Source organism: Puma concolor, chromosome B2, assembly GCF_028749965.1.
Source record: "Puma concolor isolate L17-30 chromosome B2, mPumCon1.1.hap2, whole genome shotgun sequence".
Taxonomy (NCBI): domain Eukaryota; kingdom Metazoa; phylum Chordata; class Mammalia; order Carnivora; family Felidae; genus Puma; species Puma concolor.
The window spans coordinates 115,707,166-115,779,254 of NC_141671.1; the positions used below are offsets into that span (position 1 = coordinate 115,707,166).

At 36.2% G+C, this 72,089-nt stretch overlaps 1 protein-coding gene, 2 long non-coding RNA genes, 1 other non-coding gene and 1 pseudogene across 4 annotated transcripts; 4 read left to right on the forward strand and 1 right to left on the reverse strand.

Moving 5' to 3' along the window:
• The first annotated feature begins 11,118 nt into the window (after positions 1–11,118).
• CENPW (centromere protein W) lies at positions 11,119–20,076 on the forward strand. The gene is made up of 3 exons (XM_025925393.2): positions 11,119–11,410; positions 17,579–17,692; positions 19,933–20,076. Exons 1-3 carry the CDS (start codon positions 11,285–11,287, stop codon positions 19,957–19,959), a joined length of 267 nt encoding a protein of 88 aa, XP_025781178.1. The 5' UTR covers positions 11,119–11,284; the 3' UTR covers positions 19,960–20,076.
• A 2,571-nt stretch (positions 20,077–22,647) lies between these two features.
• On the forward strand, positions 22,648–22,754 carry LOC112862943 (U6 spliceosomal RNA). The gene has a single exon (XR_003223804.1). It is a non-coding gene; the product is annotated as a U6 spliceosomal RNA (small nuclear RNA).
• A 3,242-nt stretch (positions 22,755–25,996) lies between these two features.
• LOC112862967 (U6 spliceosomal RNA) lies at positions 25,997–26,096 on the forward strand (annotated as a pseudogene).
• Positions 26,097–40,029: 13,933 nt separating this feature from the next.
• Positions 40,030–45,526, reverse strand: LOC147581195 (uncharacterized). The gene is made up of 4 exons (XR_015251531.1): positions 45,370–45,526; positions 43,889–43,987; positions 42,990–43,066; positions 40,030–40,115 (listed from the first exon to the last, which is right to left on the reverse strand). It is a non-coding gene; the product is annotated as an uncharacterized LOC147581195 (long non-coding RNA).
• A 5,515-nt stretch (positions 45,527–51,041) lies between these two features.
• On the forward strand, positions 51,042–54,098 carry LOC147581196 (uncharacterized). Its single transcript, XR_015250868.1, has 2 exons — positions 51,042–51,128; positions 53,517–54,098. It is a non-coding gene; the product is annotated as an uncharacterized LOC147581196 (long non-coding RNA).
• The last annotated feature ends 17,991 nt before the right edge of the window (positions 54,099–72,089 follow it).

Genomic DNA, 72,089 nt, shown 5'->3' on the forward strand with positions numbered 1-72,089 from the left:
GCTTTTTCAGTCTCTGTGACCAGGCCCTAGGCAGTACCTCTCTCACAAGTTTTGTCTCAGATGCGGCTGTTTTTCCCGGCCCCTAATTTCTGATGGACTGCGGCTGTGACCTGTTCCACCCCTCTGTGGGAGAGTCTCACTGAGCAATGGCCGAATGAGCAATGGCTGAATATCGGCTGCACCCAGGAATGCCCACCTGGACCCTGTTGTTCCTGGTGCCCCGAGACTGCAGCCAGGTGCCAGCCTGTCCCAGAAAATGTTCACAAGACAGTGTAGCTGCAGCATTTCAGGGATTATGGAAAATCACAACACACATCTGGCACCAGGCTTCACCCTTAATGACCTTGCCCCAGAACCAGTGAATGTGGCTGCCTTCCGGGGTCTGCTGGGACCAGGTGGCTTCAACAGTCTCTACCAAATGTCCTTCCAGCAATGGAACTGCTTTTCCCCATGTGGCCCGAGAACCTCCCTGACCCCACTCTGTTCCTGGGGATTTGCTCTTCCCACCAGAGCACCGCCAGGTATCGAGCTATGGAGTTGCAGCCTTTGTGCTCCCCTTGTTTACAGTCTTAATGGAATTTAAACCCTCTCCTTTCTCCTTTCTCCCTTTTTAGTTCAGTCCCTGTGGCTGTTTCCAATTTTCCACTTTCTCTCCAGCTGCTTTTGGGGAGGGGTGCTTTTCCTGTATGTTCCCCCCCACCCCAGTCTCTGTCCTCTCTCCGCCCACAAAAGCAGTTCCCTAACTTTCAGGTTTTCTTGCGCCCCAAGTTCAGCTCTCTGCGCCGCGTACCTGCTGAATTCTGTGGTTCAGGTTGTGCAGATTGTTGTGTTAATCCTCCAATCAGTTTTCTAGGTGTGTAGGATGGTTTAGTGTTGGTCTGGCTGTATTTCATGGATGCAAGACACACAAAAAGCTTCCGTGCTGTTCCGCATCTTGACTCCTGCCTCCCAGATTCTCTGTTTTTTTTTTTTTTTTGGTGGAAGTTATATCTTCTATTCCTTTTTTAATCCTTTAATATTTTATATACATACTTAATATAGTTACCATTATTTTTACTTTTCTTCACCCAAATAGAAGAACATCACACTATTTTCATTCTGATCATTCTTCCTCCTACCTCAGGTGTCACCATTGTTGAGGATTTAACTTCCCTCAAATTCTCCCAGATTGAATATTATTATTATCTTACAGAATTAGTGTTTGCTTAGATTTACTCACTTGTGTAATCATCCAATTTCTTTTTTCTGTTTTGAATTTCTTTTTTTCCTGAAAGGCATGCTTTAGACATTGTCTCTGTAAAACCTATTGAGGGTAACGATCATTTTTTTGTTTGAAAATGTCTTTTATATTGCCCTCATTTTGGAATGATAGTTTAGGTATAAAATTCTGTTAAGTCTAATTAGCTTAAGTAGTTTGAAGTTGTTATTCCATTATCTTTTGACTTCTCTAACAAACTATAGTTACTTATATCCTCAGTTTGTTTTTCATCTTTTTTTTTTTTTTTCAACGTTTTTATTTTATTTTTGGGACAGAGAGAGACAGAGCATGAACGGGGGAGGGGCAGAGATGTTTTTCATCTTTTGAAGGCTGTGGTGAATCTTTAGATGCATGTAACATATTTCCTTTGTCAGTGGTATCCAGGAATTTTTCTAACTTGTTTCGAGGCACGGATTTTATTTTGTTTATCCTGCTTGAGATGTATAATGTTGCTTGAAAGTAAAAAAATTCAGTTCTGGAAAATACTAGCCATTATTTGTTGAATATTTCTTTTCTTCCATTCTGTCTATGCTTTCCTCCTGAACTCCAATTTTTTTTCCTCCTTATTTAAAAAATTCTCTTTCATATTTTCCATCACTTTGTAATTTCCTCAATTTACAAGTCACTACTTTCCTATTTTACTGTTTCTAATCCCTTGTATAATGAATCATTTAATTTAAAATAATACTCTTTAAATTTATTAATCGTCCATATTATTTTTGAAAAATATGGCTGGCTTAATTTTTTGTAACGACTTAGTTTCTAATTGAAAAAAATTAAACGTATTTATTTTATATTCTATCGTCCATTATTTTTTTATCTGGTGTTTTTGAGGATCTACTTCAGATATCTATTACTTCTCTCGTACTTGCTGCTGCTTTTTAGTTTCTTTACATGTTCCCTAATTTTGCATTAGAAATTTATGTACAGAGGTAGATGGGTAGAAAGAATAGAAGCTTGGGTTTTGGAGGATATTACAAGGATACTGTTTTCATTACCCGCTTGTAGTCAAATGCAAAAAAAAAATTTTTTTTAAATACATCTTATGGGGGCTCCTATCTGGCTCAGTCAGTAGAGCATGTGACTCTTAATCTCAGGGTCCTGAGTTCCAGCGTCTCATTGGGTGCAGAGTCTACTTAAAAACAAAAAACACAAAAACTACATCTTTATGTTTGGTGTATGATAATTGAACTAATCGTAGAATTGAATGATTAATTTTTGGTCAGAAGATAACTTGCAGAACATAATAACAAATTATAATAGGAGCGCTTGATGGAAACAGAAACATGTGTCACATAGTGTGATGACAGCTTTATAACACTCACAACAATTATTTCCTGCCAAAATAGGAAGGCAGCCAAAACTATACTATACAGTTATATATTATATGGACAAATGTATACTCTAGTCATAATATTAGGTATTTCCCCCTTTTCAGATAGTATAAATCATGGTTAGAGAGAGTAAGCCACTTGTTTAAGGTCTCAAAGCTAAGATAGACCTGTACTCAGATTCTAGTTTATTTGACTTCAAAACCCCTTCTAATTTCAAATTATATTGGCTCTCACTAAAACCTTCTGTGTCAAAGGTTTCCAGTTATTATACATTCCTTGATTTTTAGCTGGGCACATTGTAGCCCAAATACAGGTAGCATTTTCTACCTCAATGTACATTTTGGTGTCATCACGTGTCAGATTTCTCTTCAAAGGAATAGATGTGATGTGGTATGTGTATTAAGGAAAGGGGGTATGTACCACACTTCTGCTTCCTCTTTTGTTCTTGCTCAAACACAGATGTGCTCACAGAAGATCAACTTTAAGTATATGGCCATACTAAAACTTAATTTTCAATATTGAATAAGACAATTTTGTTATTGTCATTTCTAGTCTCATAATACTAAAAACCTAGCTTAAGTCAAATGTTAAAACATAAACTACTTGACTAGTTTTGATAAAAAGTTTCAAGTGGATTACTTTTTCCATTTTATTAATTTATTCTTTCTATAGAGATGCAATGTTACCACTTAAAATAAATGGGAATTACAGAGGGAAAAAATCACCCTCAAAATTAATACCCTTCATTCACACTTTGTGATTTTTGTTCTAGCCATTTTTTGTAAACTTTATTTTTAACAAAATATGTATAAACTAAACCACCAGTAATAGAATATTTTAACTGTTTTCCTTGACCATATTAAGATATAGTTTTACATATTTCTACCTGGTGTTTAAAATCATTGCTTTAAGTGAGTGCATGGCTGTCCATGGACAGACTATGTTTAATTAACTGGACATTTTATGTTGTTCCCAGGTTTTTCTGTGATAAATTGCATGTCATCTCCACTAAATGTGTAAATTTTAGAAAGTTATTTCTGGGTCTCTCTTTCCTTCTCTGTAAGTGAGGATAACAATAGTAATTACCTCTAGAATTCTAGAGAAGATTAAATGAGCACACGTGTGTTTGGTATTGAGAGCAGTTCTGAGTACATGGTAAGCACAAATTATAGTTATTTTTATCATTTTTGGAGGGTAAATGACTTAAGATTATTGAACAAGAAAGACTTGATGGAGTGTAAGCAGAAATTAACTTTATTCTTCCTCCTGTTTCCCTCCAAACCTGTTCCTTTATTCTTAAATGGAAATCTCAGGATTTTACTGCCTCTCTTTGGTAATAAACTCAAAAACCCTCTATTTTGATGAGAAAAAAATCTAGCCTAGTCTCATAATTACCCATCATTACAATTCAGTCCAGAGAAATAATAAAAATTTTAAACTTTTACCCAATATTAAGCTTCTTTCTCCCAGTCCTATGCCTGATCCCAAAGAAGAAGCCTGAAGTGGAAGAAGGGAGGTGTATTATTTCTTTCACTTCATCCTAGTTTTCCCTCCTTCCTTCCTTCCTTCCTTCCTTCCTTCCTTCCTTCCTTCCTTTCTTTCTCTCTCTCTCTCTTTCTTTCTTTCTTTCTTTCTTTCTTTCTTTCTTTCTTTCTTTTTTTAAGTTTACTTATTTTGAGAGAGAGAGAGAGAGAGAGAGAGAATGTGAACAGGGCAGGGGCAGAGAGAGCAGGGAGAGAAAGAATCCCAAGGAGGCCCAGCGCTGTCAGGGCAGAACCCAATGTGGGGCTTGAACTCACAGATCCTGAGATCAAGACCTGAGTTCAAATCAAGAGTTGAATGCTTAACCAACTGAACCACCCAGGCACAGGCACCCTTCCCCCTTACTTTCTAATAAAAATTGCTAAATAATAAATTATGTTGGAATTTTTCACATTTGCTTAAAAATTCTTTTTTTTTTCCCACCAGAAAAATGTGACTGTTTTAGGGATAGAAGACAAAAAACTTTTACCTGGAAAGAAGTACTTAGTTTACTCTTCTTTTCTTGACAATTAGCCAATTGATGTATGTCATTTTCTCACAGAATCCTTAATAATTTATCTGTGGACAGCAGTGTCAATTTGAAAACTTCCTGGGGGCGCCTGGGTGGCGCAGTCGGTTAAGCGTCCGACTTCAGCCAGGTCACGATCTCGCGGTCCGTGAGTTCGAGCCCCGCGTCAGGCTCTGGGCTGATGGCTCAGAGCCTGGAGCCTGTTTCCGATTCTGTGTCTCCCTCTCTCTCTGACCCTCCCCCGTTCATGCTCTGTCTCTCTCTGTCCCAAAAATAAATAATAAAACGTTGAAAAAAAAAAAAAAAAAAAAAAGAAAACTTCCTGAAGTCACTAAATTAAGAGGAAAAAAAAATCCTGATGATTTGATGTTACCAGCTGAGTAAAATTTTTAAATTTAAGTAGTTCTCTTTTGCCCTGTTCTATTCCAAATCATGTGCTAGTGGCAGTTGTTCTTAGTGTAAAAACAGGGGTCATAGAAAAATTATGTTAGCAATGTAGTTTTTGCCCCAAGTTTTGATTTTTATTTCCACTTAATATTTCCTAGCAAAGTCCATTTGTTTTGGAACATGGTATCCTATTTCAAAGCTCAGGTCATGATCTCACGGTTCATGAGTTTGAGCCCTGCATCAGGCTCCATGCTGACAGTGTGGGGCCTGCTTCGGATTCTCTCTCTCTGCCCCTCCCCTGCTCACAACTTCTCTCTCAAAATAAATTAACTTAAAAAAATATTCAAAAATGTTAATTCAGAGGAATACATTATGTAGTAACAGACTTCATATGTGTGCATTAGTACAATATATGAAAAGCAAAATCAAATTATTTTCCAAGATTCTGTTGAATATCAGAAAGTATTATCAATTTTTTTTAAAGTTTTTCTAATGTAAATAGTTTTCTTAGGGAAATATTTAAATGAAATTTATTCTGTAAACATTTTCAACTATATAAAATCAATTAGCTAAAATATGAAATATCTCATCATTTCTTTTTTTAAGTAAGTTTATTGTAGAAAACTGGACATTTAAAATAATAAAAAATATTATCTATATTCCCATTATGTAAAACTAAGTTCATTTTTGGTATATTTCTTCCCAATGTAGTGTGTGTGTGTGTGTGTGTGTGTGTGTGTGTGTGTGTATGTACGTGTTTTCAATATTCTTGGAGTCATATTATTTTTAACTTGGTATACAGGTATTTTTCTCCCACTTGCCATTAAAATCACTTTCTTGGGGGTACCTGGGTGGCTCAGTCAGATAAGCGTCTGACTTCGACTCACAGCTCGTGAGTTCAAGCCCCACGTTGGGCTCTGTGCTGACAGCTCAGAGCCCAGAGCCTGCTTTGGATTCTGTGTCTCCCTCCCTCTCTGCCCCTCCCCCACTCTGGCGCGCGCGCGCGCGCTCTCTCTCTCTCTCTCTCTCTCTCAAAAATAAATGAACATTTAAAAAAATAAAATAAAATCACCTTCTTTTAGGCTTAAATCTTTCATAAATGTCATTTCTAATATGGCCACAGCTGGATGGATGTGCCCAAATGTATACACATCAAACATGTTTTAAAAAATATTTTTAAAATCTCTGTGCATAAAATGGATTTTATATTTAGGATAATTTTCTTAGGGTAGATTCTGAAAAAAAAAAATGCATCCCTATTTAAAAATGACCTTAGCAGACATCAACAGTTGTCATCATCAAAAAAAGGCAAAAATTCTCAAAATTTTTAATTGTTTTTTATATACACCAATGCCTTAGAGTAGCATGGTGGGGGATCTCTAAATAATTTTCTTCGAACAAATTTTATTATTGTAAACATCAAAGTAAACAGCAGTGTCAAAGAGGTCTGTGGTTTTCAAATGAAGGCAAAGTTTACATTAGAAGGACTGGTTGGGATAAAGAAGGTGATGTATCTATCCTTCTGGCGTCAATGCTACTCCTGTCCAGATCTTGGTCTTTCTATCTAGATTCCCTTTTACTTTCCCTGAATTTGGACTTAGGGCTGTCATCACTCAAGACATTTTCAGTTTTGGGGGAAGATTCTAGCTGTATGGGCTAGAGTTCTAATTAATTGAAACCTATCTAATTAATTGAGCCCTATGTTTCATTACAGGGATAAATACATAAATTATTACCCTTATACTCTACTTCAATATTCTTAAAATGTGTAAAAATTTAATAACAAAGTGTTTTCGTTATAGAAAGTATGAAAAATGCAGATAAATTGAAATTCCTTTTTGAATCCTGTTTCTTGGCTTCCACTCACCTACCAAAGTATCAGAGAAAATTACTTGTTAGTTTGCTCTAACTGCACTGTCCAAAATGGTAGCTACTAGTGACATGTGACTAGTAAATGTAAATGTAAATTATATTTAAATAAAATTAATATTGTTAATTATAGTAGCCGTATTTCAAATGCTCAATAGCCACATATTGCTATTGTGTTGGACAGAGCAGATATAGACCATATCTGTCACTGAAGAAAGTTCTGTTGAACAGTTCTGTAGAATCAAGTCCAGGAAGAGATCATGTAGTAGGCAGAATAATGCCACCCCTAAAGATATCTATGTCCTAATCTCCACAATCTGAAAATGTTACCTTACTTGGCAAAAGAGACTTTACAGATGTGATCATAGTTAAGGATCTTGAGATGAGAAGATTATCCAGGATTATCTGGGTAGACCAATTGTGATAACAAGGGTTCTTAGAAGGAGTCAGGCAGATTAGAGTCTGAAAAAGATGTGCTTATCAAAACAGAAGGTAGAGTGATGTGCTTTAAAGGTGGAGGAAGGGGCCTTGGGCAGAACAGAAATGGCCTCTACAAGTTAGAAAAGGCAAGGAAACAGACCCTCCCCTAGAGCCTCCTGAAAGAAGAAAGCACTCTGACACTGATTTTAGGACTTCTGACCTGCAATACTGAAAGATGGAAAGTTGTATTGTTTGAAGCATTAAATTTGTGGTAATTTGTTACAGTAATGCTAGGAAACTAATACATATGACAATAGATATTTCCATTCCTCTCTTTATGAATACTAACTGTCTCCAATTATTTCTATCATAAATAAAGCTACTATAACATTTTTCTATATACAGAAGCAAATATTAGATAGTGGAAAGTGCTGTTGACAAAATTAAACCACAGACAGTGTTAGTATATTTAGATCAGCAGGGATATGTGCAGTATTATGTTGGTAAACGTTTAACAACTTCCTTTCCAGAAAAACAAAAACTAAAAAAAAAACAACCCAAAACCCTGATTTGTACATTTGCCAATTCCCACGGTGTAAATACTTTTGGCTACCAACATCATGTCATTGAACAAAGTTCTGGGAGGATAAGTCAGCTTTTGCACACTGTTGGATTTGTGTCTGTGCATATGTGTATGGGTGTGTCTAGGTTTTTATGTGTTTACATGTGGGGGGGTTCTATTTTTTTTTTTATTTGAGCACACACACGCGTGTGAGAAAGCGCAAGAGCGTGCACACACAGGGGAGAGGGGCAGAGGGAGAGAGAGACAATCTTAAGTAGGCTGTATGCTTAGTTTGGAACCCAACGTGAAGCCTGATCCCAAGACCCTGGGATCATGCCCTGAGCCAAAATCAAGAGTTGGATGCTCAACCGACTGAGACACCCAGGCACCCCTGGAGTTTCTATTTTAAATAGGAGGTGTCTCTGATACTTGTCAGAGCAGACTCTTGAAGGAAGTGATGGAGACACTTCTGCAGATAAATGAGGAAAAAGTATCCTTGGCAGAGGGAATAGTAAATGCAAATACTTGATGGAGGAGTGTTTGGTATATTTGATGGATTTCAGGTGTGCCTGAAGGCTATCAAGAATGCTAATACAGTTAGAGAAGCTTGAGTTGCTTAATTGTGGTAAGTAAAGTCAGAGTTAGTTGTGCATTTGTAAGTGTATTTGTACTTAAAAGGCAGGTAAGACCTCATAAGTCATTGTAGAAACTTTTATTTTGATGGAAATGGAAGGGGTTTGAAAAGAGTAACATAATCTGAGTTAAATCTGGCTCTTCTGTTAAGGAAAACAGCAGCCTGAGACACAGTCAGGAGGGTGTTGCAATAATCCAAGTGATAGATCATGGTGACTTGGCCAAAAGTTATCAGATATTGCAAATAGAGCTGATGAAATTTGATGAAAGATTGAATGTGGGGTGAGAGAAAGAGAGGAGCTAAGGATGATTCCAAGATTTTGGCTTTAGTAATTGGAAAAATGAAAGTGTCATCAGCTGTGATAGGTAAGTTAGTGTGAGGATATTTTGAATATAGGGGCATATCAAGAGCTAATTTTGGGTATGTTAAATTAAGATGACTAAAATTCCAGTCTGGTGGAGAATTGGATATACATGTCTGGGAAAGAGAATTAGCTGGAGATGTAAATTTGGTATTTAAAGTAAAAATGCTGGATAAGATCACATAGGGAGAGTGTAGATAGAGAAATTTAAGGACTGAGCCCTGTGCTTCAGTATTTTGAGACAAAGTACACAAGGAGAAACCAGAAATGGAGAATGAAGGGCCATGAGGTAGGAGGAAAACCAAAAGAGAATAGCATCAAATTAAAGAAAATGTTTCCTGGAAGAAAGAATCATAAAACCCAACAAATACTCCTTGTTTGTCAAATAAACTGAAGTTTCAGAATTGACCATTGAATTTTAAAGTGTTATTAATTATGTTGACCAAAACAAATTTGCTACAGAGATGGGTATAAAACTTCGACTTGCAGTGGCTTCAAGAGAGAATGGAGGAAAGGGAACTGGAGACATCAAATGTAGCCAATGCTTTCTAGTTTTTCTGTGAAAGGACAGTGGCTAAAAATAGGATCTAAAAAGGGATATTAAAAGGCTAGAGATATTACAGAATGTGTGTGTACAGATGGAAAAAAAAATCAACAAAGAAGGAAAATTCATGAAGTAGAAGAAGGGAGAATTGCCAGAGAATGTCCTTAAGAAAGGGAGAGGACAGGGATCTAGGGCCCAAGTGGAGTGGTCACAGATGGTTCATCAGTGGAAGAAAGTGGAGATTGATGGATAGATATGGTGGTGGGATTATGTGGAAAGTCTCTATGGGATGGTTCGGTTTTGTGAGTGAAGCAATGTTATCAACTGAGGGTGAGGATGGGATAGGAGTGAAGGGAGGTTTGAGGAAAAGAATGGGTGAATGAAAAGACTTCAGAAAGAGCAAAAGACTCCCGGAAATACTTAAAACCCACTTGAATGGTCGTGAATTTAAATTAAGACCCAACACAGACCTGTCTTGTGTATTTTAATTAAGCCAATATCAATTCACAGATGCAAGTACAGAATAGATTGAGATTGTAATTTAAACAGGGATGGAGGTTTGTCAGGTGAGTATAAAGGGAAAAAGAATGGCTACAGAGCTAAGGCAAAGTGTAAGGGAATATTATAATAATGCACAATGGACTGTAGGAGGGAGGATAAGGAGAAGAGTAGGGTTTGGAGTCTGGTAGGAATAGAAAGAAAGAGGACTACTAGCCCAGTGTCGTCTAAGAATTGTTGGAGTTGGGATACTGGCATGAATGAGTTGAAAAGATAGATGAGGTTGAAGAGTGAGACAACTGAATTGTGAATATGGAAAGGTATAGTATTTGGTGATGACATGGCCTAATGTATGACTGCGGGTGTGACTGGATGATAGGGTGAAAGATAGCATCATCGGCAGAGAGAAGGCCTTGGAAATGGGAGGCCAGATAGTGGAACGATCAACTGTGTGGATACGGAAATCACAATAATTACTACAGGTATAGTATTAGAGGTAATTACAATGAAAATCACAGTGTTCTCAGTGTGGTCCTCAGACTAGCAGTGCCAACATGGCCTGATTAGTTAGAAATGCAAATTCTCAAGTCCCATCCAGATCTATTGAATCAGAACCCCTGAGAGTGGTGCTTCACTGATGCACAATAAAGTTTAGGGACTAGTGTCCTGTAGCACAGAAGATAAAAAAGTTAATTGGGAGAAATAGCAAGGATTTCAATGAGGTAGCACTTAAACTACACCTGAATTTATTGCAAGGTTAAGTGCAGGGGCCTTAAAATGAAAAGGAGCAGCATTTGTAAAGAAAAGCTAGAGTCATAAAAGACCTCAAGTAAGATCAAATGAAATTATGTAAATGTGTAAATTGTTAGGCATTAATATCAGAAAATCATGTCTTGTTAGGAAAGCATTGTTTCTTCAGGAATCCTGATAAAACATCACAAACATTTATTCATCTACTTCTCAGTCCGCTGGTATTAGGTTCAGTAAGTGTAATTGCCTTGGCATACAATCATTTTCCATAATTTCTCAACACTTCTGTGAAACACAGGAGAAATAGTTCTAAAGCGCTGATATCACACAAAAATCTTAGAACGGAAGCCTGGCCCTTTAATGACATCCCTGGGCCCCCACCGAGGAGGGTGTTTTCTACCCTGGCGCCTCCGGGGGCGGGGCTTGCGCCAAGCCTACGTCACTACCGAGCGCCGGGCGCACTCCTTTGGCGGCGGATTCAAACGTTCGGGCTGGGGTATCGGGCCTGAAGGAGTGTCCCTGCGGCTGGGTGCTTCCTGCTGTCCGTTCGGGTGTGAATTTCAGTGCGGTGCCAGGAGGATCTTGGTAGCGAAGGCGGCTAGTGCCTGAGGGAGAGAATGGCGCCCTCGACCACAGTCTCCCAGAGAAAGAAGATAAAACGGAAGGCTCCCCGGGGCTTTCTTAAGCGCGTCTTCAAGCGACAGAAGCCTCACCTTCGTCTAGAGACAAGTGGCGACTTACTGGTGAGATTCTGTCCCTTTTTTGGGTGGGAGTGGGGCAAGGAAAGGTAAAGGAAATAAACCCCAGGTTTTATTTCGCCACCCCAGCTCTTTCAGGCCTCCGTTTAAGGCGTTTCCAGCAATGACTAGGGCAGGTTTGCTCCGGTTTGGCTGGTCAGTTCGTATGACGCTTAGTTGTCCCTGGGCCCGGTGAAATATAAATATCCGGACCTTTTTTACGGGAGGCTATTAGCCACATCATCTTACGAAAACTAACGTTAATTTCTGCTTTTGGCTTTTACATATCACTTTTCCAGAGCACAGTCTGGTACTGCGCTTAAGTGTACTTGAGAAAGGTATGAAAGATACAGTTAAAAAAAAATCTGGAATTCAGGCTGGGTTATATTTATCTCTTGTAAAGGGTATTACTGACATGGCTTTTAAATGTGTACCTCCGGGGCGCCTGGGTGGCGCAGTCGGTTAAGCGTCCGACTTCAGCCAGGTCACGATCTCGCGGTCCGTGAGTTCGAGCCCCGCGTCGGGCTCTGGGCTGATGGCTCAGAGCCTGGAGCCTGTTTCCGATTCTGTGTCTCCCTCTCTCTCTGCCCCTCCCCCGTTCATGCTCTGTCTCTCTCTGTCCCCAAAAAATAAATAAATGTTAAAAAAAAAAAAAAAATTTAAATGTGTACCTCCTTCCTTGCCTTTCTCCCTTACCCCCATTTTTACTTAGTTAACCAGACATATTTCCCTATTTCCTCTACTTTAGCTTACTTATTAAAGAACACTGATCTAAGTTTACTTGTAAGCAGTGTGCTTTCAACTGTGAATTTATTTTCCTAGACAAATAGAGCACCTCTTAGTTGAGTTTTCAAGGCAAACCAGTAAAACTTGTTTATCTTACTCATAATCCTGCAGCATAATACTCACCATAACCAAAACCACTGTGTAATATTTCTATCTTGAAATAAATTGAGAGTTTTTATGTTGTATGCCTGGAGCATATTGTTTTCTAGCAGAATAAACACTCTTTCCCTAGGTTTAAACCAAAAGAGGCACTTCCTCCCTTTTGTCACGAGCTTTTTGAGTAAAGGAGCCATTGTAAGTGGGCACCTAATTTCCAGGAAGTCAAGGTAAAGAATTGTGGGTAGCCAGGATATATGGCTTGGAGAATGTCTTCAGAATGCGTCATCTATCTGTTCTTAAGCTACCTTGGGTGTTTTCAACTCTTCTCTGTAGCCTTCCCGAATTCACTAACTGCCTTCCCATCTGTTGCCTGCAAGTGCAGCGTTTCTGTATTTGCTAGAGTACTATAGAATTGTCCTCACTTTTCCATTATTTGGTTTCTGAAGCCAAAATAGCTTTTTTTTTTTCTTCTGGGAAAAGTAGCCCTTCTGATATCTCCTGCCCTTCTTTTTTATCCCTTTCGAGACCCTGTAAGAAAAGACAATACAGTTGACCCTTGAATGACCCCTCCCACCCCCCCCAAAGTTGAAAATCCATGTATAACTTTGACTCTGCAAGAACTTAACTACTAATAGTCTCTTGTTGACCAGAGCCTTACTGGTAACATAAAACAGTTGATTAACACATTTTTTGTATATGTATTACATACTGTATGCTTACAATAAAGTAAGATAGAGAAAAGAAAATGTTAAGAAAGTCATAAGAGAAAATGCATTTACAGTACTGTATTAAAAAAAAAAATCTATCTTCGGGGCGCCTGGGTGGCGCAGTCGGTTAAGCGTCCCACCTCAGCCAGGTCACGATCTCGCGGTCCGTGAGTTCGAGCCCCGCGTCAGGCTCTGGGCTGATGGCTCAGAGCCTGGAGCCTGTTTCCGATTCTGTGTCTCCCTCTCTCTCTGCCCCTCCCCCGTTCATGCTCTGTCTCTCTCTGTCCCAAAAATAAATAAATAAATGTTAAAAAAAAAAAAATTAAAAAAAAAAAAAGAAAGAAAAAAAAATCTATCTTTCTCAAGAGTCATCTTATGTATACAATTTTGTTTTTTTTAAAAATTTTTTTTTTTCAACGTTTATTTATTTTTGGGACAGAGAGAGACAGAGCATGAATGGGGGAGGGGCAGAGAGGGAGGGAGACACAGAATCGGAAACAGGCTCCAGGCTCTGAGCCATCAGCCCAGAGCCCGACGCGGGGCTCGAACTCAGGAACCGCGAGATCGTGACCTGGCTGAAGTCGGACGCTTAACCGACTGCGCCACCCAGGCGCCCCTTATGTATACAATTTTGAATGCCCCTCTCCCCCAATGGCAAAATAGCATAATGAGCTGGATTAAATAAAGTGATCTGCAGAACATTTTTAAGAATTTATTCTGGAGTTTTCATTGGTGCTGGGTTTCTAATTGGAGGGGGAGGAAATGTACCTGCTCCAGAATATCTATGAGATTACAAACTGGAGCAGATTATTTGGCAGAAATTTCTCAAGTAGTCAGAGTCCTCCCATATCCCTCCCTGAGCTGCCTGCCTTAAAGTGATCCATGGACAGGTGGGCTCTATTGTGGATTGGGATCCAGGTGCTGTAGGAGACAAGGGAAATGTCACGCAGTTGCAGTGGTAGAGGAAAGGAGGCTTCTGTTGGCATCTGTTCCTAGGTTGTATGCTTGTCTTTGGCTTGTGTTGGTTCTCTGTCACTGTCTTGTATATGCCATCCATCACCTTGGTTTCTTTGCCTATGGTTTTCTGCTTGCTTTTGACACTTTGTAATCTTATCCAGCAAGTGTCCCCCGTCATCCATAAACTTTTCTACAATTATGGTGGTCAGTTTTGATCTGTTTTTTCTGAACTTTGATAGCAGTGATTACAGTTTAGCTATTGAGACTCTGGCACTGTTCTCTAAGTTTCATATGTCAGTTTTGACTCCCAGTGTGGTATGCATCTTCTTGAGAATAAGGAACCATACATATCCTTTTTGTCTCCCATTATCTTTAAAAGAAAACTAATCCACTTTTTTTTTTAAAGTTTTTATTTTTAAATAATCTCTACATTCAACGTGGGGCTCAAATTTACAACCCCAAGATCAAGAGTTGCACACTCCACCAACTGAGCACAGCCAGGAGTCTCAAAACCGATCTACTTTGTATATAGGTTTGTCTTTTGTATATAGTATTGTTGTCTTTTGTAAGGTTGTCTTTTGTATATAGTATTTCTTCTACCTGAAGATGTCCTCACTCTACTTGATAAACTCCCAGTTTCAAAATCTAGTTCAAATGCCAGCCACTTCCTGAGTCCTCCTTAATCTTAGGACCAACTTTATCTTTCTGTATCATCTATGGACAAATGTTTGTCTTTAATTTCGTATAGGTTTGGTTCTCTCCTTGGATGGGGACTTTGAATTGGGAACTTTTTGTATTCCTACTCTTTGGTATAATACTTTGAGTATTATGAGTATACAACTAGTGTTGGGAATGCATGGTAATTAATGTGGGTTGATTATTACTTATAACATTTTACTCATAAAGTCTTTGTGTTATTTCATAGTTCTTCTGCACTGGCTTTTTGTTGTTTTAATTTATGACTTGATTGTATATCCCCATGTCCAGTACTGGTGAGTACATCTATTAATCTGAATAAATTGTTCAGCTTTCTCATGGATTAGTTGTTTTTCAGATTTCTCACTAGTAATGCTGTGCAAATATCTGGATGCTTATGGTTGGTGTAAAATTGAAAAGTGCTATGATGAAGGGAGGAGGAAATCAGGCTGGCCCAGTCTTTTGGCCAATTGACACTGTAAAGGAATGGATATTTCTTTGTAAATTATCTTTTGCTTTATCTTTCAAGCAAACTGACGTTTTTTCCCAAGTAAATTTTTGATAGAATGGTCATTTTGAAGTTTGAGTGCCTTGTGGGATACCTTAAAATTTGTTTTTGTTAGGACCATTTTAATTTAAACCTTAGTGCATTTGAGTGGCACCACTCAGTTAACTGTTTTATGACAGAGGATTAGGTTGCTTTAAAAAAAAATTCTGTGACATTAAAAAAAGTAATATTAATTTGTCTCAGTACCTGTGGCTCATGTTTATAAGGCAGGTCTTTCCACATAGGTTAATAGGGTGAACTAAATCTCAAAGCAGTTTGGGAATTTTTGTTTTTTGCCTTTTCATTTTTTCAAAAGTGAAGTATAGTTGATGCACAACATAGTGATTCAACAAGTGTGTATGCTCTGCTCACCACAGATGTAGCTACCATCTGTCACCATACAACGCTGTTACAATACATTGACTATATTTCTTGAGCTGTACCTTTTATTCCCATGACTTGTTCATTCCAGTGACTTATTCATTCCATAACTGGAAGCCTGTATCTCCTATACTTCTTCACCCATTTTCCAATCCCCCCATTCCCCTTCTCTCTGACACCCATCAGTTCTCCAAAACAGAGTGTGGTTCATTGCAGATTGACTAAAAAATTTTTTTTGCCTAATTTGTGGAGAGATGGACAGATTTAATTGTTGACTACCTTATGTGTGTGTGTGTGTTTGTGTGTGTGTGTAAATGGCTAAGATCACTGAGGATACAATGTTGGGGAAATTAGACATAATTCTTCCCCTTATATAGTACATTGAGGAAGACAGGTGAGAAATTGCTGCATAATGTATGTAGTGTGTACAGTTGTGAGAAGTTCAGGATGCATAACCTTACATATTGGGGGTAGTTGGACTTTTCAGAGAAGTCTACAAACTAGTAGGATGCCGGTAGGCAAGGTTGTATTTGAATACCAAAAGAAGTTCAAAAGACTTACTATAGAACTGTGAGCTGAGAATGGTGAGAGATGAAACTGGAACAGCCTAGTCAAATGGGGTTAGTATTAAGGAATTTATCCTGGGCATATCTGGAAGCTATTATATATTTAGAAGTAGGAAATCTAGATTAACAGGAAATTGTGCCCTATTATGGAATGTTTTTGCTGCAGAAGGAAATGGGCTATCATTAGAAGTTTAAAAAAGAACTGAATGACAGGGCATTACGTAAAGAATCAGAATTGGGTGCTTTATCCTAGAGTTCTTGTGAGAATTAAGACAGCACATCAAAAAAAAGTACCAAAGGACTATCTCTTTCCATAGGTTCTTTATCTTATTAAATTTAAATTCCCAATCTCCTCTATTTTTTCCAAGTATCACTGACACATTCTTAAACGTCTAAAACCAGCTACTAAAGATTTCTGTATAATATTTAAATGTAAAACACCACATTATCTAGTTATTTAATGTTTAGTGAACTGTGGAGGAGTGGTTGTGTGCAGTACACAAGATAGTAAATATTAGATGAGTATTGTTCTACTGCAAAGAGCATATAATATTATATAAATGACCAATATATTAAAGATATTATCTAGCTGTACCTAAATGATTAATATTTATCTGCTTATGTTATCTATTTTAATGTCTTAAAAAGAGCCTTAAAGATTAGTAGTAGTAGATATGATTATTTTGATATGTTGGATGACAAGTAACTTGACCTTTATATATATACTTTTCAGTAAACTTTTAATATTTAAATTATTAACCTTTTAAAAAAATGTTTACTTGTTTTTGAGAGAGAGAGGTAGAGAACAAGTAGGGGAGGGACAGAGAGAGAGGGAGACAGAATCCCAAGCAGGTTCCATGCTGTCAGTGCAGAGCTGGATGTGGGGCTTGAACTCAAGAACCATGAGATCATGAACTAAGCTGAAATAAGAGTTGGACTCTTAACCAATTGAGCTACCCAGGTGCCTCTAACATGTTTTTGAATAGATATTTCAAATTAAATATCTGATTAAAATATCTTAAGCCCTTGGATTATAGCATGAGAGATGATTAGCTTTAAATATAATTGTTGATACCTTTTGATTTTAAATTTTTGGGAAATTCCATTATCAATTCAAATTTATTTGGAACTGGAAGGAAGAATGTTTGCTACTTAATAGAGTCCTATATAAACTTTGTAATTATGCTTTACAATAAATGGTATCATCTCTGGCCTTTGGTCAGCCTTATATAGCCTTGTTTCATGTATTGCAATGACTAAGTCTCTTTTGTGTTGAATTTAAGTTGGACTTATATTAAATTGAATTTTGTGTTAGTGAATTAACTTATACTAGTAAATATTACAACATTAAATTTTGGAATCTTATTTTTAAAAACCATTATTTCAGAGTATCAGTGTTTGAGTTTAAAAGCCCTTTTGAATTTTCTCTTTCAAGGTGCACCTGAATTGTTTACTGTTTGTTCAGCGTTTAGCAGAAGAGTCCAGGATGAGTGCTTTTGAGAATAAGTGTGGAGTCATTAAAAAGGAGCATGTACAGGCTGCAGCAAAGGTAAAATCTGACTTGCTTTACTTGAGCAAGAATTAACTTAAAAAATATCCTCTAGTGTATCCCTTCTGTCTGATTTGGATTCCTTATTCAGCTTTGTTGACTGAGTTGATGCTTGGCTTTTTTTTTTTTTTTTTTTTTTTTGATTATGCTGGCATCCCGGTATAGTTAACAACAGAGTTGGCATGAACCAGGCCCAGAATGCCAACCGGTTATGTCACCACTTCTAGTGGTGTGACACTTGCCTAGGTACATGGCAGCCTAGGCAGCTGCCTACCACAGAGGGATGTTTGGCTTTTTATGTTAATGGGTTTTAATTATGGAGTTAGATTTTCTTTTTTTTTTTTTTTTTAAATTTTTTTTTTTTTCAACGTTTATTTTTGGGACAGAGAGAGACAGAGCATGAACGGGGGAGGGGCAGAGAGAGAGGGAGACACAGAATCGGAAACAGGCTCCAGGCTGTGAGCCATCAGCCCAGAGCCTGACGCGGGGCTCGAACCCAGGGACCGCGAGATCGTGACCTGGATGAAGTAGGATGCTTAACCGACTGCACCACCCAGGCGCCCCAGATTTTCTTTTTCTATATGTTTATATTGTGGATTTCTGATGGAAAGATTCGTGGCCACTGCTTTATCATTACTTAGGGGAAGATAAATGTTTGGCTGCTAATCTGTATGATTTAATAGTAGGCCGTATACAGTTGACAGGGTTTATCACCTCGAAATTTATGAGAACTTCATGATCACTTAAAATTTTCCTAATTATTTGTTTTTCTAACTTTGGCATTCAAATGACTTATGAATCAAATCACTAATATAAACAGAGAGGATTGTGTCTTACTGGCATTTCTATACAATGTAAGAGTATGATGCCTAGGGTAGTTTTTTCCCAAATATATCCCAAGATCACTATTTTCATTTGATGTTAGTAGATGCCCCATCATAAAATGCTTTGGGGGTCAGATAAATTTAGATGACATACTATATCTCTTTGAATAGTCACAATATTTTATATAAAGGTTGTTTCTGTAATGCTACGCAAGAAATTGACAACCATGATTGACTGGGGGATGATGTGGGAGAAAGACTTATTTTTGACAGTCTACCTCTTGGTAGACTTGTTTAATGTTTTTTTATTTTGAAATTATTATAGACTCACAGATGCAAAAATAATAGAGTTCCCATGTACCTTTTATCCAGTTTCCCACAGTGTTATCATCTTTATGTAACTGTATTTATGTAAAGTTATAAAAGCTTATGAGATGCAGCAGTAAAGAAACTTGTTGAACTCTATTTAACTTAGTATTTTAAAGATTTGAGTGTATAATATACTCAGCATTTTGTAAATTTGAGTATGTTGTACTTTCTTTTGTGGTACTAATGTGTAGAACCAGAGAAGTTACTGGCCTGGGATATAGACCTACTTGGTGGCGTCTGTGGAAGCTTAGAAATGTACATGCCCTGATACTTTTTTATGGGCTTTCAATTATCTTATATTCCAATAAGTTTCTAGACTATTAAAGTGAATATAAGTCTTTTTCTACAGGTGAAAAGCAAAGCTTAAGGGCTTGAAGAGTGTATGTGCACATTTAAAATTTATAGTTTGTTTTTATTATAGGTGTACTTACCTATAAGTAGGTAAATTCTTTAAAAAAATTTTTGGATATATTTTGGTCTAATGCTTCCTGTCTTTTACAGCTAGAGATCTAATTTTATTTTCTCATGGGCTATATGTTTTGAAAATTGTCTATCTAATGAGCTTTTTAGCATAAGATGACTAGTCTTGGTCTCTAAATTGATATGATTCCAGCTCAAATGTAAGAAATTTGGTGTTACAGTGGATTTGTATTGCTTTATAGTTGTTAAATGCTTGATTTATAATAGGATTTTCGACTTTTGGAACATTCTTTAACTCCCTGGATTACTAAATTGTCTACAAACCTCAAGTTGGGAGCCATTAATCTGGGTACTTTTGGCTTACGTTTGAAGAAATTGACATTCAGAAGTGACTATAAAACCAAATTTTGAGAATTGCATGTTTCACATTTTTTGAGAGAAGTAGACTATTTTAGGGAAGTCTAGGACCATTATAAGGCAAAAAATTCCCTAATCACCTTCTAAATTGTATTTTACAAATTCAGAATCTTGCATATTATACACATAGGATGATTTAACATTTTGTTGAGGAATTCTGTTTTATTTGCCTTGTGTATAATATGAATCTTCATTTTTTCCCCCTCACAGGTAATTCTAAAGAAGAGCAGAGGTTAGAAGTCAAAGAACCATTTTTGAAAATTATATGATGTATTATTTTAGGTGGTAACAGATCTTGAAAGCACTTTTTATATATCAGCTAAATTGTATATTAAAATATTGGCTAGTTGTGGACTGTGTGTATTTGTATATTTTTTACTGATATTGGGATATTTCTAACACCTAGGACTGTATAACTTTTTTTTTTTTTTTTTTTTTGAGGAATCATTTCATTCACTTTAAGTGGCCTCATTTTACTTCCACTTTATTGGTATTGCAAATGTTTTACGTAACAAAAATAACATTTTACTATATAAAGTAGTTTGAAGAGATGTGATTTTAGAATTAAATTTATATGGATTTAGATTTTGTTACAATTAACTATGGAATCAATTTCATTTCTAAAGACAATGTGCAGTGAATTTCAGTACATTTTAACACTGGTTTTTAACTTTTTAATGCCTTCATATAAGCAATGCAATTTTTACTTTACACTATTAATGACATTTCTCAACTGAAAATATCAGTGAGGTGTTTTCAAAACCTGTCTCTCTTCCTGAGCCAAAAAAATAACAGAGCAAACTTATTTTCTTTAAGTAGATTTAATAGATAGGTGTTTTATTTCCTCTAAGGAATCTGTTAGAAGTTCTTGTGTATCACCTGATAGTTATTTTTAACTTTTTATTTTGGAATAATTATAGATTGCAATATGAAGTTGCAAAGATAGTACAGAGAGGTCCCCATGTACTCTACATCCAGGTTTTTGCCAATGGTTATATCTTAAATATTGAAGTATGACAATCAAAACCAGGAATTTGATATTAGCATAGTGTGGGTGTGATTCTGTACCATTTTATCATATGTAGATTTGTGTAACTGCTGCTGCAGTCAAGATACAGAACTGTTTCATTACCAGAAAGTTCTCCTTCATGCTATCCTTTTTTTTTTTCATTTAAAAGTTTTTTTTTAATGTTTAACTTTTTGAGAGACAGAGACAGAGTGCAAGCAGGGGAGGGCCAGAGAGAGAGGGAGACACAGAATCCAAAGCAGGCTCTAGGCTCTGAGCCATCAGCACAGAGCTTGACGCGGGGCTTGAACTCACAAAAGTGAGATCATGACCTGAGCCGCAGTCACAGATGCTCAACCGACTGAGCCACCCAGGCACCCCCATGATGTCCTTTTATACTTACGCCTAGCCTTCTATGGACACTCCTCCCCTCCAGTCCCTAAGCCCTGACAGTCACCAATCTCTTCTCTGTTTCTATAATTTTGTCATTTTGATGGAATCATACAGGCTATGACTTTTGGGTATTTATTTATTTTTTTCACTCAGCATGACTTCCTTGAGATCCATTCAAGTTGCTGCATATATCAGTTCATTTTTGTTACTTAGTCGTATTCTATGGTATTTATGTACCACAGTTTGTGCAGCTATTCACCCATTGTAGAGCATTTTGATTATTTCCAGGTTTTGGCTATTACAAGTAAAGCTGCTATGAACCAATGTGTACAAGTTTTTATACAGATAGAAGTTTTCATTTCTTTGGGATAAATGCCCAGGAGTGTGATTGCTAGGTTGAATGGTACGTTTGTTTATTTTTAAAAAAAGAAATGGCCAAACTATTTTCCAGAATGGCTGTACCATTTTATATTCTCATCAGTTTATGAGAGGTCCAGTTTCTTCACATTCTCATAAATATTTGTATTGTTATTTTTTATTTTAAGTTGTTTTGATGAGAGTGTGTCTCATGGTTTTTTCCATTTCCCTAATGGCTAATGATATTGCACATATTTTCATATGTTTCTTTCTCATCCATTTTTTTTCTTTGGTAAAATGTTTCTTCATTTCTTTTGGCTACTTTCTACTTGGATTTTTTTTTCAACGTTGAATTCTGAGAGAACTTTTGTTTTTGTAGGTATGGGTCATTTGTCAGATATGTGGTTTGCAATATTTTCTGTTGCTTTTTACCCTCTTAACAGGGTCTTTTATAGATCAACAGCTTTTTTTTTTTTTTTTTTTTTTTTTAATGTTTATCCATTTATTTGGAGAGTTTGAACCGGGGAGGGGCAGAGAGAGAAGGAGAGAGAGAATCCCAAGCAGGCTCTTTGTGGAATAAACCTAGCAGAGCCCAATGCTGGGCTTATTCTCACGGACCTGTGAGATCATGACCTGAGCTGAAATCAAGAGTCAAATTCTTAACTGACTGAGCCACCCAGGTGCCCTAACAGTTTTTGATTTTGATGAATTCCAACTTAATTGGGTTCCCCTCACCCTCTCACCCTCTGCCTTTTCATGGTATTGGTGTAATGTTGAAGGAGTCTTTCCCAAGACCTTGGTCCTAAAGATTTTCTCCTATATTTTTTTTTTTTTACAAGTTTTATAGTTTATGTTTTAATTTCTGATGTATTTTGAGTTAATTTTTGTATGAGGTGTGAGGTTTAGGTCAAGATTTAATTTTTTGTCTGTAGATATTATTTCAGCACCATTATTTTGAAAATACTGTATTTCCTCCATTCTTTTGCAGTTTTGTCACAGATCTGTTGGCCATACTTGTGTGGGCTGGTCCTGAATTCTCTATTCCATTAATTTGTCTCAGTTGTTCCACCAATAACACATAGTCTTTATTACTGTGGCCATATAATCAGTCTTGAAATCATCTGGAGTGACTGCTCTCACATGATTTTTGGTCAGAATTGTTTTGGCTCATGCTCACTTTGGCAGCACACATACTAAAATTGGAACGATACAGAGAAGATTAGCATGGCCACTGCACAGGGGTGACATGCAGATTCGTGAAGCTGTCCGTGTTTTTAAATGGCTATCTGAAATAAAGACTTGAATGCTTGTTGAAACTGGTAAAAAAAAAAAAAAAATTTTTTTTTGGCTCTTCTGTTCCTTTGCCTTTCCATATAAATTTTAGAATGATTTTGTTTGTATCTACAAAAAAAAAAAAAAAAAAATCTTGCCAGAATTTTGATAGGAATTGGATTAAACCTGTGAATCAGTCTGGGGAAGACTTGGCATCTTAACTATGTTAAATGTTCCAACCCATTGATATGGTATGGAAAGTCTCTATGTTTATTTACATCTTTGATTTCTTCATCATTGTCTTGTAGATTTCACTTTTTTATCATTTTCTTTGTGTTTAGAGAACTTCCTTTTGTCATTCTTTTAGGGTAGGTCTCTGGTGACAAATTTTCTTTGAATGTCTTTTTTTTCAATTTTTTAAAATATTTTATTTTTGGGAGAGAGAGAGAGAGAGAGAGAATGAGTGGAAAGGGGCAGAGAGAGAGGGGGACACAGAATCTGAAGCAGGCTCCCGGCTCCAGGCTCTGAGCTGCCAGCACAGAACCCAACACAGGGCTGGAACTCACAAACCAGGAGATCATGACTTGAGCCAAAGTCAGACTCTTAACTGACTGAGCCACCCAGGCACCCCCCTGTTTGAATGTCTTAGGATGTGATTTTCCCATCATTCTTGAAGCATATTTTCACTGGATAGAGAATTCTGGTTTGACTGTTCTTTTGTACTTGAAAAATACTGTATCATTTCCTTTTGGCTTATATACTCTTTGATGAAAAAAATCTGTAATTAATGCTTTGTATCTTTGGCTACTTTTAAGAGTTTTCTTGTCATATTTTAGAAGTTTGATACCATGTGCTTTGGCATGGATGCCTTTGCATATATCCTATCTGGAGGTTACTCTGGGAATGTTTTTCTGCCAAATTTGGGAAATTTTCAGCCATTATGTTTTTGAATACTTTTTAGCCCCATCTTATTTTGTGGGTGTCTAATGACACAAATGTAAGATTTTTCTTAAGTTCCATAAATTCCTGAGGCCTTTTCTTGGGAAGGGGGGAATGTCTGTTTCCCTGTTCAGATTGGGTAATTTCTATGTTCTGTCTTCAAATTCACTGCTTATTTCTTCTGTTTCCCCATTCTACTGTTGACTCATTGAGGGTTTTTTTGGTTATTAAACTTTATAGTTCTCAAAGTGTCACTTGTTTCTTCTTTATCTTATATATCTTTCCTGAGACTTCATATTTTTTTTTTCATTTAAGTATGTTTGTAATTATTCAAGAATTTTTATGATGGCTGCTTTGAAATTCTTGTTTGATAATTCTAACATCTGTGCCATCTTGGTGTTGACATTTGTTTTCTATCATTCAGTTTGTGATCTGTTGATTCTTGGTATTCTGTGTGCTTTTTTAATTGAAACTTGGACATTTGGGGTATTATGTTACAAGACTGGATCTTATTTAAAACAGGACTTTTTTGGCACCCTTCTGGTGGATAAAACCTGATACTGCCTTGTTACTGCTGGTGGAAGTAAAAGTCCAGGTTCTTCACTTAGCCACTGTTGATAGCCCATGATGGTGAAGGAAGGAGCTGTCTGTTGTTATTGCTGGGTAGAGGTGGGAGTTTAGGCTCCCCACTGGGTCTTTGCTGATACCATCCTGATTGGGAGGGGGAGAGGTATTTTATTATTGCTATTCACTTGTATTCCTCTGGTGGGACGGTAGCCGTGTTACCCTTGAGCAGTGATGAAAAGTTCCAACTTTACTAGTCTCTGATACCACCCAATGGGGAAGGGATAGAGTTTTTTTTTTCCTACAGCATGAGAACGAAATACCAGACTTCTGGTCTTCGCTGACTGTGAGGGTGTGCTTCCATGATGAGTGGTAAGGGTCCTGCCTCTCCAGTAGGTTTCTGATACCTCACCAACAAGGAGAGGATGGGGTTCCTTGTTAGTGCTAGTTGTAGATGACATTTTGGGCTCAAGATGAACTGAAATTACTAGCTTCTCACTTGGTCTTCTCTGACATCACCCTGGTAGCAGGGTTTGGAATGCTACATTATATTCTGGCAAGAGTAGAAGTCTAGGCTGTCTACTTGACTGTTGCTGAAGGGAGTGAGAAATGGAGGCTACAGTTTTTATCTGTTGTATTTGGCTGGAATAGATTGGTTATTGTCTTCAATTTTTGTCTTGCTTGGATACCCATTTTCTTGTCTTTTGGTTAGAGAGAGTAGCTTTTTAGAGGGCTTTTCAGTTTTCCCTCTTTTGTTTGTGCTTATTGGTGTTTTCTGAGTTGCCAGCTTCTCTAATATCCAGTCTAGGGTAGAAATGGGAAAAAGAAAACCCAGTGTACTCATCACTGCATTATTATTATTTTTTTTTTTGTCCCAAGTTTCTAGCTAGTCTGGTGTTTTCTTTATATTTTTCAGAGTCTCCTTATATATGGATGAGGTGTGTACAGCCATCCTAGTGGCCTAATCCTCTGTGTAATTTATTTAATTTCTTTAGAGAAAAATCCCTTCCACACTTCCTCCCTCCCCCCACCCCCCCGGGATAAACTTCGGGGAATGGACTGTCCCACATACAGATCACCAGTTAAATCATTTTGTTATTGCCCTTAAGTCTCTTCCTCCATTGTACATGGCTGTCTGCACTCAGGAGAGGCCCAAGTTCTGCCTCAGCAGGTCAGCTGCTTCTGCTGCAGCATCTTTTATTGTTACCTGTAACTTCTTAGGTTCTGCCTCAGCACTCTTTGCATGTAGAAGTTTCCTGAACTTTTGAATGTCTGTATCTTATCTCTTCAATTTTGGTTTATACCTTTTTATATTTTCTTATTTTAATGGAGTCTAAGGAGGGAAAGATTGTGTGTGTGTGTGGTCGGTCTTGAACAGAAAGCCTTGTGAATTCTTAGTTCAACATAAATAAAATTTAATAAGTTAATACTTCTAAAGCATTAATGTGCCAAGGTTTCAACATATTATTTGCAATATAAATACACATTATTAACATAAAACTATGTTAAATATGAGGATAAATTATAGATCAATATTAAGATTTTTCATAAGAATGTATAAAATTGAAAAAACATGCAACTAGAATAATTCATGCTGAAGAGTTCTGTAAATGTATGTAATATCAAAATCTCATTTGTCACTTGTCTTTAAGAGCTAGATTAGGGAATATTGGATCCAGGACAACTAGAACTAATGTATTTGGAGTTAATATTTAAGATTTTTTAAAAATGAGGTTTTCCCTTGTGCTTGCTTTGGCAGCACCTGTATTGGAATAATACAGAGAAGATTAGCATGGCCCTACTCAAGGGTGACATGCAAATTCATGAAGCATTCATATTTTAAAACAATGAGATTTTCTCATCTTTTCTGTTTCTTATATGATGACAGATGAGCATAATATTGCAGTTAGGCCCACTATCACTTCCTGAGAAGACTTTCAAATAGTCTGGACTTATTCTTACAGTGTCTATATTAGGTTTCTATATACAAATTTTCTACCTCACCCCAACTTTTAAGTCATGAAAACTTCTAGGAGAGTGGGCTAAGATTAAACTTCTCCAATTGAAGGGCAAAATAGGATTCTAATCGAGTATTTGGAGAGGCCTGGAGGTGTTTGCTCCATCGTTACAGACCATGATATTGCTAACCTGCAGGAAAATACAAGACCAAAAGAGGTATGTGCTTGCGTGCTGTGCACACAACCTGGGGAGTAGGATGGGATGAAGGGAATTGGTAGAGGTAAGAGTGAGTAGAGGCGCGTGAGTGTCATGTGGGTTTGGCACCTCTTCTGGGAGGTTTTTTGTTATAGGTAGAAATTTTACTATCTTGGTAACAATTATAACTCCCAACATTTCATGAGAGTTAGAGACTGAAGTAAGCCAGAAGCAAGACATAATGAAGATAGAAGAATAGGAGAAATTCATTGGTTTGTCTTCTGTGTCTTATATTTATATGCCACCCATCCCTCACACCTGAATAAGAAAAGATGAAGATAATCTAGAATATAAGAACTCCCTGAAAAACTCTTTAATATTTTCTTTAGTGTCTTAGTAATAAATTCTTTGTTTTTGTCTGTGAAAAAAATTTCAACTTTAAATTTGAAACATATTTTCATTAGATCTAGAATTCTAGATTAGCTGTTATAGCACTTTAAAAATTATTCGATATTTTCAGGCTTCCATCATTTTGTTTTGTTTTGAGAAATTCAGAAGACTTAATATGTCTTTCTTTCTTTCTGTTAGCAAAGGGTTTCCTTTCTGGTTTTCAGCAATGTTACTGTGATTACTTTCCCTAGGTTTGTTTTCTTTGTTCATTTGCTTTCCTTTTTATTTTGCTTGATGTTTCTGAAAATACGTGGTGTCTTTCATCAGTTTTGGAAGATTCTTAGTCATTATCTTTTCTGATATTGGTTCTGTCCATTTTCTTTTTCCTCTTCTGGGATTCCAATTATGTCTTATTAGACTTCTGACTATGCCACTTGTCTCTCTTAGACTCCTGTGTTTTTTACATTAATTTTTTTTCTCTGTCCTTGAGTTTGGATATTTCTGTTCACTTGTCCCAGGTTTACTAATTTTGTCTTCTCTATTTCATCTGCTCACACACACATCAGATGAGGTCTATATTACAGACCTTTTTTCTCTCTTAAATGCATTTGGTTCATCTATTGAAACTTTTAATATTTTTTATCCATTCTTTCCTCTGTTGTCTTGGACATGTTAATTATATATATACTACATAGTATATATATAGAAGTTTATTTTACTCAGAGAGGGAGAGAGAGAGGCAGTGGGGGAGGAGCAGAGAGGACAGGATCCCAAGCAGACTCCTCACTGACAGCAGTGAGCCTGATGAGGGACTTGTACTCACAAACTGTGAGATCATGACCTGAGCCAGAGTCAGATGCTTCACTGACTGAGCTGAGCCATCCAGGCTCCCCGACATATTAATTGTATTTTAAGGTAATTGTCAGTGAATTCCAATATTTGGGTTATCTGAATTTTTTTCCTCTTGTTCTCTTTGTTTTTTCTCTTGGGTTTTGTTCATGTAGTTTTCTTTTGGCATGCCTAATAAATTTGGCCCAAATGCTGGATATTTAGTTTGAAAAAATAAGTTATTCTCCACAGAAGGGTCATTCTCTCCTGCACCGTGCAGACAGTGATGGCTGATCACCTTAATCTAATCAGTGACTATGCTAATCCATGGCTGTGTTGTTGTTCAGAAGAGATTCGGTCACCTCTTGTTTGCCCGTGGCCTTCCAGGTATTTTTTTTTTTTTTAATTTTTTTTAACGTTTATTTATTTTTGAGACAGAGAGAGACACAGCATGAACGGGGGAGGGGCAGAGAGAGAGGGAGACACAGAATCGGAAGCAAGCTCCAGGCTCTGAGCCATCAGCCCAGAGCCCGACGCGGGGCTCGAACTCGCGGACCGCGAGATCGTGACCTGAGCTGAAGTCGGGCGCTTAACCGACTGAGCCACCCAGGCGCCCCCCTTCCAGGTATTTTTACTGGGAACTTGATATGTTTTTTAGTAGCTCCTCTTCTTGCATGTACTGAATGCTAAGACTTTGACATGTCAGAATGCCAAAAACTCTGCTTTACTTTTCAGAGTCTTTTCCACATAGGCACCAGAATTCTATAAATGCTCTGAAGGAAAAACTGACCTTCTGATTAAAGGTTCTAGGTCTCCATCAAAAGCTCTGCTATTGCAGCCTGGAGTCTTAGCCTGCTTTCTTTGCTAGAGTTGGCAGATGGCTATAGGGTAAAATTGGCTGCAAATACTAGCTCACTTTTCTTAATGTTCTCCCTCCTGCAGTCTTAGTCCTTCTATTTCTTCTGAGCAGATCTTATTTGTCTTCATATAAATGGCTTTTGTATTTTATCTAGTGGTTTTTTGTTCTCAGAAGGAACACTGGTGGGCCATAAACTTAAGTGAGTGTGACCACCTGTCCCAGTTTGCCAAGCTGTTCCAGTTCAGCACTGTAGATCGCCAATCCCAGGAAACTCTTCATCCACAGGCACACTGACACAGTTGGTCATTGTAATTATAAGCCATCCAGAAACGGTAGTTAGTAAATTTAAATTAATATGAAACTAATATGTAGGAAGGTATTTTTAACAAAACTCATGTGAGAAAGACTACTTTCCATACTGAGGTTGTATGTTAAATTACTTAGCTCATAATTGTTAAGCCAATATTTTCATGAGTAAGAGTGCTTAAGGAAATGCAAATATCTATTGTTTAGAAATTTTAAAAGACTGTCTAATCATTATTTTGTTAATTGTTCTAAGAAAGTTGGCAAAATCATCGGTTTGTCTTTGAAATCATTTTAAGTGTACAAATTCTGACTTTCATTTATCTCTTTTTAAAATGCATTTTTTGGCTCTAAGATGTTTTTGATCAGATACTTTTGTGTCTAAGTAAAAATTCATGCTGGCTGGTCTATCCTGTGTGAAGGCAGTGAACTCAGTGCTCTGTGGCTTCATAGCTAATATGCACCATAGAAAAGTGAGGCAGAGGAACACGGCTCTTGGATGACAAAGCTTTATTCATTAAGCTCAAGAAATTCTTTCATTTGTAGATACTGTATCTTGTTTATATTTTATCATATTTAAAGTTTGAAACAAAAAAAAATAAAATTTGTCCAGTAAAAAATGCTACAAGAGCAGATGTTTTTATTAATGGAGATACAATTTTTAAAAGGCTAGATTCAATATTTTGTATGTGATTTGGGAAATACTTGCCTTGTGATAGTGTCATGCTGTCTTAAATTGTATTTCAGTTTATATTTTTAATTGTCATTTTATATTCATTTCTGATTTTGCCAAGTAGAATATAAGGTCTTCTAGGGCAAGAGCTTCTCATTATTTGATTCCTCAAAGCCGATGTACAGATTTTTATTTAATTTCCAAGAGGACTGGATTTTCAATGAGCAGTTACTTATGGCCAGATAATGCATCTTTATATATATCATGACCTTACCGAACTCCAAAAATAATCCAAAAGAAAGAACATTGCCACGTTTTAAGAAATCTAGATGATCATCTGGATTCTGCCATTAACTACACTTAAGCAAAGTAGTTTCAGTTTCTCTCTCTGTAAAATTAAGGATTTGAAGACAATAGTTTCTGACATTCCTTCTAACTCTTCAAAAATAAAAATAAAAAAAATAGACTGGTTTCTGAGAGAGCTAATATGGAGAATGTTCTATTTGGACGTATCAGAGCCTTAACCCATGTTGTCTGAAGTCCATGAACTGCTGTGATTATAGCATTTCTGAGCTCCCTAATATCTTTTATTTTGTTTCCATAAAAGACCATAAAAGTTATTGATAACTTTTCTTAGATCTGTTGCATTTAGTTGTTTTTTCTTATGTTCTCTTCATTTCTATTTTTTCCCCTGATTTTCTTTAGTATTGTGCTGAAAACAAGCTTTTCAGAGTTAAGATTCACACTCTTCTTCATTTATCTAAAGCTACATATAATAAGGAGAGGAAACTGTTAGAAGATAGATGTTGTTTCAAAGGTATATCTTGGTGAAATTGGGATAGTTTTGGCCTGCATACTTAAATTTTATTTTAAAAATCCTTCTAGTTAACATAGAAATGTATTTTAGGGGCGCCTGGGAGGCTCAGTTGGTTGAGGACGGACTTCCGCTCAGGTCATGATCTCACGGTTTGTGAGTTCTAGCCCCGCGTCGGGCTCTGTGCTGACAGCTTAGAGCCTGGAGCCTGGTTCAAGTTCTGTGTCTCCCTCTCTCTCTGCCCCTCCCCAGCTAATGCTCTGTCTCTTTCTGTCTCAGAAACAAACATAAAAAAAATTTTTTTTTTAAAGAAATGTATTTTAAAAGAAAAATGGCTTATGTCTGTTAAGTCTCAACTTGAGGATTCTTTGTGGACGCATAGGCACTGAGATCTCTTTCTTTAATGAACAGCAGCACTGCCTAAAGACAGTATACGGCCAAATGGAGAGTATCTGGTATTTGATTGTTGAGTTCATATCAACTAGACCAGCCAGGGAAGTGATTATGTTCATGGTGGAGGGATTTCGTCAGCTGACCACCATTATATAATGGGGTGGAATAACCAGAGACCATAAACTAACTGGTGGTTCAGGTACTATATTTGCCTTGCACAGAAGTTTTGTTTGACACACATAGTTTTTTTTTTTTTTTTTTTTTTTTTAAATTTTTTTTTCAACGTTTATTTATTTTTGGGACAGAGAGAGACAGAGCATGAACGGGGGAGGAGCAGAGAGAGAGGGAGACACAGAATCGGAAACAGGCTCCAGGCTCTGAGCCATCAGCCCAGAGCCTGATGCGGGGCTCGAACTCACGGACCGCGAGATCATGACCTGGCTGAAGTCGGACGCTTAACCGACTGCGCCACCCAGGCGCCCCTGTTTTTTTTTAATTGAATTAGTAATATTTAAAAATTAAATTTCACATGCAAATTAAACTTCTGGCTTTTTTTTTTCTTTGAAAAATTGTGCAGTATGACAATAATACATCCACAGTCAGTAGGACCTAAATAGTAGCTTCTCTTAGATGACAACATTCTTTCGTTTGTTCACCCCAGTTAATCAGGCCTTTACTTATTTATGTTAACTACTGCACCTCTGTAAACATTTGAGTTTACAACGCATTTGAAAACTTAAAAATTGGTATTTTTCTTGACCTCCCTGGCCAATTTTAGTGGCATGACCTAGCTGTGACTCAGTTGTGTTCTCTTCCTCAGCATGATATTTTCCAACATATCGTCAAGTTTCTGGTAGCAATTAGCTTGTACCATTGGCTCCAAAGCTTGTTCTAAGTCCAATAGTAGCAGCCAGATCCTTAAAGAATCTGGCCTCTGGCAACAGATTAGGGCAAAGTGTTTGAACTCATCCAAATATATCTCTCATCAACCTTGTCTCACCCATCCAAAAGTAACTCAAGTTTAAGATTTCTTGTATCTATGCAAATTGGATTAAAATTCATGTCTAATTTGTAATTTCTCAAGGGAGTTTCTTGATACACAGATAATAAACAGATAATACACAGATACTAGTGTTGATTTGCTTTTCTATATTCATCACTAAAAAGAACGTTCTCAAATTGTACTTATTTTAATAATGTCTCTTTCCTTTATGATGCTGTACCAGGAACTGTAATAGTACACAGTTATTTGTCTTGCATTCAATCCATTGCATACTGACCCCCAAGTATTTGACAGGTATGGTGAAAATCCATTCTATATGTAGTTCTGTGGTGCTTCCTAGAGTCACCTGGTACTAAATCTGAGATCTAGAATTCTAGATGGTAGCCGTGCAAAATGTACTACTATTGTGGTGACTGCATCAATTGGGCACTCAGTTACACATTTGATGAATGGATGAGTAATGGAAGTCACTTAAAATTGACCACTTAGCCTAGTCTTTGCTGTGTCACATTCAAAGGAATAGATATCTGTTTGCAAAGGTTTTGAAGAATAATGCAGATGGTAACTCTAGTCTTTCTTGAAGGCACAGCGCAGGGTTTTCTAAGCATTTCACTCAGAAAGCTTCTAAAGTTTTTCTTCAGATTTTCTTTTTCTTATTTATGAAATTGGCTAAAATTTCTGCTGCTTTCACTGTCCAGAGTAGTGTCACTACCATTTTTTTTTTTTCTTTCAGTGTTTAATAGCTCTTCTTTTCCTGGGTGGAGCTTTTAGGCATCCTAATTCTTATGACCACATTGACCCCTCTATGTTTGGAGCTGTTCTTACCCTTCATTGATTCTAAATTTAATTTTTCTATCAAGGTTGCTTCTCTCTTCAAAATCTGCTCTTGTGAATGGGTGAATAAAATTGTTTATTTTTTTTAAATATTTATTTATTTTTGAGAAAGGGAGAGCAAGCAGGCAAGGAGCAGAAAGAGAGGGAGACAGAATCCCAAGCAGGCTCCACGTTAAAATTATTCACTTTTTTATATGTCAAAGAAAACTTGAATGAAGGAAATTTGTTTCTTGTTCCCCTCCATATATTTTTCACCCACCCAACCAGGTTGGAGAAGCTTGAAGGAGGAGAAGTATTGAAATAGTATGGGATATATAAATTTAATGCCTAGACAAATCATGACTGAATAAAAACAGGTCAGAAGACAACCCATCTGCATTATGGTGAAGGTATTTAGTCCTTACTAAAAGCCTGTAAAATAGATGTTATTTAAAATTATTCTCGTAGGGGCGTCTCGGTGGCGCAGTCGGTTAAGCGTCCAACTTCAGCCAGGTCACGATCTCGCGGTCTGGGAGTTCGAGCCCCGCGTCGGGCTCTGGGCTGATGGCTCAGAGCCTGGAGCCTGTTTCCGATTCTGTGTCTCCCTCTCTCTCTGCCCCTCCCCCATTCATGCTCTGTCTCTCTCTGTCCCCCAAAAAATAAATAAACGTTGAAAAAAAAAATTAAAAAAAAATAATAAAATCATTCTCGTAAATCACAAATCAGAAAACATTCAGAGAGAAGTGACTTGATGCTTATAATCATGCTCAAAATTGCCTGTGGTGGGCAATTTTCATGTAAACAAAAAGACTGAAGGAAAAGGTCTCAGTGAGTCTAAGACCTGGTTGTGAAGTGACTGGAATTTTTATATTTCTTAATTTTCAAGTAGAACCACAGACTATTGGGGATGGTAGCATTATAATGAACTCCAATTGACTGGCCTAATTGTACTTTAAATACTATAAACTTAGGGGCTAGAGATGATTAAAATGGAATAGTGACCTAATTGTACATTTTCAGAAATTTATATGAGTTGGGGTTAAACCACACTAGGATACCACAGTGTGAAGAAAAATAATGTTAACCTGTGTTTAAAAATAAGTGTTTATGATGAACAGATATTCTAAAGCTACCATTTAGGGATTTTAATAACTAGTAAAGCAGGAAAAAAAATCCCTGTTTTCTCCTTCACTCTGATCCACAAAACATTAAATGAAAATGAGTATTTTTATGTTTTGTGGCCATATGAGTTTTTCCCCCTCATATTTTGTGAGTGATGAAATTCCTTAATTGTGAAGTCCAGATTTCTGATTAAGCAGTTTGTCCTTAGTGGGCTTTTAAATCAAATTTTATCTCCAGGCCTTGAGAGTTAAGGCTGCCAAGACTTAAATAAGGAAAACATTCATTTTGATTCCTAATAACATTAAATTTTAAGACTTTGCAGTTGTAAAGCAAATACTAAAAATTCAAATTTGAAAATAAAGTTGGGATTGAGTGTGCTATTTTAATCTTTACTATGCAGGGAAAAACAATGCAGTCTAATTAATATATAGTATAGTTACATTTGATTTGTATTATAAGATGAAATCAAAGACCTGAAAATAATTTTTTCTCTTATAAAGTTTTATTCTATAGTTGTTTTCAAAAAGTTCACTCTTTATATTATGAAGCCTGTGATATAAAAAGAATACATATCTTTCAGTAATTTCTTTGCATGAATAGTTTGGCTAATGAAATGATGCCAATTTTCAAGACTATACAAGATTTTTAATTATTTTAGAAAACTTACTGAAGTTTTAGTTATGTTAAACTGTTAAAGTATCTATTTTCAAAATTGTCATATAGTATTTATTACACCGATAAATATCATGTACTTATAAGTACAATATACTTAGCTACAAATCCCAGTATAGAGCAATTGGGGGATCAAAGGGGTAGGTTGGTGAGACAATCAGATCAGTAAGTTGATTAAATGCTCCTAACCCTGTAATTTTGTGCAGAGTACCCTCTGCTATGAAAATTAGATGTTCTTAGATTTTTGTAACTAGACTGCTTAGGTTTTCCAGAAGGAAAGAACATAGCTAATTGTAATAAACTCTTAACTTATTTTCAGTGATATATGTACATTTTTGGTCAGTTTAGATTTTAAGTGCATTAAATTAAGTATTATGCCTATGTAGGTTATTTTTGAAATCGAATAACTTTGAGTGTCATCTTATGAATAGTTTCTGAATTTGTAAATGTATACCATGTACTCAAATAATCATGTTGGGCATGTTCATTTATTTTAGTACTTGCTGTGTGCTAAGCACTCAAGTAGAATGAAAGAGAAACAATATCCCTGCATTCAAGAATACCCTATAACTATCTATATGAGGGTTTTTACTATAGAGTTTGCTTAAATATTTGCTTTTTTTTTTTTTTTTTTTTTTTTTTGTAAACCAAGGTCATAGTAATCACAGAGGTAATGTAAAGGATTTGAATCAGAAAAACTTCCTGAGAGTTTTTTTGTTTTTGTTTTAATTTTTGTTTTTTTTTGGTAGGGGACACCAAATTCAGACTTGGTGGAAAAGGATAATGGAAGGTTGAAAGTTGGCGGAAAACACGTAGAGAATGGTATGGACAAGGAGGAAGAAATAAACCATAACATGAGCTCATGATTAGAGTGCAGGGGCATGTATGTTGAGATTGAAGAGATTGTTTGAAAGACTTCCAAATCGTGGGAGAAGTGAACCATCAGGAATTTAGAGTCAGAGCAGGGGACAGGAGGTAGTGAGGTTCTTTGTGTGGGGTTATAAGTAAAGAAAAGAAATGTTGTGGTTTTTTTTTTAAGATTATTTTAGTGACCATGAGTGGGTTAAGAGAAAATAGATACAGTGAAACTACTTTGAAAGCTGTTGCAGTGTTCAAATATGAAGTAATTACATACAATTTTCACAGTTTTGAAATAAACAGGAGATACTAGATCCGAGAGAACTAACGAAAGGAAAATTAATTATATAAAATCTCTAGTGTCTAAGTCATTTCAACTTTTAGTTTTAATTAGGAGTAGATACTGATGATTTAAACCATGATCTAGAGAACTTTGGGGGAAGTTAAGATACAGGTTATGGAAATCCCAAATGCAACAGCTTAGGCAAAAAGGGGAAGTGGCAGTTTAGGACTCCTGCAGTGGCTTAAATGTTTCATCAGGGTCTTGGATTGTATCTTTTAATCTTTGGGGTGAAGGCCTTTCTTTATGTATATCTTCATAGTTTCAAAATAGCTGCTGCATCTCCATATATCACCTTTGTGTTCCATACTAGAGGAACAAAGAAGAAACAGAAAGGGTGGAACTTTTATCAGCAGAGAAGCTTTTCATCCTATTTACTTGAAACTTGTCCTACAACACCACACATAGTTAACTTTGTTTTCCTTTGGGTGAGAATGTGTAAGATCTACTTTCAGCAACTTTCAAGTATATAATACTGTATTATTAACCATAGTCATTAATAACCATATTATTAACCATAGTCATAAGCTGTACATTAGATCTTTAGAACTTATTTTTTTTTTTTTTTTTTTTTTTTAAGAAAGAATGTGCATGAGCAGGGGAGAGGGCCAGAGAAAGAAAGACATACAGAATCTTCAGCAGGGTCCACCTCCACTCTCAGCATGTAGCCTGATGCAGGGCTCGATCCCACAACCCTGGGATCATGACCTGAGCCAAAATCAAGAGTTGGATGCTCAACCGACTGAGCAACCAAGCTACTCCAGAACTTATTCTTATAACTGAAAATTTGTACTCTTGATCTGCATCACCCTATTTCCCCCTCCCCTCAGCATTCCCCAGTAGCCACCATTATATTTCTGTTTCTATTAATTGGGTTGGCTTTTTTTCCTTTTCCTTTTTTTTTTTTTTTTTTAAGATTCCACACGTAACTGACACCATACAGTATTTGTGGTGTACACATATACATTTTCTTTATCCATTCATCCATTGAAGGACATTTAGGTTGATTCTGTACTTTGGCCATTGTGAATAATGTTGCAATGAGCATGTGTGTGCAGATATCTGTTTGAGATACTGATTTCAGTTCCTTTCAGATATATACTTAGTGGGAATGCTGGATCCTTATATGGTAGTTCAATTTTCATTTTTTGGAGGGTCCTTAATGGTTGAATCAATTTATGTTTCCACCAACAGTATATAAAGGTTCCCTTTTATCCACATCTTCCCCAACATTTGTTATTTCTTGTCATGTTGATAATAGCAATCCTAACATTTCAGGTGCTATCTCATTGTGCCTTTGTTTCATGTTTTCCTGGTGACTAATGATGTTAAGCATCTTTTCATATACCTTTTGGTAACTTTTTTTTTTTTAATTTAAATCCAAGTTAGTTAACATTGTGTAGTAATGGTTTCAGGAGTAGAATTTAGTGATTCATCACTTACATATAATACCCAGTGCTAATCTCAACAAGTCCCCTCCTTAATGCCCATCACCCATTTAGTCCATCCCCCACTCATCTCCCTTCCAGTAATACTGTTTGTTCTCTGTATTTGAGTCTCTTATGATTTGACTCCTCTGTTTTTGTCTTATTTTCCCTTCCCTTCCCCCATACTCATCTGTTTTGTTTCTTAAATTCTACATATGAGTCAAATCATGATACTTGTCTTTCTGTAACTTATTTCACTTAGCATAATACACCCCAGTTCCATCCACGTTGTTGCAAATGTCAAGATTTCATTCTTTTTGATCACTGAGTAATATTCCATTGTGTATATATATGCCACATTTTCTTTATCCATTTATCAGTCGATGGACATTTGGACTCTTTCTACTGGTCATTTGTATGTCTTTGGGAAAATGTCTGTGTAAGTCCTTTGCCCATTTTTTAAATGTTTTATTTGTTTTTTTTGTTTGTTTTTTTTTTTTTTTTTTTGCTATTGAGTTGTATGAGCTTACTATATTTTGGATATATCAGATATATGATTTTCAAATATGTTCTCCCATCCTATAGGTTGCTTTTTATTGAAGGTTTTATTGCCATGCAGAAGCTCTTTAGTTTGGTGGAGTTATACTTGTTTATTTTAGCTTTTTGTTGTCTGTACTTTTGGTGTTTTATCTAAGAAACCATTGCCAAGACCACCAATGCCAAGGTTCTTTTCCCCTATGTTTTCTTCTAGGAGTTTTATGGTTTCGGGTCTTACATTTATGTCTTTAAGCCATTTCAAGTTAATTTTTGTATGATGTAAGATAGAGATCTAGTTTCATTCTTTTACATGTGGATATCCAATTTTCCCAGCACCATTTATTGAAGAGAGAGCTTTTTTTCCGCTTGTGTGTTCTTGGTGCTCTTGTCAAACTTAGTTGGCCATACATCTGGGCTCTCTCTTCTGTTTTACTGGTCTGTGTGCATCTTTTTATGCCAGTGCCATACTGTTTTGATTAATATAGCTTGAAATCGGGAAGTGTGATGCCTCCAGCTTTGTTCTTCATTCTCAGGATTGCTTTGGCTCTTTGGGATTTCTTGTGGTTCCATACAAATTTTAAGATAGTTTATTGTATGTCTGTGGAAAGTGCCATTGAGATTTTGATAGATATCATGTTGAATCTATAGATCACATTGGATAGTATGGACATTTTGACAATATTCTTCCAATCCAAGAACATGGGATATGTTTTTATTTGTGCCTTCAGTGTATTTCATCAATGTTTTATTGTTTTCAGTATTCAGGTCTCTCACTTCCATGGCTAATTTTATTCCCAAGTATTTTATTGTTTTTGGCACTTTGTCTCTCTGAGCACCGTCAAGGAAGGAGAAGCATATATTAGGTAGGTGTCTGGCAGAAGAGGTGTTTTGTATAACCCATTGATTCTACAAAAAAAAAAAAAAATGTATTAAACCATAAAGTTAAAAACCTTAACATGTTGGGCTGGAGCTCTTTCAGTTGTCTGAATACTGACTCAGGACATTTGTTACTGTTTTTGATCCCATTGGCTTTCTCAGACTGTGTGGCCAGAGGAAACCTAGATTATGTCCAGGAGGAAGTGTAGAAAATTCATGTACTCTGAGGACCAGCTTATAAATATGAAGACTATTACATAAATATGTGGTTTCAAATGTCTTTAAATTTAATTTTAATTTATATTCCATGTTTATAGTTTTGACACTTAACATCTCAAATTATATTTTCAAAATTGTGTTTTTTATGCTCCTTCTAACACCATCTGTGATCCTAGATGAAGGTAAGCCTTTAAATTAAATGACCCGTGTACTTGTAACAATTAAAAAAAATTTTTTTTAATGTTTATTTATTTTTGAGAGAGACAGAGACAGAATGTGAGTGGGTTAGGGGCAGAGAGAGAGGGAGACACAGAATCTAAAGCAGGCTCCAGGCTCTGAGCTGTCCACACAGAGCCCGATGTGGGGCTCGAACTCACGAGCTGTGAGATCATGACCTGCGCCAAAGTCAGATGCTCAACTGACTGAGCCACCCAGGTGCCCCAACAATTTTAAAATAGGAAATAAATGTGGTCAGATTATCAGGTATACATAGTACTTGTTCCCCCAAATGATATGTGATGTAGGTGCAAAACTGTATAGCTAAAGATATTTAGCCACTGAGATCATTGAACTGGCCAAATATTCTCGAAAGCTTTAAGAATGAGGCTCTGAAGGTATGTGGTTATTTAAAATATATTTTGGACAAACCTCCAGTGATGCAAAAGTTAAAACATCTAGCCAAGAGATTGAATCACTGAAGTGCAGAAAGAACCAGCAGTATGATTGCTACGTGTCTTTTCTGGAAATGCAATCATTTCATTGTTACTCACATAAGTCTTCTAAAGTGCTTTGGGATATTACTGGTAATATAGATTCTATGCCCCTGCGTAATAAAATAAAATGTTACTCTTAATCATTTGGAATTTTAGATGTTACTCTATTTTAGATTCAGCTGAGTAATTTTTCTTGGTTTCTAAGGGAGGCCTTAAAATAATTTTGTTCTTATATTATTATAGTTGAATAATTATGTAACAGTGCTTCTTCACATATGAAAAATAATAAAGGTGCAAGATATAAATAATATCAAAATCATGTTTTAGATTCTGAAAATTTGTTAATAATATAGTCCTCAAAGGTGTGTGTGTGTGTGTATAGAAATAATTTCACAATAAAATTAGCTTTATTCTAAAACTTCCAAGAGCCAAAAGTAATGAGATGGGCTTCTAAAGTACTTAGTCTGTGAACAAGATAATAATCAGTACATACAATTTTTAGGGCACTGTGCTGGAGAGTGAGGGACATAAAAAGCATTAAAACACATTCCTTACCCTTAAGAAGATTATGGCTTGAGCAATAACAGAGAATAACTCATGACACAGGAAAATTTACTAATATTTGAAGCCATTTCAGTCATAAAAATCTGTGCTGCTAACATGATTGACTATTTTGGTTATTGCTACATAACAAATCACCCTAAAATGATATAAGACAATAGCTATTAATTTTATTATTTCTCATGATTCTATGGATTGACTGGGGCTCACCTGGGCAGTTCTTCTGGTTTCACTTGAAGTCTGTCATACCATTGCAGTCAGGTGATAGCTGGGCTAGGATGTTCCCATGTCTCATCCTCCAGAACATCTTTATGTGGTCTCTTTTTTCCCGTGTGATTTCCTCACATCATGCATTAGGTCTCCAAGTATCAAGAAGTAGACATTTTTAGTACTCTTACGTCCTGGGATCAGAAGTACCAGCATATCCATTTTCACCCCATTCTATTGATCTAGGCAGTTTTTGTTTTTTTTTTTTTTTTTAACGTTTATTTATTTTTGAGACAGAGAAAGATAGAGCATGAACGGGGGAGGGTCAGAGAGAGAGGGAGACACAGAATCCGAAGCAGGCTCCAGGCCCCGAGCTGTCAGCACAGAGCCCGACGCGGGGCTCGAACTCATGGACCGCGAGATCATGACCTGAGCCGAAGTCGGCCGCTTAACCGAGTGAGCCACCCAGGCGCCCCGATCTAGGCAGTTTTAAGACCAGCCTGTGATAGTAGGATGAAGTGGGGAGAATAAGTTCCACCTCTTGATGTGAGGAACAGCAGGTAGGTAGTGGAGGCATTTTTAGAGGTCATCTTTGGAGATTAGCTACCTCACTTGCTGATTAGTGGTCTTGGCCTTAATTGCTGTGGGATCTAAAGGATAGATGACTCTCTGATTTAGGTGACTGAGGAAATTTTCAAAGATTAGCTAAAACTTTTTCCTGAGTCAAAAAGGCTGAGCACAGAGGAAACAGTAGAAGATAGTAGGGTGGGGGACAGTGGGGTGGATTATGGGATTCTCCATAGGAAGAATAGCATATGCAAAAGTACACAGGTGAGAAAACAAAGTCATTAGATTAATAAGAGTTTAATAAAAAATATGATCCAAAATAATGGTCATCATAAAGCCATCAATAGTGGCTTTCATATCCTGGATCAGTACTATTTCAATTACTGTAGAAAGAACTAGTAAAAATGCATAGGAAGTAGATGTTTTTGAAAGGCTGATGCAATTCTAAATAGGGAGCATATCATTTACTAACAGCAGACTCTTTAAAACTGAACCAGTAATGGGCTTAGATATAAGACGGTGAAATTTATTTGGAAGAATTTTCTTTTGGTTTCCATCATATCTGAGATTCTATTCAGGTAGCTGGGCAATGTCAGAGTAGTAAAGCAAGCTACTTGAATATAGGTCAAGTAAGAAAAGACAGGTGTGGACATGGCTTGGGAGTTTTGCTTCCTGGATAATCCAGTTTGCAGCTTCATAGCAACTCAGCTTATATTCGTCAGCACTAGGTGAAAACTGATAGCTCAAAGTGTGAACAGTACAAATGTCCTGAGAACAAATAAGTCTCAATCTTAGGATAGCTATGTATGCTGTGAGATAAGAGTCTAATGTAAATTCTTAAGTCAAATCATTATAACTGACCCCACTTGGAAATTTAAATGACAAAGTCAACTCCATGTATATAATATATAATTCATCTATTTCTTTAACACCTTTATAGATTAGCTGCTATGTGAATAGCTCATTACAAATGATGTATAAACTGTCCTAATTTTTAGGAAGTTATTAATCTGGAACTTATATTCCTGTTTATTCCATGCATTGGCACTATTCCTGTGCTCTAGATGAATATAAATGTCTTCTACAAGATATTCCTAATATCATCTGGAGAAACAGGCATTTCCACTGACCAAGTCCTTTTTTTGCTCCCCAGATTCTTTGATTATTAATGTTATGCTGAAGTTTTCATTATCCTCATTCATTCATTTAGCAGACATTCATTGAGTTTTATCTATGAGTTAGACCCAGCGAAAGTGACTTTTGAACTGTGACCTATAGTATGAAAAGGAGTCAGTCTTGAGCTGAGCTGGTAAGAGAGAGTTCCAAAACAAAGCACAAAGGCCCCAAAGAAGAAATAAATCTAATGTATACAAGGAACAGAAAGAAAGCCTTACAGCATGCTGAAGGAGATGTGAGTTAGTTCACATAATGTGTGCCCTCTGAAGCTATAGCAAGGATTCTGATTTTTTTTTTTTTTTGAAATTTATTCTTTCTGAGTGGGAAGAGAGGGTACATTGGATTGATCTGAGCAGGGAAGTGATGTGATCACAATTTACCTTTTATAGGGATCTTTCTGATTCTGGGTAGAGGAGAAACTAACGGGAACATGGGTCAACAAGATACCTGGAAGTTATTACAATAGTCCACAATGATGAGGGCAATCTGGATTAGGTACTACTGGTGTAATTGCTGAGAAATTAGATGCTCTCTGCCCCTCACTCTTTTGTCAATCCCATCCTTGCTGTCCCACATATTCCTCCTTTCTTCTCATTTCAGTGCAACAGTTGGCGAGTGCCTATCTTGGACCTCATAGCTCTTCACTTCTTTTGCCTCAAGCCCTCTTTTCTTTTCTACTTTACTTCTCTTGTTTCTAGCCCATTTACCTCTCTGATCTCTTGTTTTTTTCCATCCCACTGCTTTCTGATTTTTCCCTTTTTTCTCTCACTCTTCGTTTTTCTATTTATAGGCTTTATAAAGGGCCTTCTTATTCCCATTCATTGATAGATTATCCTTCACTCCCTTGAGGAGGCACATGAAGGGGCCAGTTTTTTCTAATTTACCCAGCCTAGGAAATTTAAAATATTCTGATCAGGTATATCTTATACAGGAGCCTATAGAATTAGGTCTCATTGTATCCTTGACTGGCACTGGAAAAGTCTCAAACTGTTGTGGCTCATAAGAAGAAGCTATCAATAAACATGCATGTCTTGAAACTGGAAGTATCTGCAATGTTAACTTAGTTTTGATTTGGTTGTGCTTAAGAGTCTGGCATGATGCTGGGAATGAGTGAGTGAATCAGTGGATGAATGAATGAAAATAGAAACTTGGTGCAGAAGAGAGAGGGTTTTCTGGTCCACACAAACTGATAGCTGTCTATCCCTGCATATATAGCTGAAAAAAATTATACCTTAATAGTGGCTTTCATATCCTGGATCAATGCTTGGGACCTTGGTAGATAAGTGTGCTAGGCATTGTACCTTGCTCCTGAAACAAAATGATGTTCTTTCAAGGTCAACATATTCCAGACTTGGTTTCCAACTATCTCTATGTTTGTATTTATTGCTATAATAGTAGACCACTCTTGTTATTCCTGTTCTCGATGTTCAGAGGTAGTGACTCAGGAGCCAGTCAGATCTCCCACTAATAGTAATAGAGTTGATAGCAGAAGTTGGAGACCCGCTAAGAGAGCAGAACCAGAGTAAATACTGCAGTTGAGGTCTTAGAACTGGGCATTTCTTGGGAGTGTCCACTGTCCAAATTTCTGTGGCTAATTCTGTCATACAAATCATGTTTTTACCTTCATTAAAATACTTTAAAGGCACATAATACTTAATCATAGGAATTGGCAGTAGGGAGGTATTTTACATGATGAGTAAAGTGCCACTGATTGATAGAAGAGTACAGAGTGCCTCGTGCTGATGGGAGCACCCTGATACTTCTGTGTGTCTAGGATGGGGCTGTGGTTTGATGCACTGGTTCTTATTTTGACAAAGCCCCCATGAGATTAATTAATCGAAATGTACAGTTTAACCTATGTGCACACATAGGTAAGGGTGATCTGTTTTTGTAGGTGAAGGAACTCAGCAGTATATCAATTAAATTAATTAAATTTTATTTTATCTTTAGATTCTAGGATTTGAAGAGAATCTAAGATAAAAAAAAATGATGCAGGGTCTGTGCAGAAAGAGGGGACATGTGACTTGGGGAGAGGAGAGCCTTTGACCCAGACTTCTATTAATAAATAGTTTCCCATTTATATTGCTATTTTTCAACTAACGTTATATAGATGGCTACAGAAATACTCACAATGTAAGGAGAAGGGATGTGTCCTTTTATGAAAACGTGCATCCCCAATGAACTGTTCACTGCTTTACATATTCATCAATTCATCTTCTCCCTAGCCTCCTATTGTAAAAGAAAATGTCCAGAGTTAGTTGCTATGGAATTGAACTAGTTTTGAGTTGCAGCTTTTAAAAAACCTTTTTTAAACCTTGGTAAAACATTGTTAGTAGGCAATTGGTATCACTGTCTACTTAAGTTTTAAGATGTGGCTCTTAATAAACCATTCTTTTGTAATATGTGGAGATAGGGAGGGAGGGACAAACAAACCTAGTAAGAGCTTCTGCAGCATTGCTAAACTCAGGTTGAAGAAGGTTACAGTTAAGTACCTTGCCAGATATTTTAGCCAGTGAGTCTGTTGTACCACAAAATTGGGATTGCTAGGAATTCTTCTCAAAAACACTTATAATTTTAAGAAATTTACTTTAAGTTTTGATTTGTTTTGCATAAGTAAACCACATGCTAACACACCACTCACTTTTAGAGCACTATCCAAACATCACAAAGTCAGTTCCAAAGTCCAGACAATTTCCAGTCCCTCTGTCAGAAAGCAAATAACAACAAAAGACTTATTCCAAACATAAGTCAGCCAGAACCTTGGAGAACCTTCACAGTAACTTGCTTTGCACAATAACTTCAGGAAATTTTGTGAATAACCCACAGTGGGGAGCACACAATCCCATAATACTCAGAACATATTGCCCAAGTTATACATGATGACAAGGTAAACATTTGCTTAACAACTCTTTCAAAGGGGGAAGTGGTATGAAAACCAAGGGATACTCTCCCATCTTTGAAACCCCAAATTAGCTATAGTCTTGGCTGTACCCAGCACCCTTAGGTCTGAGCACTGCAAATTATATCATCTTTTGGTTCAAAGAAAACAGAAATTTAACTTTTCTACCAAAATGCATCTAATTGTTAACCTGTTGGAAAAAAGGTAGGAATAGGTATGCATAGATGATAGGTGCTTGTTTCTGGTTCTTTTGTATTTCTTGGTGTGTAAGCATTTGTCAGCTGGTTGCTAGTGATTCTATACCTAGATACAACTCTTATGTATCCATTTAGTACTTTCCTGCTGAAGAGCACAAGATGAATGATCACTTGTGGAGTTTTCCAGCATGGATACAGTTCACAGTCATTGTTATGATGCCATAAAACCATCGTACACAAACTTCACTTTAGTGGTTTTACACTTAGCTATAACCCCACATGCAAGGACCATTAAAGTTAAAATGTCCCTTGAGTTTCTTTCTAACATTAAATTTATTTCAATTGCTATAGATGAAAACAAAGCAACAAAAATGTACTGGTCTTAAACACTATCCTTGAATAAAATAAAGCTATAATGATGAGATATTTTATCATAGTGTTTAAGGATTCCTTGCCGTGATATATTGCACAATGCACATTGGGTGCATAAAACAGGGAACAGTAATTAATTTTACCTTGGAAGTATGATCCTAAAGTCCAGAAGAAGGTCAGAGTTGTGTGTGTACAAAATCCATAGAGTGTGGAATGTCAGAAATATTTATGTGACAATTTGAAAATATTATTCCTGATTCTCATAATTACACTCCTCAGAGGAAAAGGGAATCTGTATAAGTCTGAATAAAGAAACAACAGGAGAGGTTAGCTACTAACATTATAAATGGACACACATTATATACAGAAACTTAAAGAAGTTGGTTTTATATTAAGTGCAGAAGAAACATCTTACATTATTTTGTTGTATCTCAATGAAAAAAATTTTTTCTTTGAAAAATAATTAGCACTTAAGTGTTTGGCTTTTTATGCTGGTTACACATCCCATGTTAACTCTTACTGATATAAAAAAAATAAAATTAATGCTGAAAATGAATCTGTTATAGTAACAAATCCACTCAAGCTCAAGAGCACCAGTTTTGTACCAACTCCTCTCTGTGCGGAACATGGATTATACAAGTAAAAGCCTCTGTCTCCGAGGAGCCCCAAATGCATGAAACTCACAGTGCAGGTTCCCATAATTCCAGGAAACAGTTTTTTTTTTGTTGGAAAACTTTAAGATTAAATCTTTTTTTAAAAAAAATATTTATTTATTTTTGAGAGAGAGTGTGAGCAGGGGAGGGGCAGAGAGAGAGGGAGACACAATCTGAAGCAGGTTCCAGGTTCTGAGCTGCCAGCACAGAGCCTGATGCGAGGCTCGGACTCACAGACTGCAAGATCATGACCTGAGCCAAAGTCAGACGCTTAACCAACTGAGCCACCCAGGTGCTCCTAAGATTAAATCTTAAACTATGAGGTGGAGACCTTACCTTTCTCTTACAGTGTGGTCCTTCATGGAAAATGAGTAAGTTTATTGGAAGAACACTAGAGGGGATTTTGCTAATACTTGAGACTGAGATCCACATAATACATGCTTTGGAAGTAAAAGAAAGAGACTGGCCCCGAGTGCCGTCAGGTTGGCCTTTTAGGTGAATTTAATGCTCTTGATTTTTATTATGCTGCTCTGCTTCCTCTGAAACCTACACTGGTTTATTCCAACCAATGTGGTCTGAATTCCATCCAACATTTTAGTAATATTTATCAGCGTTAAACTCAGTATTGCTTGATAAGTCAAATTTGTTGTAAATCACTTCCAGTTGTATAAATACGTTATTTACTCATAATTGGTAAAAACTCCATGCTGTCATTGAGTCGACATATTCATGTAATTACCTAGGCTGGGAATCTGTTTAAGTGTGATTATTCTGGAGAAAGAAAAATCAAAAGAATTAAAGTATAATTCTGTGAAGACTATCATCTTTGACAGTTATAAAAGTAGACATTTTTCAAAAATGTGTTTCATTTTACTGTAACTTAAAAAAAATTTCACTTTCTTTTTATAAAGTCCCTACAAATTGTCCAAAGTTTGGATGGATGTATTTAAATATTTTAGTCAAAGCTTGGCAGCTGATGAACTAAACCTAGTTTTATTACCCATTCCAAATGACCCACCCTTTAGATTGAGTTCATGGGTTATGCCACCAACCCCTAAAGTAACTGGTGAAATGACTCATCATCAGGGGAAAGGCTATGGCACAACTCCAGTTTGGAACAGAGACTGGCAGTTGATTTAAGCTTGGGAATAGAGGCAGAGAAGGAGCCAAAGTTTAAGCTGAAGCTGGAATAAGGCTGTTCTAGTACTGAAACACATCCTCCAGATTCACCGGCTGTCCTCAAATTGTGTATTGAATTCAAAAGTAATGAGACCTCAGATCTGGTACTTATTTAATGCTGAAACATACTTATGATCTTGGTGATGAGCAATGGCCCATGTTGGTCATGGCAGCAGGTTGCTTTAGATTGGGCTGTCACAAAGGTCATGGAAAGAACTGATGAAAAAGTTGGCAAATTCTACTCTGGCATGTGAATCTGGTCTCAGGTGTCCCCTTGAGGACATGAGCAGTGGGCACCCACTGTCTTAAATCTACCTGATCACATAATGCATACTAGGTACAAAATATTTTGTTAATAAATATTTATTAAGCTCCTGTTATGCACCAAGTATGGTGCACTTTGTATACAGGTATATATATAGTAGTGGCCTCCACAGACATGATGCCTGTATCATGAATTTGAAGTATAGGGTTTGTTGGATTTATTAATTTCCTAAACTTACTTTTGTTTTTTTAGTTTGTTCTGACATAATGATAACAGTAACATGGAAACCTTTAAGAGTCACTGTTAGTAGATCTAGATATTAATTCTCTATATGTTCTCTTAGGACTTTTTAGTATCATTTAAGTCACTTCTGTTGCTGGCAGCACCACCCTTAGGGGTCTCACACTTCCTTAGAGATCTGGTTGATGACTAGATATCCCAAACACACAGGTACAATTTATTAAAGTACATGTGAGCACCACTGTTACTCATGATTCAGTGTCCAGCTCTGATAGAGCTTAAATATCCTGCACCTGAAACCTTACAAACTTTGAACATCCAGAACATCCACTGTCCAGACTATCTTTCAGGCCACAGGGAAGAGCTTTTCCACTCCCCCCATCCCCTGTGTTCCTGAAACAAAAGGTGACTGAATCTAAATGTGGTGAGTTTGTGGATTGTACTTCCATTCTTTGGAGATGGATATGGCTTCATTTGTGTGGGAAAGGTTTTTTCTCCAGCTTTATTGAGCTATAAGTGACATGTAATATTTATAAGGTATACAGTGTATACCATAAGTGATGAACTTATATATTGCATTATGATTATCACAGTAGCATTAGCTAATACCTCTGTCTCATATACAAGTGGAAAAAGCATTTAGGTAATTAGATAAATTAACTTCTTAAATCTTTTCTTAGAAGGCATGAATGAAATCAATTCTTGTTAGCCAGTAGTACAAAACATATATATATTTACCAGTTGTAAAATTATATATATATATTTTTTCTTTTAGCTGTTTTAGCTGTCAAAACATATATATATTTACCAGTTGTAAAATTATTTATATACATATTTTTTCTTTTAGCTGTTTTTGTGTTTCAGTTTGATTCTGGGGTACTCACAAATTAGCATGGTATTTTACAACATTTGCATGAGGCAACAGAAGTATGTAATATTTAACAATTCATATTTCACTTAAATTTCTATACATGTAGGTATACATGTAATATCCCTAAAGCATGATGTCAGATATAATTAGATTAATGCTGAGTGTTAGAATCGCTAATAGTTTCATTTTTATTAAAATATTTAATACATTTAATTATAATTTCCCAAAGTAAAATTTCAGCATAATTTAAATATATTTAAAATTTTCATATGAAATATAATTTGTACCTTGCCCTTCACATTCAGTAGATGTTGAATACTTTAGAAGAATATTTTTTGAAAATGTGCATGGATGATAATTTTAATATTTTTATTTTTTAAATTACCTTGATTAACATTTTTATTAAAAATATTCATATTTCATACACATTTATGATTGCATTTTATTTTTAATTCTTTTTAAAAATTTAAAAATTTATTTTATTTAAAAAAATATATTTGTTTTGTTTTGAAAGAGAGAGAGGCAGAAAAAGAGGAAGACAGAGGATCTGAAGCAGGCTCTGTGCTGTAGATGCAAAGCCCAATGCAGGGCTCGAACTCCCTGAGTGGAAGTCAGATGCTTAAATAACTGAGTGACCCAGGTGCACCTTATTTTTAATTCTTAAGTGATTACTTTCAAAATAATACAGACTAAAAGTCTCAAATAGAGTAATGTAGCATTTTGCTGAAATGACGGTAAAAAATGATTTTAAAAAAATAGTTTATGAAATATACAGTTTTATTAGTACATTTACAGATCACTGACACAACATAATACTTATTAAATTTAATTCTGTTATTTTGCTGAATTTCAATCATATATAAAAAATCATAACTTTATCCGTTTATCTTTCTGTTACAAAGTTATATTTGTCAAAGTAGGAAGATAGAATATATTTTATTTAAAAGTTGCCTTGATTTGTAACTTGTGAATATACAGAATTTAGTATGTTTGCCTCCATTTGCATTCATGCCCCTGGGCTTTCAAATGTTAAGTTTCATTGGGATGGCTTATTGATTGGTATAGACTTCACAATGTTTCAACATTTTACTTTTTACAGATTATTGCAAAATTGAAATGATTTAAACAAATATCTTTTAAGGGCTTACTTTAGTTTTTTTAGCTGGTTTTCTAAATGCCAGTTCTGATGGCCACCATTCAGGAGACCATCTCTGCAGGCTTCTTGTGTGGCACGAGCTCTTTAAGAGTTGCCAGGGAGGGGCGCCTGGGTGGCGCAGTCGGTTAAGCGTCCGACTTCAGCCAGGTCATGATCTCGCTGTCCGTGAGTTCGAGCCCCGCGTCGGGCTCTGGGCTGATGGCTCAGAGCCTGGAGCCTGTTTCCGATTCTGTGTCTCCCTCTCTCTCTGCCCCTCCCCCGTTCATGCTCTGTCTCTCTCTGTCCCAAATATAAATAAACGTTGAAAAAAAAAAAATTAAAAAAAAAAAAAGAGTTGCCAGGGAGATGTAGTGGGTGCAAAAACTGCATCCTTCTCTGCCCTTCCCCACCATTGCATCTCTTTTCTCTTGACTGCCTCCATTCTGTTGATTTTGCTCCAAGATCTTTTCCTCTGATTTGCCCTTTGTATTGATATCTTTGGGCAGTTGGCCAAGTTTCTAATTTGGCATCACCTCAAAATGTTGCATTTGCTGCCATCTCCTTCATACTCCACTCATGGCACCTTCCCACCCCAACCTTCTTAGCTCCCCAGTGGCCATCCCACACACTTCCCATACTGGGAATGAAGAGAAGAGATAGTTTTGTAAATAAGCTAAACTTTCATATAACCAAAATTCAATTGATAATTCCTAAAATCCTTATAAATGCATTTCTTCGAAATACAGGGTTTTAGTAATATAAAAGTGATTGTACCTGGAGAGTGAGATTCAATATTAGAAGGAGTAATTTATAATTTTAAACCATTCTATACATTTGATTTTTTTTTTTTTTTTTTACTACACACATGATTTGCATTAAGTTCAATTATTTTTGATTGGTCTTACACCCTTTAATAATAAGAGCTCACTCAAATTCAGTTCGTGTGGCTGGATAAGAAACAAAGATTTTCCTTCTTACTTGTGGTATCTGCTTCCATCAGGTTGTTTCACTCTTTCCCAGCTATAAAATAAATATCCAGTATATATCAATGGAAGGAGAAAATCCCCTTGAAGTTAATGATGTCAGTGTTGTCAATCTATTGCAATGCCTCATCCTCTCCTCAGACTAGCAGAGGATGTTTGAGTTAAAGCAGCATAGGCCTTGTACTATATGACCGTATAAGACTGTGTCCTCGGAACATAATGGTCATCAATTCCATTAGTCAATTTCCACTGTTTTTTTGGATCCATTACTATATACTGTATACTGTGTCACTGTATGCACATTCCTGTACACTGTGCTTCTGATGTTTTAATGGGCTTATGCTTCCCAGATAGGCAAGACTTTTTTAATCAGGCTAGTATTTATATTTTTAAATCAATTGGATAGTTTACATAGAGAAAAGTCTCCAAATTGGCTTTTCCTTTTGTTTTAAAATACCCCCCTTCCTCCCCCACCCTTGGCTTCTTCCAGGTAGATACTAGGAGTACAAACATGAATAAAACATGGCATTGATACTAAAAGAATTCATAGTCTAGAAATAATTATACTTCATCTCGGTAAGTATTATGGCTATGTATAAATAAAATGGAGCACAAAAGTGGGAACCAACAAGATTAAAAATGACATTCTCCACTTGAATGGAATAGGCCTTTTGGAATTTAGTCTATTTAGTAATATTAACTATAATCATTATTTTTAAAATAATTATTTATAATTTGCTACAGATAATTTATATCTTTTCAAATGACTAAGTGATTTATTTAGAAATAAACTGAATTTAGTATCCAGTGAAAGATTAAGTCCAGACTATCCTTAATTTTACTTATGAAGTAGACAAACTAAGAAAATGATTTTCTGATTTTTTTCTTCTTTACAAATAAATTCTTTCTACTTTCCATTGAGAACCTATTCTAACTAATTTCTTTCTTTCTTCGTGTTTTTTTTTTTTTTTTTTTTTTTTACTAGCTCCTGGTGAACTGTACCCATCTTTTTTTAGATATGAAATCAATGTATCCCAGACCAGGCCACATCCTGGCTACTCTCCCAAGTAAATCACAGTGAAAAAAAGTGAACTCTGAAGTATGCAAAACTAGTTGGAGGAATCAAATAAATACAAATTTGGTGTTTTATATTCAGTGTAGCCTTGATTTTGGAAAATATATGAAAATTCTACATAGGAGAGTTGCTAGCTATTTATTTATTTAATTTATTTATTTATACCTTGGTTTTCTCACTAAAGAACCCATTACAACTTTTCTATCTTCACCATATAAAATAATATATTAAGTGCTTTCAAAGACGATTAGTATACTTATCCTTCTCTAAATCAGCATCTAAAAAGTTAACATGTCTCTATCTGAGAATTTTAAGACTAACAGCACTATTGTATGGACAACTGCAAAGATGATGTGAATTAGTCAGTTTCATTAATTTGTTTTAGCAAGGGGTTAAGAGTCTTCCCAAACCAATAATTAAGACATTTCCAACTACTCTTGAGGTTTACATTAACTGCTTTGGGGGCTATCAGTTTTTAGTAGGTATACTTGTTGAAATGCCTAGATGAGTAGATTTGATCTGGAATGATAGTTCATATATAATTCAGTAGGACCAGCAAAACTTCCCGTGTCCACTTTCCCAAGTGCCAACCACATGTGTTTTTCCCTTACTACTCCAATGTAAGCCTGAATTCTAGACATTATGAAACATGTTAGCCAGACCCCTACAGGCTTTTAGTAAACAGAATTGAGTGTAAATAATATTTATGACTTCGTAGACTACTTGGCCAAATCCACCTTAAAAAGACAGTTTCATTCTGCTTATACAGCAATGTTTCACCATCTACAGTAGCACACATGCACATATACAAATTACACTTGGACCAAGCCAAAAGAAGAGACAAAAATGTAATTCACCCAGGAAAGAAATGTATAAAGGAAGGTGACTAAACTGAGACTTCATACAACTGTTTATTTGTCATAAAACTATCCGTGAGCTAAGATATAAGCATAAGCATTAAGTGAATGACAGTTGTTTTATTGTATTTTCAACGTTTTTAGTTGTATCTTAAAAAATACCAGATGCTGTTCACATGATGCCAAACATATGGCTTTTGCCTGTGCTCTTGTGATCTGTAGTAGATTGCTATAATGTACAGGGCAGGGAAAAAAAACCGATTTACAGATAGCCCTGGCCTGAGTGGCTTACAGCTGGATCTAATTTCACTGAACTGATCGCCTCTCCCTCCAGCACCTTCTATTTTATCAAATGCCACATATTGTTTTTTTGAAGTGGTTCTTGTTGTCCTAGTGAATACCACAGATGGATAGCACACAGGACATTTGGTTGTCTGCTTTCTGACTAAGGTCAGGACCTACTGTTGTTCATGTTTGGGTGGAGGACGTATTTCATGGGACTGCCCAAGAAATTTAATGAGTTTCAGCTGTCTAAGAGATAATGTATAAGACATTGCTCACTTGGTTGACATACTTAGAGGCCATTATAGTCATCTGGGTTCTTAGGCACTAATATGGTTCCTCCCAAGTGTGTCTTTTCTTTGTATCAGTTACTAAGCTGACATATCACCTGGAGAGATGATGAAAAGGATAAGAAGAAGAATGAATAAATGCTAATAATTACGCAATTTAATTGTGATTGTCTATATACTTTTCTGTCTCTCCTACTAGATTTTAAGCTTCTTGCGGGAATAAAATATGTCTTGTTCAACATTTAATAGTCTGCACATTAGCCCAAGGGCTGTACACAGTAGGGACTTAAGTATTTTTTGAATGAATAGACGAAAGAGCAAGCATTCAAAGAGTTTCTGTAGATAATTATGGAGGAAGAGGATGAGTAGAATATGAATGGTAAGATTGTAGATCTGTGTTTCCTAATTTTTCTCTAAGCCCTCTTGTTTTAAGATCCATCTTTGTTTCTGCTTGTTATAGGATCTGTTTCTTTGTATGTACATTTGCTACATTTTACCTATCACTCCCTAACTGATGGATGCCAAGACTGACTCCATATCCCTTCCAACACAAAGACTGACTCCATCTCCCTTCCAACACGGGATAATTTCCAGGCATCTCTACTGCGCCATGATATTATGATGTGGGACCATATGGGAAACAATTGCTATCCACACTTCCAGGTGGGGCTGGTTGTGTTTTAAAATGTTACTGAAACCATAGTTTCTGCCCTCCCCACCCCTTTTTTTTAATGGGAGACTTTTCCATGAGGTTTCTACCTCCTTGGGCTTCATTTAGGAAACCAGGCACAGATTTTCCAAAACCACCTATAGGGATTCTCTTGTCTACCACTGCCTTCTCCAGTTAAGTCCACTGAGAGGAGAGTACATTTCTTTTTGCTCTCTGAAACCCAGCCATATCCAACATATTCAAACTAGTTTACATTGTCAGGGCAATGAAAACTATATATTACAGTTCTGTGTGTATAGGACAGTCATCTTCATGGCTTAGCCTTTTGAGTGCTGTAACACCCCACTAGTAAATAAAAATTGGTTTCCCATATCTGTTCTTGCCTTCTTATGATCCATTATCTACAATGTAGCTAGTTGTTCTTTAAAAAAAAAAAAATTAAGGACTTATTATTTTTTTCAATTTGTCTTTACAAACTACACATAACCCAAAACTTGCCATCTTAACACTTTTTAAGTGGATAGTTCAGTGGTATTAAATACATTCATAATGTTCTACAACCATCACCACCATCCATCTTCATAACAATTTCATCTTGTAAAACTAAAACTCCATACCCTATGTTTTCTTCTAAGAGTTTTATAGTTTAGGTCTTACATTTAGGTTCTTGATCATTTTAAAATAATTTTTGTATATAGTGTTAGCTAAGGGTTCAACTTCATTCTTTTATCTGTAGATATCCAGTTTTCTAAACATCATTTGTTGAAAAGACTGTCCTTTATCTAATGAATGCTTTTTGCACCACTGTAAAAAATCATTTGACCAAGAGAAGATAACAGAGTAGGAGGATCCCAAGCTCCCCTGTCCCATGCATACAACTAGTTAACACCCACATCAGTTAAATAATGCAGAAAATTACCTGAAGACTGGCAGAGCATATTCTTCACAGGTAGATGTAGAGAAAAGTCCACACTGAAGAGGATAGGAAGGGCAGAGTTGCAGTCGGGAGCCAAATGAACCCACGGGGTAGTCCATGAGAGGGAGGTACGTGAAAGGTGTTGGAGAAGGGAGAGGACCAGACCCCCACACCAGGCACTGAGGCACAAAGAGATGGCACAACAACAACCCTGCTAGGATACAGCATAGAGTCAGCAATTTGGATAACACCTGGAGTATATAGGAAGGAGATTTATTTACTAACCTCAGAGCTTGTGCTGGAGGGACAGAAAGTCTTGGGAGACTTCTTCAAGAACAAAAGAGCTGGCAGGAGACATTTCCCTCTGCCACCTCCCACCTACATACACAGACACCTGTGAGACCCAGCATGACTTGAACACTCTCCACCTAGCTTGCTAACAACATGCTCTGCCCCCATGTGCTTCTGCAGATCCACCCCCTCCAACCCAGCCACCTCTACAGTTTTACCAGGCAGCTAGAGGCTCCCTCACACAGAGGATCAGCTCTGACCTTGCTAGCAATGCACATCCTACTTCCACATTCCCCTACAGACCTGCTCCTTCTAATACTCTCCTGGCTAGAGCTCATCCAAAGTCCCACAAGCCTGGCAGTGTGCCAGAACCCTAACAAGAGCCAGCACCACTCCAAAGTGACCCCTGCCCCAGGAAGAAGGGAAAATAACCACACACACCAGACCAACTGTGGCCCCAGCAGTGAGCTGGGGGCAGTCATCTGTTCTGACTGCAGCCCCACCCACCAGTGAAAACTTCTGAGGAGACAACACAGAGAAAGTGCCATGTAGTTCAGTGCTACTGCATCTCTGGCAAATGCCTGATCTCACCTCAAGCCCAAAGTGACCCTGGACTGGCCCATTAACAACACAGGGACAAAAGAGGCAAAGAGAATCATTGCACACAGCTGGACTAAAGACATATGTGCTTCAGCCACAACAGTAGGGTGACACATAGGAGACACTCTTGAAGTGCCAGTTTCTGGTGAACAGGGGACATTGCACTTCAGGGTAGCACAGGATCTCTTGTTCATAGAGCCACTACTTTCGAGAGCAAGAGACCTGACTTTCCTAAGAAAGAAATGTGGAAACATAGTAACAGACACAGAAAATTACACAAAATGAGACAGAGGAGTATGTCCCAAATGAAAGAACAGGACAAACTCATAGAAGAGAGCTAAATAAAAGAAAGATAAATACTATGCCTCATGGAGAATTTTAAGTAATGGTCATAAAGATACTTAACTTGAGAAAAGAGTGCAGGACCTCAGTAAGACCCTTAATAACGAGAAAACGTGAAAAAGAACCAATCAGACTTGAAGAACTCAATAACTAGTGTAATAAATATACACTAGAGGTAATAAATAGTAGACTAGAGGAAGAAGAATGGCTTAACGACCTAGAGGACAGAGTAATGGAAAGCAATCAAGCTCAATAGGAAAAATAATAAGTAACGAACATAGGAAACTCAGTGACATCATAAAGAGTTATAGCATTTACTGGGGCGCCTGGGTGGCGCAGTCGGTTGGGCGTCCGACTTCAGCCAGGTCACGATCTTGCGGTCCGTGAGTTCGAGCCCCGCGTCGGGCTCTGGGCTGATGGCTCAGAGCCTGGAGCCTGTTTCCGATTCTGTGTCTCCCTCTCTCTCTGCCCCTCCTCCGTTCATGCTCTGTCTCTCTCTGTCCCAAAAATAAATAAACGTTGAAAAAAAAAATTAAAAAAAAAAAAAAGAGTTATAGCATTTACATTATAGGGATCCCAAAAGGAAAAAAGAGAAAGGGGGGCAAAAATTTTATTTGAAGAAATAATACCTAAAAACTTTCTGAATCTGGGGGATGAAACAGAAATCCAGATCTAGCAGGCAAAGAGAGCCCCCAACAAGGGGGTCCACACCAAGACACATAGTAATTCAAATGGAAAAATGTAGTGAGAAAGAGAATTTTTAAAGCATCAAGAGAAAATAAAGCAGTTACATACAAGGGAAACCCCATAAGGCTATCAGCTGATTTTTCAGCAGAAATTTTTCATGCCAGAAAGGAGTCATATGATGTATTCAAAGTGCTGAAGGAAAAAAAAAAAAACCCTACAGCCAGGACTACTCTATTCAGCAAGGCTATTTTTCAGAATAGAAGGAGAGATAAAGAATTGCCCAGAAAAACAAAAGGTAAAGGAATTCATGACCACTAAACCAGCTCTACAAGAAATGTTAAAAGGGATTCTTTCAATGGAATGGAAAGACTGTAAGTAGGAGTAAGAAAAGTTGGAAGCACAAAAACAGTAAAATGAAGCATATCTATAAAGATGAGTCAAGGTATTTACAAAATAAAAGGATGTAAATTATGACACCATAAACCTAAAACGTGGGGTTGGGGAAGAGGAGAAAAGAATCAGTTCAAACTTAATGCCCATCAATTTAGTATAGATTGGTTATGCACAAGATGTTATACATAAATCTAATAGTAACCACAAGTCAAAAACAAGTAATAAATATCAAAAAATAAAGAGAAAGAAACCCAAGTATATCAGTAAAGAAAGCCAGAAAGCCATGAGAGAAGAGAGCAAGAAAAGAAAGAGAACTATGAAAACAACCATAAAACAAATAAAAAGATGGCAATAACTATATACCTATCAATAATGACTTTGAATGTAAATGGACTAACTGTTCCATTCAAAAGACGTAAGGTGATGGAATAGATAGAAAAGCAAGACCCATCTGTACGTTGCCTACAAGAAACTCATTTCACACCTAAAGACACATGCAGATTGAAAGTGAAAGGATGGAAAATAATTTATCATGCAAATGGCAGTGGAAAGAAAGCTAGGGGGTCAATATTTATATTGGGCAAAATAGACTGTAAAGCAAAGAGTAACAAGAGACAAAGAAGAATAAACCAACGAGATAATGCAACAATTATAAATATTTAATAACCCAATATGAAAGCACCCAAATATGTAAAGCAGCTAATAACAAACATTAAAGAAGTAATTAATAGTAATACAATAATAGTAGGGGACTTTAACTCTCCACTTACATCAATAGATAGATCATCCAAATAGAAAATCAACAAGGAAACAGTGGCTTTGAATGACACATTGGACCAGATGGATCTAGCAGATATATTCAGAACATTCCATTCTAAAACAGCAAAATATACATTCTTTTCAAGTGCTCATGGAACATTCTCCAGAATAGATCATATGTTATGCCACAAAACAGATATGAATGAATTTAAAAAGATTGAAGTCATACCATGCATCTTTTCCAACCACAGTGCTATAAACTAGAAATCAACCAAAAGAAAAAAATCTGGAAAAAACACAAATACATGGAGGTTAAATAACATGCTACTAAACAATGAGTGAATGGGTCAACAAAGAAATCAAAGAAGAAATGAAAAAAAATACATGGAGACAAATGAAAATGAAAACACAATAGTCCAAAATCTTAGGTATGCAATAAAAACTGTTCTAAGAGGCAAGTTTACACTAAGGAAGTTTACAGTCCTGCCTCAAGAAGCAAGAAAAATCTCAAATAAACAACCTAACCTTACACCTACAGGAGCTAGAAAAAGAAAAAAAACAAAACCCAAAACCAGTTAAGGAAGGAAATAATAACAATTAGAACAGAAAGAAATGAAATAGAAACTAAACAACAACAGTAAAAACCCCACAATAGAACAGATCAATGAAATCAGGAGGTTTTTTTTTTTTTTTAAGTTCATTTACTTATTTTGAAAGAGAGAGAGACAGCAGGAGGAGCAGAGAGGGCGGGGAGAGAGAGAATCCCAAGCAGGCTCTGCACTATCAGTGCAGAACCTAACATGGGGCTCAAAATCACAAACCATGAGATCATGACCTGAGCTGAAACGAAGAGTCAGACACTTAACCAACTCAGCTACCCAGGCACCTCAGAAGCTGTCTTTTTGTAAAGATCAACACATTTGATAGACCTTTAGACAAACTCATCAAAAGAGAGGGTTGGGGAGAGAGAGAAGGAGAACTGAAAATCTAAAATGAAAAGATAAATAAAAACTGATACCACAGAGATAACAAAGGATTATAAAAGAATGTTATGAAAAACTATATTTCAACAAATTGGACAACCTAGAAGAAATGGATAAATTGCTAGAAATATATAATCTCTCAAAACTGCAATGGGAAGAAATTGAAATTATGAACAGATCACTTACCAGCAATAAAATTGAATCCATAACCAAAAAAACTCTAAACAACAAAAGTCCAGGACCTGACGACTTCACAGTGAATTTTACCAAACAGTTTAAGAAGAGTTAATACCTATTCTTCTCAAACTATTCAAAAAAATAGAAGAGGAAGGAATGCTTCCAAATTCATTTTATGAGACCAGCATTACCATAATACCAAAACCAGATAAAGACAAAACAAAAAAATAACTACAGGCCAATCTCTCTGATAAAGGTAGATGCTAAAGTTCTCAAGAAAATATTAACAAATTGAATCCAAAAATATTTTTAAAAAATCATTCACCAGGATCAAGTGGAATTTATTCATGGGATGCAAGTGTGGTTCAAGATTCACAAATCAATTAACATGATACATTCACATCAAGACAATGATAAAAGCCATATGATCACCTCAATAGATGCAGAAAAAGCATTTGACAAAGTAACATCACTTATGATAATAACCCTCAACAAACTAGATTTAGAGGGAGCATATCTCAACATAATAAAGACCATAAATGAAAAGCCCACAGCTAACATCATACTCAATTATGAGAAACTGAGAACTTTTCTCGTAAAATCAGGAGCAAGACAAGGATGTCCACTCTCATCATTTTTACTCAACATAAACAGTAATGAAAATCCAATTCATAGCATTCAGACAAAAAGAGATAAAAAACTATCTAAATAAGTATTGAAGAAGTAAAATTTTCACTATTTGTAGGTGACATGATACTATATACAGAAAACCCTGAAGACGACCTCAAAAAACCACTAGAATTTATAAATGAATTCAATCACATTGCAGGATACAAAATCAATATACAGAAATCCATTGCATTTCTATAAATCAAGACGTAGCAGAAAGCAAAAGTAAGAAAACAGTCCCATTTATAATTGTACCAAAAAAGAATAAAATGCCTGGGAATAAACTTAACCATAGAAGTGAAAGATCTATAATCTGAAAACTATAAAACACTGATGAAAGAAATTGAAGATGACACAAATGGAAATATATTCCATGTTCCTGGATTGGGAGAATAAATATTGTTAAGATGTTTGTACTAACCAAAGCTAGCTACAGATTTAATGCAATCCCTATCAAAATGCCAACACCTTTTTTCACAGAACTAGAACAAATAATCCTAAAATCTGTATGGAATCACAAAAGACACCTAATAGCCAAAGAAATCTTGAGAAAGAACAAAACTGGAGGTATCACAATTCCAAATGCAAGATATACTGCAAAGTATAGTATCAAAACAGTATGGTACTGGTCCAAAAATGAATACATAGATCGATGGAACAGAATAGAGAACCCAGAAATGAACCCACAATAATATGGTCAATCTGTGACAAAGGAGGCAAGAATATGCAATAGAAAAAGACAGTCTCTTCAACAAGTAGTGTTGGGAAAACTAGACAGGTACATGCAAAAGAATGAAACTGGGCCACTTTCTTACAATGTACACAAAAATGAACTTGAAATGGATTAAAGACCTAAGTGTGAGACCTAAAACCATAAAAATCCTAGATGAAAGCACAGGAAGTAATATCTCTGTCATTGGCCATGGAAACATGTTTCTAGATGTCTCCTGAGGCAAGGGAAACAAAAGAAAAATAAGCTATTGGGACTACATCAAAATAAAAAGCTTCTGCATAGCAAAGGAAACAACAAAACTTTAAAAGACAACCAACTATATGGGAGAAGTTATTTGGAAATAACATATCCAATAAAAGGTTAGCATCCAAAATATATAAAGAACACAACCCTGGGGAAGGAAAAAGGCATTGAAATCCAAGAGGCACAGAGAACTCCCTTCAGACGTAACTTGAATCGATCTTCTGCACGACATATCATAGTGAAACTGGCAAAATACAAGGATAAAGAGAAAATTCTGAAAGCAGCAAGGGGTAAATGTGCCCTCACATATAAAGGGAGACCTATAAGACTCGTGACTGATCTCCCTTTTGAAACTTGGCAGGCCAGAAAGAATTGGCACGAGATTGTCAGTGTGCTAGACAGAAAAAATATGCAGCCGAGAATCCTTTATCCAGCAAGTCTGTCATTTAGAATCGAAGGAGAGATAAAGGTCTTCCCAAACAAACAAAAACTGAAGGAATTTGTCACCACCAAACCAGCCCTACAAGAGATCCTAAGGGGGACCCTGTGAGACAAAGTACCAGAGACATCACTACAAGCATAAAACATACAGACATCACAATGACTCTAAACCCACATCTTTCTATAATAACACTGAATGTAAATGGATTAAATGCGCCAACCAAAAGACATAGGGTATCAGAATGGATAAAAAAACAAGACCCATCTATTTGCTGTCTACAAGAGACTCATTTTAGACCTGAGGACACCTTTAGATTGAGAGTGAGGGGATGGAGAACTATTTATCATGCTACTGGAAGCCAAAAGAAAGCTGGAGTAGCCATACTTCTATCAGACAAACTAGACTTTAAATTAAAGGCTGTAACAAGAGATGAAGAAGGACATTATATAATAGTGACAGGGTCTATCCATCAGGAAGAGCTAACAATTATAAATGTCTATGCGCCGAATACTGGAGCGCCCAAATATATAAAACAATTACTCATAAACATAAGCAACCTTATTGATAAGAATGTGGTAATTGCAGGGGACTTTAACACCCCACTTACAGAAATGGATAGATCATCTAGACACACGGTCAATAAAGAAACAAGGGCCCTGAATGAGACATTGGATCAGATGGACTTGACAGATATATTTAGAACTCTGCATCCCAAAGCAACAGAATATACTTTCTTCTCGAGTGCACATGGAACATTCTCCAAGATAGATCATATACTGGGTCACAAAACAGCCCTTCATAAGTTTACAAGCATTGAAATCATACCATGCATACTTTCAGACCACAATGCTATGAAGCTTGAAATCAACCACAGAAAAAAGTCTGGAAAACCTCCAAAAGCATGGAGGTTAAAGAACACCCTACTAACGAATGAGTGGGTCAACCAGGCAATTAGAGAAGAAATTAAAAAATATATGGAAACAAACGAAAATGAAAATACAACAATCCAAACCCTTTGGGACGCAGCAAAGGCAGTCCTGAGAGGAAAATACGTTGCAATCCAGGCCTATCTCAAGAAACAAGAAAAATCCCAAATACAAAATCTAACAGCACACCTAAAGGAAATGGAAGCAGAACAGCAAAGGCAGCCTAAACCCAGCAGAAGAAGAGAAATAATAAAGATCAGAGCAGAAATAAACAATATAGAATCTAAAAAAACGGTAGAGCAGATCAACGAAACCAAGAGTTGGTTTTTTGAAAAAATAAACAAAATTGACAAACCTCTAGCCAGGCTTCTCAAAAAGAAAAGGGAGATGACCCAAATAGATAAAATCATGAATGAAAATGGAATTATTACAACCAATCCCTCAGAGATACAAACAATTATCAGGGAATACTATGAAAAATTATATGCCAACAAATTGGACAACCTGGAAGAAATGGACAAATTCCTGAACACCCACACTCTTCCAAAACTCAATCAGGAGGAAATAGAAAGCTTGAACAGACCCATCACCAGCGAAGAAATTGAATCGGTTATCAAAAATCTCCCAACAAATAAGAGTCCAGGACCAGATGGCTTCCCAGGGGAGTTCTACCAGACGTTTAAAGCAGAGATAATACCTATCCTTCTCAGGCTATTCCAAGAAATAGAAAGGGAAGGAAAACTTCCAGACTCATTCTATGAAGCCAGTATTACTTTGATTCCTAAACCAGACAGAGACCCAGTAAAAAAAGAGAACTACAGGCCAATATCCCTGATGAATATGGATGCAAAAATTCTCAATAAGATACTAGCAAATCGAATTCAACGGCATATAAAAGGAATTCTTCACCATGATCAAGTGGGATTCATTCCTGGGATGCAGGGCTGGTTCAACATTCGCAAATCAATCAACGTGATACATCACATTAACAAAAAAAAAGAGAAAAACCATATGATCCTGTCAATCGATGCAGAAAAGGCCTTTGACAAAATCCAGCACCCTTTCTTAATAAAAACCCTTGAGAAAGTCGGGATAGAAGGAACATACTTAAAGATCATAAAAGCCATTTATGAAAAGCCCACAGCTAACATCATCCTCAACGGGGAAAAACTGAGAGCTTTTTCCCTGAGATCAGGAACACGACAGGGATGCCCACTCTCACCGCTGTTGTTTAACATAGTGCTGGAAGTTCTAGCATCAGCAATCAGACAACAAAAGGAAATCAAAGGCATCAAAATTGGCAAAGATGAAGTCAAGCTTTCGCTTTTTGCAGATGACATGATATTATACATGGAAAATCCGATAGACTCCACCAAAAGTCTACTAGAACTGATACATGAATTCAGCAAAGTTGCAGGATACAAAATCAATGTACAGAAATCAGTTGCATTCTTATACACTAACAATGAAGCAACAGAAAGACAAGTAAAGAAACTGATCCCATTCACAATTGCACCAAGAAGCATAAAATACCTAGGAATAAATCTAACCAAAGATGTAAAGGATCTGTATGCTGAAAACTATAGAAAGCTTATGAAGGTAATTGAAGAAGATTTAAAGAAATGGAAAGACATTCCCTGCTCATGGATTGGAAGAATAAATATTGTCAAAATGTCAATACTACCCAAAGCTATCTACACATTCAATGCAATCCCAATCAAAATTGCACCAGCATTCTTCTCGAAACTAGAACAAGCAATCCTAAAATTCATATGGAACCACAAAAGGCCCCGAATAGCCAACGTAATTTTGAAGAAGAAGACCAAAGCAGGAGGCATCACAATCCCAGACTTTAGCCTCTACTACAAAGCTGTCATCATCAAGACAGCATGGTATTGGCACAAAAACAGACACATAGACCAATGGAATAGAATAGAAACCCCAGAACTAGACCCACAAACGTATGGCCAACTAATCTTTGACAAAGCAGGAAAGAACATCCAATGGAAAAAAGACAGTCTCTTTAACAAATGGTGCTGGGAGAACTGGACAGCAACATGCAGAAGGTTGAAACTAGACCACTTTCTCACACCATTCACAAAAATAAACTCCAAATGGATAAAGGACCTGAATGTGAGACAGGAAACCATCAAAACCTTAGAGGAGAAAGCAGGAAAAGACCTCTCTGACCTCAGCCGTAGCAATCTCTTACTCGACACATCCCCAAAGGCAAGGGAATTAAAAGCAAAAGTGAATTACTGGGACCTTATGAAGATAAAAAGCTTCTGCACAGCAAAGGAAACAACCAACAAAACTAAAAGGCAACCAACGGAATGGGAAAAGATATTTGCCAATGACATATCGGACAAAGGTCTAGTATCCAAAATCTATAAAGAGCTCACCAAACTCCACACCCGAAAAGCAAATAACCCAGTGAAGAAATGGGCAGAAAACATGAATAGACACTTCTCTAAAGAAGACATCCGGATGGCCAACAGGCACATGAAAAGATGTTCAGCGTCGCTCCTTATCAGGGAAATACAAATCAAAACCACACTCAGGTATCACCTCACACCAGTCAGAGTGGCCAAAATGAACAAATCAGGAGACTATAGATGCTGGAGAGGATGTGGAGAAATGGGAACCCTCTTGCACTGTTGGTGGGAATGCAAATTGGTGCAGCTGCTCTGGAAAGCAGTGTGGAGGTTCCTCAGAAAATTAAAAATAGACCTACCCTATGACCCAGCAATAGCACTGCTAGGAATTTATCCAAGGGACACAGGAGTACTGATGCATAGGGGCACTTGTACCCCAATGTTCATAGCAGCACTCTCAACAATAGCCAAATTATGGAAAGAGCCTAAATGTCCATCAACTGATGAATGGATAAAGAAATTGTGGTTTATATACACTATGGAATACTACGTGGCAATGAGAAAAAATGAAATATGGCCTTTTGTAGCAACGTGGATGGAACTGGAGAGTGTGATGCTAAGTGAAATAAGCCATACAGAGAAAGACAGATACCATATGGTTTCACTCTTATGTGGATCCTGAGAAACTTAACAGGAACCCATGGGGGAGGGGAAGGAAAAAAAAAAAAAAAGAGGTTAGAGTGGGAGAGAGCCAAAGCATAAGAGACTGTTGAGAACTGAGAACAAACTAAGGGTTGATGGGGGGTGGGAGGGAGGAGAGGGTGGGTGATGGGTATTGAGGAGGGCACCTTTTGGGATGAGCACTGGGTGTTGTATGGAAACCAATTTGACAATAAATTTCATATATAAATAAAAAAAAAAAAAGAAGAAAAAAACACATTCACCAAAATGTAAAAAAAAAAAAAAAAAGGAACACAACCCAAAAAATAAATTAAATAAATAAATCCAAATAATCCAATTAAAAATGGGCAGAAAACATGAACAGGCATTTGTCCAAAGAAGACAGGCAGATGACTAACAGATATGTAAAAAGATGTTCAACATCACTAATCATCAGGGAAATGAAAACAAACAAAAAAAAAAACACAATGAGATATCGTCTCACATCTGTCAGAATGGCTAAAATCAAAAACACAAAAAATAAGTGTTGATGAGGATATGGAACGAAAAGAACACTTGTGTGTTGTTGGTGGGAATGAAAACTGATGCAGCCACTATGGAAAAACAGCATGGAGATTCCTCAAAAAATTAAAAAATAAAGTTACCATATGATCCAGTAATTCCACTAGTGTGTATTTATGAATACGAAAACACTAATTCTAAATGTTATATGCACCCGTATGTTTATCGCAGCATGATTTACAATAGCCAAATTTTGGAAGCAGCCCAAAGATTTATTGATAGATGAACTGATAAGGAAGATGAAGTGATTATATATTTAATGGAATATATATATATATATATATATATATATATATATATATATATAATAATGGAATATTACTCAGCCTATAAAAGAGAATGAAATCTTGCCGTTTGCAACAACATGGATGGATCTAGAGGGTATAACACTAAGTAAGTTAGTAAGATACACCAAAGAACAGATTCTTAACTATAGAGAACAAACTGATGATTACCAGACAGGAGGTGGGTGGAGGGATGGTGAAATAGGTGAAGGGGATTAAGAGTATACTTATCATAATAAGCACTGAATAATGTACAAAATTGTTAAATCTCTATAGTGTAAAATTGAAACTAATATAACACTGTACGTTAACTAGACTGGAAATGAAAGAAGAAAAATACTAGTGAAAATACTAAACATAAAAGAAAATCATTTGACCATATATGAGTTTATTCCTGGGCTGTATTCTATTTTATTAATCTATATGTCTATCTTTAGGCTAGTACCACACTGTTTTATTTACTGCAGTTTTGTGTTAAGTTTTGAATTAGTGTGAGTTTTCCAGCTTTGTTCTTTTTCAATATCATTTTGGCTACTTGGGGCCACTTGAGATTCTATATGAATTTAAGGATGGGTTTTTCTATTCCTGCAAAAAACATCATTGGGATTTTGATAGAGATTGCACTGAATCTGTAGATTGCTTTGGGTAGTATTGACATCGTAACAACGTTAAATATTTTAATCCATGAACATGGGGTGTGTTTCCATTTATTTATGTTTTCTTTAATTTCCTTCAGCAATGCTTTGCAGTTTTCAGTGCACAAGTTTTTCACCTCCTTTGTCAAGTTCAATTGTATTCTTTTTGATACAATTATAAATATGATTGTTTTTGTAATTTCTTTTTCAGATTATTCATTGATAGCATATAGAATTGTAACTGATTTTTGTATGTGACTTTGTATCCTGCTATTTTTCTGAATTCATTTATTAGTTCTAACAGGTTTGAGGTGGCATCTTTAGGATTTTTTAGATATAAGATCATATCTGTAAAGATAATTTTCTTTTTTCTTTTTCAATTTGTATGCCTTTTAATTCTATTTCTTGCCTAATTTCTTTGGCTAGAACATCTAGTACTATGTTGAAAAGAAGTAGCAAAAGCAGGTGCAGGCATCTTGTCTTTTTTTTCCATCCTTGTCTTATTCCTGATCTTTCACCACTGAGTATAATGTTCATTTATGGCTTTTATTATGTTAAGGTATTTCCCTTCTATTCCTAGTTTGTTGAATGTTTTATCATGAAAAGTTGTTGAATTGTATCACATACTTTTTCATCATCAATTAAGATCATCCCTTTTTTTTTTTTCTTTCTTTCTGTCATTCGCACTGTGAGCGCAGAGCCCGATGCAGGGCTTGATCCTACAAACGATGAGATCGTGACCTGAGCCAAAATCAAGAGTGGGATGGTTACCCAACTGAGCCACCCAGGTGCCCCTAGTGAATAATGCTTTTAATATTGCTGAATTTAGTTTTCTAATATGATGTTGAGGATTTTTGGGGTACTGATCTGCAGTTTTCTTGTGGTGTCTTTGTCTGGTTTTGGTATCAGGGTGATGTTGATCTCATAGAATGAGTTAGGAAGTATTCTGTCTTCTTTAATATTTTGAAAAAGTTTTAGGATTATTGGTGTTAGTACTTCTTTAAATGTTAGGTAGAACTCACCAGTGAAGCCATCAGGTCCAGGGATTGGATTTTTTGGAAAACTTTGATTACTTATTCGACCCTCTTACTAGTTATAGGTCCATTTAGGTTTTCTAACTTTTTGTGATTTAGTCTTGGCATGTTTTGTGTGTGTAGGAATTTCTTCATTTCATCTGGGTTACCCAGGTTTTTTTTTTTTGTTTCAGTTATTCATAGTACTCTCTTATAAACATTTTTATGTTTATAGAATTCATAACAATGTCCTGAATTTTATTTCTGATTTTTGTAATTTGACTCTTCTTCTTTTAGTCTATCTAGTTAAAGGTTTGTCAGTTTTGTTAATCTTTTTTAAGAACCAAATTTTTTATTTTAATTATTTTTCTTTATAGTTTTTCTATTCTTTATTTCCTTTCTTGTGGTATCTTTGGGCTCAGTTTGCTCTCTCTCTTTTTTTTTTCCTCCCTAGTTCCTTAAGTTGCAAAGTTATGTTTCTAATTTGACATCTTTCTTTCTTATTTTATAACAGGCATTTACAGCTAGGAATTTTACTCTGGTACTGCTTTTACTGTATCTCATAAGTTTTAGTATATTGTATTTTTGTTTTTATTCATCTCTAAGTATTTTCTGATTCCCTTGTGATTTCTTCTTTGACCAGTTGTTTAAGTGTGTATTCCTTAATTTTTGTGACTTTTTCAGTTTTTCTTCTGTTATTATTTCTAACTTTATCCTTTTTTTGGGCAGAGAAAATACTTTGTATAATATTTACCTTTTAAAATCTATTGAAACTTGGTTTTTGTTTTTGTTTTTGTTTTTGCCTAATATATAGTCTATCCAGGAGAATATACACATGTACACTTGAGAAGTATGTGTATTTTGTGGTAGGTGGATGGGGTGTTCTCTATATGTATGTTTGGTCTATGTGGCTTATTGTGTTTTTCTTTACTTTTTTTTTTTTTAACGTTTATTTATTTTTTTGGGACAGAGAGAGACAGAGCATGAACGGGGGAGGGGCAGAGAGAGAGGGAGACACAGAATCGGAAACAGGCTCCAGGCTCTGAGCCATCAGCCCAGAGCCCGACGCGGGGCTGAACTCCCGGACCGCGAGATCGTGACCTGGCTGAAGTCGGACGCTTAACCGACTGCGCCACCCAGGCGCCCCTTATTGTGTTTTTCAAACTCTCTATTCCCTTACTTATTTTCTGTCTGGTTGATCTATTCATTATTGAAAGTGGAGTATTAAGGTATTCAACTATTATTGTAGAAGTATTTCTGCCTTTGATTCTGTTAATTTTGCTTTGTGTATTTTGAGTTATGTTAATTAGTTATGTTATATCTTGTTGTATTAAAACTTTTATTAAAAGGCTAGTATATAATGTTCTTTTTGTTATTTAACTTTTTTTAAAAGTCTAATTTGTCTGATATTAGTATAGCGGTCTCAGTTCTAAGAAGGGACTTCTGCCATTTTACGATTTGTGTTCTATATGCCATATTGCTTTTTTTTGGTCTGTCATTTCCTCTATTACTGACTTATTTTGTGTTTACTTCATTTTTTGGGTGCTGAAATATTTCTAGTCCTTTATTTCATTTTGTGTATATTCTACAAATATTTTCTTTGTCATTATCGTGAAGATTATATGTAACATCCTAGTTATAACACTGTAATTTGAATTTATACCAACTTAACTTCAAGGGCATATAAATACTCTGTTTCTATATAGCTCCATGTTTTCCCTTTTTATTACTGATGCCACAGGTTATATCTGTAGGCCCTAAAACATAGATTCATATTTTTTTAGTGAATTTACCTTTTAACTCATGTAGAAAATTAAAAGTAGAGTTACAAAATAAATTACAATAATATTAGCTTTTATAATTAGGCATGTATTTATCCTAACTGAAAAATTTTATTTCTTTATATAGCTCTGAGTAATTGATTACTTTCCTTTCATTTTAATCTTCATGTTCTTTAACCTTTTCTGTGGGGCAAGTGTAGTGGTAGCAAACTCCCTCAACTTTTGTTTATCTGAGGATATCTTAATTTCTCCCTTATTTGTAAGGACAGATTTTATTCTGAGTTGATTTTCTTTCAACTCTTTGAATATATCAACCCATTGCCTGCTCATCTAAGGTTTTTGATGAGACATAGGTTGATAATTTCATTGAAGATCCCTTGTATATGATCTATTGCTTCTCTGTTGACATTTTCAAAATACTCTGTTTTTTTCATTTTTGACAGTTTGAATATGATATGTCAGTGTGAGAAAAGTATCTGGATCATAGTTTATCTTGTTTTCATGAAGTTTTCAGCTTCTGTTTAATTGCTTATCACCAGAATCACCATTATTTTTGAGAGTGCCATTAAGCTTGAACTTCCTTATACTATGTTTCAAATAAAATTAGTTCTTTGGTCAGATCTTTAGAATTCTCTGTTCTTGTGGATTGCCTATCTCTCTAGGCAAAATTTCTGCACCACTGAAAGTTAGGTGGGGGAGGTAGGAGTGGAGATCTTCATAGTAACACCCCAGCTTTAAGAGCACTTTTCTGGAAAAGAGTGATACCTTCTGGTTTTTTGGACTTGCATCTGCTGGCATGGAACCTTTACCCAGTGAGTGATCTGGATGAAAGCTATTGAAAACTATTATTAGTCTGCCATGCCTGGAGTGGAATCTCCACTCTATGAATTGGGGTTGTGTAGAAGGGAGTCCTTGTCCTTTCAGCTGCATTTGCTTGGCAGTTAGCCTCTGCAACATGGAGGCAGGAGATTGAGAAATACAGGTAGCCTGCCTTTCCCAGGGAGATAATGTAGATTGAAAGGGAAGACAGTGTTCTACAAGTTTCTATTTCTATTATTTATAATCCACAGGTCCTGAGTATGTTATAGTTTTACTGGAAAAAAGTAACTGTAAATGAAAGGTGTCATCATTTTTTTAAAAGAATGCTGAAAGCCAATCAGAAATGAAATTAATGCTAATGAGATGAGAAACATATAAGAACATTCTGATAATTCATCTAAAGAGAAAAAAAAATGTCATTCATCAATAACCTAAATGTTTCAGGTCAAATATTTTATGTTTGAAATTTTAACTTAATTAATTCTTCTGATTATTATGCAATGAAGACAGATTATGGCTTTGCCCAATAATGGCCATCTTAAATAGTCATATACACTAAAATGGCTAATAGCTCAACAAAGATTCAGTGGCTATAAACTTGTGCTTTTACTTTGTATAATTATGCAGCGAAAATAATCATCTATTCAGTTAATATCAGATAACACAGATGATTTATCTTCTTCTGGATAAAACAGTAATGCTATGAAGTCATACTCTAGAGAAGTGATTTTTCTGCTGTTTAACTCCAAATGCTATGTTCAGCTCCAAGTTCTATGGATAAAAATTAAGTTCTTGGCTGTCTTTTTTATTCTAAAATTAAAATGTGCTGAATCTACAAAATCTAACGCTTTTTGGAGGTTTTTCCATGGCTACTGTAACGAAATACATTAGACACAGGAGGAATTTCTATATTAAAATTATTTTTGGGATCCTAACAAATATATTATGAAAAAATTATTCTTACCTGCTTTCCAATGAGGAATATTTTATAAGTAAATGGATTACAGAATATGGAAAATAAGATGACATGTATATAGGCTTTTGTGTGTATAATTGCTTTTGTTTTTATTTAGCGATAACAGCTCTGGTCACTGAATTGGGGTTACTATTGCACTTCAAAGATATAACCACTATCGGAAGTTTCATTGACTATAATGTGAATGAGTTGGGGAACCTTAGCAATGGAAAAAGGTGCCACAGCCTTATCACTGTACCTAAGCCACCCACAAAGGCAGCTGATTCTACATACTGTGGTATCTTAGTCCTCACTAGAGAATATTTTAAAACTTTTATATTATTTATTCTAATTTCTAATCATTTTATAATCAATATTTATTTTTAATATGTAAAATAATTTTTTTTCTTGAAATATACTATTCTTGTTGCCGCTTTTTTCCTCAGTGGAAATGAAACACACTGGTTATTATCTTTTGTTTAATATATGAAGGCAGTCAATAGTCAGAGATATCATAAAAGTGACTAATAAGGTCTTTACTAATCCTCCTTGTCCCTAACTAAACAAAATATTCTAGTCTGTCATATAATAAACTTCCCGCTTCCTCTACAACTATATAATCATCTCCAGTTTGCCATGCTTAAGGAGATTGCCATAAATTAACCTAAAAATATATTGTCCAGTACTTTATAGGGTAAAAAAAAAAGGACGACAGTATTTATATCTGAGGGCTTTTGCTTCATTTATCTCCTTATCCTCTTTCCTCCTTCCATCTTGTTCTATCAGTATGACCTCTACATTCTTCTATTAGTGCCAAATGTAGATCAACAAAGTGTTCTACAGTGTAACAATGAAAAAAGAAAAAATTGCTTCTCATTTCAAATAGCAAAAACATGAAGCATTAAGCACACATATTGACCATAGATATTGTCTCTTACACTGACAGATTATTTCCCAACAAACTAGGCAGGATTTTGATGGGGATTACATTGGGGCTTATGGAAGTTAAGTAAAATGCCCAAATTCACAGAGCTAATAAGTGAAGTTCCTGACATTGAGAAATACACTTGTCTAACTCCAAATTTTGGGCTTTTAACT

Coding starts and splice junctions, on each gene's coding strand:
- CENPW (XM_025925393.2), top strand. CDS start 11,285: ATGGCGCCCTCGACCACAGTCTCCCAGAGAAAGAAGATAAAACGGAAG. Junction 11,411..17,578: donor AGACAAGTGGCGACTTACTG/GTGAGATTCTGT, acceptor TTCTCTTTCAAG/GTGCACCTGAATTGTTTACT. Junction 17,693..19,932: donor ATGTACAGGCTGCAGCAAAG/GTAAAATCTGAC, acceptor TCCCCCTCACAG/GTAATTCTAAAGAAGAGCAG.